The sequence below is a fragment of the Echiichthys vipera genome, assembly GCF_963691815.1.
Source record: "Echiichthys vipera genome assembly, chromosome: 17".
Classification (NCBI taxonomy): domain Eukaryota; kingdom Metazoa; phylum Chordata; class Actinopteri; order Perciformes; family Trachinidae; genus Echiichthys; species Echiichthys vipera.
In genome coordinates, this window is record NC_139842.1 from 22,057,688 (window position 1) to 22,116,671 (window position 58,984).

Sequence of the window (58,984 nt, forward strand, 5' to 3'; positions counted from 1 at the left end):
AGCTTAATGGAACAACTTGCCATATCAATGCAGATTACACTCCAAATCCATGTGATATCAGCCCCTGGATTAAATTTGAGGTATTCTACTGCTTGATTTTTTCCCATGCACCTTATCTAAATGAAAGCAGACCTTTTCTTTAAAAGAACTTTTGGGTGTGATTTTATTATTTGCCACAACTTGTTGGACCTGTGAATGTTCTCATTTGTCCAGGTCATCGTTATCCCCAAAGCAGTTTCAGTCAAAAACAACTGGACTTTGTTATTTGTCTAGGAAGATGTTTCACCTCTCATCCAAGAGGCTTCATCAGTTCATGTACGCATCTGACCAGGCTGGGACTGGGAAAAACCACTTGTTGGTTTTACACTTTGCTTTTTGTATGAATGAAAGTGTGCAGGGTTCGGAGGCATGTAGGGTGAGGTTGCGGATTGCGACCAACTGAAACTTCTTCCGTGTGCCAAGCGTGCAGGAGAACTAGTGTTTGGTTTGTCCTTTCTGGGAAGGGTTGTATTAAGAGAACTGGATACAGCGTTCAAGGCGGAGCCCCATAGATTCCTATAAAAGTTGGTACACAAAGCCAAAAAAGTTCAACTTCCAGGTCTAAAAACACTGACTGTAACTACTTCACACTGCTGGCTACATCAGGTTTAGTGCTCCAGCTAACTTTAAATGAATTCAGTTATTTATTTAGAGTAATTAATTAATTTAGAGTCATCAAATAGCCTGACACGTGCACGTCTTTGGCTTTTATTCTATTCTCTATTTCTTGCTGAGTTTTGCTGATGTGATGATGTCTGGGTGACTCCTCCAACAAAGTTTGGTAGGCGTTTGCTTTGAAAATACATCCAGGCCTGGTCGCCACTAGATGTCGCTGTAGGATGGACAGACTGAATCATTAAGAGTGTTCACGTCTCCTCTTATCCATGAAAGTACAAATTGCCAGACTTTTGTTTCTGTTGAGAGAAAAGCAGCAGCCGTACTTGTTTTTTCACAAACATCGCACAATTTGTCTTTGTCTCTGTGTGCTCCAGTGAGATGCAAGCAGCTGCATTTTGCATCTGCTTCTGCATCATACACTCCCAAATAAAGGCTGTTTTGTTTTTTATTTGTTTCATTAGGCTTCACATTTAAAGATTTCAATAGGAAAACATACAGTAATTTTAATCTTTCGATGCCAACAAAGAAACAAAATCACAACATTCTGATATTTTTGTTTTGTTTTCCAGATTAAATGCCTCTTGACGCACATTTTTGATTTCTTATATAGGGCTTTTTAAATCAAAAGGAGGTGACTTAAATTATTTAAATGTTCTGATGATACATGGACCTAAGCTGAGAGGTAAACATTGTTTCTAGTTAGAAGAAAACCTGAAGTGTAGGCTTTCTGTGCGTGTGAGAACTACAGAATAAACAATTTATTTCCCAAAACAATGAATATAAACAATGGCTGATATAGGCTGAACAGGCTGTACGCAGAACTGGAACTAAACAGTAACATAGCCTACATGAGGAAGCAATAAACAATGGATAAATAATGGAACACAGGTGTGGGGGAAAAAACACAGAAACAGGAAGTAAACAAGACATGGCATAAGAGGAGAGAGTGACTGCCAAAATAAAACAGGAAAACTAAATCAAATCAGTCAGCGGCAATCTATAATGTATATATATATATATATTTTTGTCATATGCAGATATGCGATGATGGCTGCTGGGTAATGTGTCATTTTATATGTCGTACATATATATATGACACCCTAGTGGTATATGTGTGTGTGTGTGTGTGTGTGTGTGTGTGTGTGTGTGTGTGTGTGTGTGTGTGTGTGTGTGTGTGTGTGTGTGTGTGTGTGTGTGTGTGTGTGTGTGTGTGTGTGTGTGTGTGTGTGTGTGTGTGTATGAGTGTTTCATAACTGGTAACCTGTGTGAGCCAGGGCCCTTCATAACAGCGTGCACTAACACAACTGCATGTATGGATGCAAATGTATATAGGTCTCTGTACTGTGCCTACAGTGTGCTACAACTTATTGTATTCTGCCATTCACACATTTTTTGAACTAACTCAAACATTTGAACTGTATTTTCCATTCACTTGAATATGTCTCCACAGAGTGAACAATTTAGATTTTTCAGTTCTCAACTGATGGGACTGAAAAGAGAATTAGCTCTTCACTTCCCAGATGGCATCTTACAAACAGAGCTGTTTTTGTGGGCTGTGGAGCTCCACCCTCAGGGCTGCCCTGCTTATTGCCAGCAGAAATAGCAGGAAGTAGGTTTCCTGAGTTATCTGGCCACTGTTTCCTGTACTGTCTCCTTAATCTCTCACTGTCGCCTTCAAGGACACACACAGACACACACACATACACACACAGACACACACACAGACACACGCGCATACACACACACACACGCACGTGCGCGCACACACACACACATACACTTGCACACACATACACACACACACACGCACACACACGCACGCACACACACGCACATGCACACATACACACACACGTGCACACAGGCGCACACACACACACACACACACACAGGATTCAGGGGTTTTTAACATCATTATTGTATCCACAGAGCTCAACAGTGCTTCTTCCCACAGAGCAAAATAACGTTAAACTAGACCCCAATGTTTTTTCTGATCCATATTTTGCATTAATGTCAAGAATAAAACGGTACTTCTGCTTTAATTTTGATGACTTGAGGATGGTCGTTATGTTCTAAGGTTTAAATAACTGGAAGTTTGTGTGGAACTTGAACTCTCAAAATGGTTAATAGTCGAGTCAGTTGACTATCAGTCCAAGAGAAGCCTCAGGTCTCCAGCTCCAGAGTCTTACGAGTCTTATGACGAGTGCACAGTTTGTTGTGGCGAGCACAGGGCTGCTGACGGTTTGATCTCCTCTGTCAGACCAGATCAAAAGTGCTCACAGCATCCACTGGGGAGAGGTCAAAGGTCATCGAGCAGCCGTCAGTGTGCGTCCAGACCAAGGAGGACATTCACATCTGACACCAGAGAGTAGTTACACTGCAAAAAAGCCAAATAGTATTTTTTTGCCTAAAACAGTAATTTAATTTTTTTTTAACTTGAAAATATAAATTTGAGTCTGTCTTTGTCTCTCTCTGTCCATCTTTGTCTCTCTCTGTCCATCTGTCCGTCTTTTCTCTCTTCCTCTCTCCTTTTCTTCCTCTCTCCGGTGCAGACAGATGTCCGTCCTCCACAGAGCTGGGTCTGTCTGACGTTCCTGTCTGTTATAGTGAAGGTTTTCAACACCACCGTACTCTACGGGGGAATTGTTGGGTCTATGTGAATCATAAATAAGTCATAGAGAGTGGTCTTTACCTACTCTGTGAAGTGTCCTGAGATAACTTTTGTTATGATTTGACACTATAAATAAAATTTAATTTAATTGAATTGAATTAAATTCTTGACGTTTGAGGCAATAATATTAGTAAGCACAATAAAGCAAGTAACACTTATATCTTTAATTGGACATCTTGAAGTCTTGGATATATGACTCATGTTTGATCTTTTATTCAATCTCAAAGTTTACAAGTCTGGAATGTAGCGCACGTTGACTGCTAGGACAGTTGGGTCTCATCAGTTTGCATTTACTTGGCCCTGTTGAAAGGGATTTGATGCTGGTACAGTTTAAATAAAACAAATGTTTTGGATGTACATGTTGCCTCTGTAATTATTTAAACATAGGATTAGAAGTTATTGGTTCTAACTTAAGTTAAAAAGATGTTTCTTATGGTTACATTATAAACTATTGCAGTGTGCAGTTTTAAATTCCTCTTAAATTATTCTGCTATACTAACCAAATGTAAGTGGTGTAAGAAATCAGTGATATTACAAAATAAAATGATAAGTTGGTACAATTTACAGGAGAGTTAGCAGAAGTAAGGATTAAAAGTTATCACAATGTAACATTATAAGTTGGTACAACTTATATTTGAGTTGACCAAAATCAGAATTCAGACTTGAGCAAACTCAAAGACAAAACTTAAAATATTTAGTTTGTTGCCTTGAAATTTTGAGTTCACCCAACTTTTTTTTTCTTCTTGTTTTTGCAGTGTTCCCCCAGATACGACCACCTGTTCTGATCATACCCAAAGTTTCACATTTCGGTATGTTTAACACTGGAGCCAGTTCCATTTGCTGAGTGAAGAATGAGACGTGTGTTTGTGTGATCTTGACCATTTCCAACCTCCAGCTCCTTAAATGTTGAAGGTTTAGAGCGTAAGGCCTAAAACATTATGGTTGAAGTGTATGCTGGACGTGCCCATGCTCCTTAATGCTCATGCGTTGTTGCAGTAATTTCGGGATTTGGTGCAAAATGGAAAACATTTTTGACCACTAGAGAATTGTTTTTTTTTTTTTTTAAATAGTCAGAATGGTTAGACACGCAGACCTTGAGGAACACCAAACAAAAATCCTCTCTTTAATGGATATGCAATTAGATGGCACAAGTCTCTTGTGTGATCCACCCAACCTCTGACCGCTCCAGGTCTCTAGTTTGTGGTCGTACAGTTTCATGAGGCTGTGATTATATTAGAGCTCACAACAGGTCATTTTATACAGTGAGCACAAGTTTCAAAAATGCTCTCACTACAATGAAATGGTTACTATGGACACTCACATCATCACACAATGAATCAACATGAGTCTAGGCTTTACAGTCAGACCCAATTTATGCATCTCAGGACTGTTTATGGACCCAGTATGCAGAAATATTCAAATACTTCATTTTTGAGTAGTATTTATACACTTTATATACACTTTTTTTAAAATATACTGTAATATTTTATACAAAAACTGCATGGTTTGCCCTCAAACTGTCTGGATTATAACAAAGTGGGCATGTCTGTAGAGGGGAGACTTGTGGGTCCCCATAGAACCCATTTTCATTCACATATCTTGAGGTCAGAAGGCGAGGGACCCATTTGAAAAATGGACATGCCGTTTTTCTTTGGAGCTCTATTTACCCCCCCCCCCCCCCCCCCCATGACATTCATGACATGGTTGCCTTAAGTTGTCTAGTTTCATATGAGACCAATATTTGCCCTATAGCTCTAAACAGAGCCTGCTAGTTTCCCCCATATAAAACGGACTTTGATGTTGTGAGACTGTGGGTTTGTATGTGTTTCCTCGATTCCACTATTGTTTGTGTGAGACACAGCGTTGCACAGAAGGAATGTGCTTTATTTGTGACTTCCCTGTGTTAAGGAAATGACTCCAGCGTCCCCAGGGGAGGACCATTCTGCTTCAGGGTTCTGCATAGAGGTCTGTCTCATGAAGCACATTCATCTAACTCAAGCTCTCTTTGGGCTCACAGAGTTGATCCTGGATGACAGCGCTCACTAAACCGTTTATCAACATGTTCACTAGCCTGGAATGAAAAAGCTATTATAAAGAATACTCACACAACATGTAACCTTTAACTCTGTTTGTGCTGTTAAGGAAGCAGGATAGAGACGCATGGAAACAGTAAATAAAACAAGGCGTGGTGAAAGAGTTACAGTTTTACTTTTCAAAGTAAAAGGCGGATCATTGCCTGGACACAGAGTACTTTATTTACAGGATAAGACAACATCATTGAGCCTGTAAAAAACCCTCTTTGTTCTCACAGTCCTGTTCAGGGCCAGATCATGGTCCTGTGAGGCCCCTGGGCACATTTGGAGCCCCCTGGGGGGACCTCACGCTATAAGCACTCACGGGCTGAGTGGTCAGCTTGTACTGTGCGCACTGAGGGCCCTGACGTTCAACTTCCTTCAAAGTTCTTGGGCCTCGCACCAGGCTTGGAGGCCCTCTGGCAGTTCAAGGCCCCCGCAATAATTAGGCCATGGTCATGTACTACTATTCAGCTGTAAGAACAATTAATTCCTGACACTTAAACTTATGTTATGGTTATAGAAGCCATGTTTCAGTGCCAGACTGGTTGGACGGTAAATGTACAAAAGTCTCAAGTAATGTGAGGACAATGGGTCAAATGTGTTGCTTGTTAAGCCACACCCCTTTTCATGTTACAGCTTACCAAACACTTCTTCCAATGCTGTAAAACTAAAAGTGCCTGTGCATCTGTTTATGTTTAAGTTTGTATCGAACCCTCCAAAGGATATCCCTTCCCTCCAGTGGCCTGACTAGACTAAATGACCTAACCACCAAGAGCTCCATCACAGTAAACATGAACTCTGTTTATAGTATAACAGATCTCTTAATCTTGAACAACAGATGCTCCTTTCAGCTTTGGCCTGCAGTGTAAGTCAAGGTTAACCCCAATTCAATGTTATGAATAGTTTCAGATCATAACGAAAGTGATCTCAGGACACTTTCCATGAGTATGAGTCACCCCAATGTGATCTGGTTAACACAGTGATCCAGCCTTATGAGCAAGGGCTCTACTTGTATGTAAATGCAGTAAAACAGTCCACATGGATGGACAATTACAGTATGTAAACACTTTCTCCCTAAACGTATTAAGGTGTAGGAGTTTGTGTGTCCCTGAGACCCCTGGAGCTGTGTTCTCAGATGCAGCAGCTCAAGCTATGGTCTCCCAAGGCAAACTGGTGAGAGACAGAGCTATTCTGAAGACTATTGCTGCCTTCAGGTGCTATGGAAAAGATGGTCCTTTCCCCTTGTGAACTGGAAATTACCAGTGCGTTGTGTTCAACTGCTTTTGTTGGCGCAATGAAATTAAACATGGCGGACCCGCAGATCCTGACCCGTTACCTGGTGAAAACCATTTTAGACTAATTCATCAGCTACAGTAAGAAGAGGATTTATCAAAACACAATCAGTAAATAATATGCTGATTTTTTTTTTTAAGTAGATAGCTAATATTTCTGTTTTAGCTACATAAGCTTGGTCTACCCTTATCTGAAGCACATCTACTTGTTGTGTTGTTGTAATAAAGTAGCCCAGGTTTTTATTACCACAGGAAGGGGTATTTATGTGCAATTTTCACGTCGACCTTTTGTATTCACCGTATTTTCCATAGGACGTGAAGTTTTCATGAGGCCATGGTTCTTTGGGTCTTGATCATGAGTGAGGGTTAAATGGAGCGTGAGGTGGACAGGTGGACATCGAGGGATGTCTGTACTACCTTGCTTCGTCTGCTACCATCCCGATCCAGCCAAGGAGAACTGACAGAAAATGAATGATATCCAAATACCAACAGGGAGTCTTGGGTTTCAGGTCATTATTGGGCACTACAGAAGTCAGAAGCGCCTACATTGCATCATCACCGCATCAACAATTTGAACCACTGTTTGAAGGACAGTCTCCACTAATAAGTGTAAACCTCCCTTTACTAATTGAATGTATTCTGCAGCCTAAATATGCACTGTGCAGCAGATACACAAACATACACAACAGAATAAAAAGATATTGGGTTTGATGGATATTTTTTAACTTCAGTCTGAAACTCATTGTCCCTGAGGGGAAATCTGCCTCACAGACAGGTAGAACAAGGTCACAAGGTCTGTTGTTGTTCTACAACACAGAGTTGCACAAACGTTAGTTGCAGTTTTGTTACACAATAAAGAAAAACCTATTTTTTTCATGGTGGAGTAGGATGATTTGAGCAGACTCAAAGCCTGTGATAACCCCCCAAAAATGTCCCCAGGAAACTGAAACATTTTCATTTTTGTTGTGTTTTTCATTTAAAAACGTAGTGGCATCAAGTCATAAACTGGAATTTAAAGGGTTCAAATTCTGAAAATGAATGCATATGTGGTAATTATGAATATGACTCTGATCAGGACTGATGTTAGTTAAAAATCATCTTGTGGAAAATAATATTGAGATAAAATAAGATCAAACTTTAATTCTTGTTGAAGAGCAGCTCTAAAGACCAGGGCTGCCCAACCCTGCTCCTGGAGGGCCACTGTCCTGCATGTTTTAGGTTCCTCTCTGCTCCAACACATCTGAGTCTTAGGATGTGCTTGTTATCAAGCAGCTGAAGCTTGTCACAGGTTTGAAAATCATTAGACTCAGGTGTGTTAGAGCAGGGAGAAACCTAAAACATGCGGGACAGTGGCCCTCCAGGAGCAGGATCGGGCACCGCTGCTATATACTGCTGACCTGAGACGGTGCTGGACGTTTTTTACTAAATTAATATATAATATTCTTCTCTCTAAGAACATCAGAGCAACTTCAAAGAGGGCACTTTAGCACACATTTTAGAGGGCACTTTAGCACACACGTTTTGGTTCCTAGAGGTCCCTTTAGTACACATTTTGGCTCCTAGAGGGCACTTTAGCACACATTATGGCTCCTAGAGGGCACTTTAGCACACGTTTTTGGTTCCTAAAGGACACTTTAGCATGCATTTTGGTTCCTAGAGCGCACTTTAGCACACGTTTTTGGCTCCTAAAGGACACTTTAGCACACATTTTGGTTCCTAGAGCGCACTTTAGCACACGTTTTTGGCTCCTAAAGGACACTTTAGCACACATTTTGGTTCCTAGAGGGCACTTTAGCACACTTTTTGGCTCCTAGAGGGCACTTTAGCACACATTTTGGCTCCTAGAGGGCACTTTAGCACACTCTTTGGCTCCTAGAGGGCACTTTAGCACACATTCTGCCTTCCAAGAGGGCACTTCAGCATGCATTTTTGTCCCCCCCGCCCCCATGCACGCCCCTGTGCTTCACCATACGGACTGGATCTGAATGGAAAACAATAAATAATTCTGCAGAACACCGACTTTTACTGTTGATACATATATATATATATATATATATATATATATATATATATATAGAAAAAATTATAGAATCCTATATTTCGATTATCTCCTACATGTGTGAGTATTTTTTTTTTTTTTACATTGAAGGAGCCTGCTGGTACTTTTAGGGTCTGAGTATTTGTTCCACCAGTGCTCTAAAGTGTGTGGGAGAGAATTCATCATGTTGGTAAGAAGTTTAGGCTGGTGGCTGCGGTGGGCTGAGCGCAGTGGAGGCTGTGGGCGGAGCTGCAGGATGCGCAGCTGACCCGGTTGGGTCTGTGTGATCGCACTCCACGGCTGCAGCGCAGGATGAAGGAGCTGGACAAAGAGAGGGACGGAGGAGGAAAAGCTGGAAGTAAGAAAGAGAAGGACCAGGTATGTGTGCACGGGGAGACGCAGGCAGTGTGTGTGTGAATACAGTGGTTGGGTATTGTGGGAGTCAAAGGAGAGAGGATGTGTTCGGGGCTCTGATGCTGCTGCTGCTGCTGTGGCCAGATGAGACTTGTACTGCCGTGTGAAATGCCTCAGGCTCACAGTGCTGGTATGAAGTTTCTGTCTCTTTACTCACATTCAAACAAAAAGCTCTCCAGACCACCCTTCATGGTTTGTCCTTTATTTTGCATTAGATAGACTGAAGCGAAAGATCAGCATGAGATTAAACGAATTTAGCAGATCTACTGTACATTTGCATAGTGACCCAAGTAGGTAAATATACTTTTTAGTGCCATTTCTTTTCTGTAGTTCTACTGTCTAACTATTTTGGTGCCTAAAAGGAAAGGTGTGACTTTTTGAAATTTGAGTTTACCATTGTTTCTCTACTGGAGTTAATCCATGACCAGCCCATTCCAGGTAGCTGGAATGTCCCCTGTAAAATATATTTTGTAGTATTTAATATTTGCCAGCTTCATCAGCAACGCTGGCACATCTTCTCTCTGTGTGTGTGTGTGTGTGTGTGTGTGTGTCATCATGGACTATAGGGGTCCTGAAGACAGCTACTGTAGTGGAAGCTAACACAGAGGTGGTTTGGAGATTTTGTTTATATTTCTGTCTGTCTGTAAAAGATTGTGTCACTGGGATTGGTTCCAACTGTGCAAGGCAGTCACAAAAACATTGCAGGTGTGTAGTGTAGATCAAGATAAAGGTCAAGTTTGAAAATTGTACAAGGTCACAATTCTTTGCAGGTGTAGTTGAGAGCAAAATGAAGGTTGAGGTCAGCGATGGCCTCTGGCCTGGTTTGGTATTGTGGCTGTTGTGATCCTCAGGATAATGTGGATAATTCCACAATCAAACAAATCGATACAGTATGTCATGATACACAGTTACGTGTGTTTTGATAAAAACAAGCACATGCTAACTCACATTTCTCACATAATCTGGTCTGAAATATTTTGAGTTTGTATTTTGAAGTAAAGTTGAATGTATGTTATGTATTAAATCCACACACGGGTATGTAAAAATAGGCTTTACCATGTGGTTATTTAATTTAGAATATTTATTAATTGAATCATCAGAGAACATGCCTTATGTTATACAGATTGGGATTATATTGGGATTGATGATTTTGGTCATGTCTTCCAGAACTATGTGATCCCTTCGTAAGATGGTCACTAGTTTGAATATGAATTTGTTAAACTAAACTTGAATATATTAGGTGTCAGTTAGTCATGGGTATTGATTATTGCTATTTATTAAGACATGTTCCTGGACTCTCGTTTCAAACAAAGCGGATCCTTGCATTTTCCCATAAATATTTGGGGTATTTTATATTTTGGTTGATTTATGACCTGTATACACTCAAATGAGGGGCTTTTTTTGCTGACATTTGACATATTCTTATATTCGTTATAATCTATACATTGCCGATGTGATCTTTTTCTTTTTTTTTTTAAGGTAGTTTGATAGTTTGACACAGAAGCCAACCCGGCCTGTGTCATTTGTCCATAACTTTGAGAATAACATGTTAAATGTTCAAGTCCCATCACGAGAGCACCCTGCAGCATTTTTTTATAACACTGCAAACTTAGACTTGAAGAGCAGCCCAGGCAGGAATGCACATAAACTCCTCAGGCAGAAATGAAATGTGGTTGTTCTGGAGCTTCGACAACATGTGATGCTGCAAACAAACTGCAATCATAAGCTCCGCTGATGGACAACCTGTAATTTGTGTGCCACGGGTATAGAGAATGAGCAACATGTACGATTATATTTCCATACCCTGTAAATGTATGGACACTATGGTTTGAATAAAACACACAAAACATAAAGACTTTCAAAGAGGTAGAGAACCATAGAATAACGGAGCCTTTACCTAAGAACAAGGCGGCTGTAGCTGAGTGGCAGAGTTGGTTGTCCTCCTTTCGAGAGATCGTTGGTTTCGGTCCTCACCTCCCCCGGTCCACATGTCCGTGGACATCTACATACCATTAGATGGTATGTAGATGTCCACTGCCATCAGTGTGAATGTCTGTGTGAATGGGTGAATGTGACAATCACTGTGAAAGTGCCTTGAGTAGTCAGAAGACTACAAAGGTGCTATAGAAGTACAAGTCCAACAACGCACGTATTTAACTTTTCTCTGTGTATTTCTTGAGATACTGCAGACTGGCGATGTTAAAGGTCCAACGTAAAAGGACTGCTTTGGGAGTTTTACAGAAGGGTGGCATTTAAGATTATCATCAGGGACCGTTTCACACAGCAGGGTAGTTTCCCCTCAATCATGCCTCAACTTGAAACCCTCTCCATCCATTCCTGACATTTCTCTCATTCTCCGCTGCCCTGACACTTCGCTCCTGTCGTATTGTTCTAAACAGCTGATCCCTCGGCTGCTTCCCTCTCCTGCCTGTCGCTCTCTGTTTGCCGCGGCCTTTTAATCCTCTCTGTTTGATCTCGTGACCGTGTAGTGCATTCCTTCCTCGGCCGTTTCACATGAAACCAGCTCAGAGTCAACGGTTTCTGATGATATTCCCAGGAGGAGATCAATCTACAGGAGGAACTGGGCTGAGAACCAAATTACGTCACTGAGTCAGGCGCTTATGTTCAGCTAATATGTCACTTCAGCAGTAACACAAATCATGCTCAGGTCTTTGTGCTGGCATTTGCACTTCGTAACTGACTGAGTATTTACCTGCATTAAAGTCTCTGGGTTGTTATCTTTCGCTTTCTGTAGTTATCAGATTTCTAAAGAACGGTGGTTTCAGATTTTACAGATGTTTTAGAGACTCACACACAAATCAGAAAGCACAGTCTCATATAAAAGAGTCAAGCCTTTGATCCAAATGAATAATGCCAGAATAGAATAGAAATAGAATAGAAGTACTTTATTGATCCCAAGCTGGGAAATTGCAGACTAATATTGAGCTACTGGGGAGAAATCTGATTCCTGAGCTGTCGTGGAGAAGTGGGTTTTACAGTAACCGGGTTAATGTATTGTCCGAGTTCCTGCCTAACCTGATTTCTCTAGTAACCTGGTTCCCTGTGTGCATGTAAACACACTGGTCTTCCCTCTGTAAGACATCCCAACAAAACACAAGACAGAAGGCAGGGCATGCAGAAGAAAGACCTCAGCCACAGAGTATCAGTTACATAACAATGGAGTTAAGCAGAAACAGGTGGTTTCAGATTCCTGGTTGTTATGAGATAAAAAAACAGGGTTTTCACAAATGATTTGTTCAAGTGTGATCATTATATCAATAAAGTAAAATATATGAAAGTGAGTGAAGAGAGGATTTCTGTCTGGACCTGTTTTTCATTTACTCTTAACAACAGGTAAAGACAATACTGATACTGAAGTATTCTTTCTATTCAAGGCAAGTCAGCACAGTTAGTCGAGGTTTGTATAAACTGACAAAACAAGTTTTCAAAGGCAGCCCCTGTTATTCTTCCAAAAGGATTGACTTAATTCTTGATTTTACAATTCTGGCTGTCAAGAAGGCTGTACTTGTTTTTCACTTAGTGATGGAAGTAATCCTAAGGTAAAGTTATCTGTCTGTCAAAAAGAAGCATTTTGAGTCCAGAACACAATGGTCTTTGAATATTATATATATCCATGAATCAATACATACATACAGTCATGCACATGAATAAAACTAAGCAAAACACAGGCGAACAACCAGAAAACTAAGCAAAACGTGCACAAACAAAAAAAATAGTAAACAGTGTTTCTCTCTGGAGAAATATCATATAAGGTTCCACTTTTACCAACTAAAAAATGGTCACTTAACATCTTAAGTTCCACCCAGCCTTCCTGTGTCTCTTAATCCATGGCAATCATGTCATTCAAATCACCATTTTCAATACAATGTATAAACTGTCTCCAGATAGTTTTTTCCATTGAGACAAAGCAGGACATTTCTTTCAGCCATTGACCTTTTGGAGGTCTGTTAACATGTTTCCTTGGAAAGGACAGTTAGATGTCTTACTTGAATAAGCACGTATCAAGAAGAACTCATTCTTCACATTTCCAGAATAGAGACTTTGGGTCAACTGCACATGAGATTTGGCATCATGTTTTCAGTTTGTCATTACGTCCTCGATTTCTAAAGGATGCCCTGAGGGGCTTTTTTCATATTTCAAAGCCCAGTGCAAGGCTCCAGGAGAGACACAACTCTTCTGCTCAAACCTTTTGTGCATTGTGTCCAAAGTTTTTTCGTTTTTTTATGGACTCACTAACATTCTACATCCGGTAAGTCCTCCCGCGTTCACGAGAACCAGAAATGGCGACGGCCTTAAGGGAGACTGCGCCACTGAGCAGCTTTCCATAGGAATGAATGGGCGCCATTTTACCTGTCCTCCGTCCATTCTTTTTCCTATGACCATAGAAAGAACAGGCTCGCCTGCAGTTACATCTTATTACCACAGAGGTCGCTAGAAACAAGATATCTCAGTTCTTATGGAGTACAACTGTAAGGTCATTGTTCACTTACGTCCATCACTTTCTTGTGAACGCATGTCTCAGGAACGCCCAGAGGGAACTTCTTGAAATTTGGCACAGGTGTTCACCTAGATCAAAGGTCAAAGGTCACTGTGACATCATAATGTTTCTGTCCATAACTCAGGAACAGGAGAGGAAACATTTGGTCAGATACTGAACTGACACTAATCTTCAAACTGTGCTGGTTGTTCAGATCTTCTTTGCTGCAGGGTTGAAGATGTGTGAAGCATCAACGTTTTAGAATTTGTAGCTTCCTTGCAGCAACATCCAAATTTGAAGCATCGTCTAATGTCATGGATCCAACTTTGTGCTGTTCCTGTTCCTCTGATGGTCCATCACAAGCTCTATGGTTTTGCTGATATTCAGCTTCAGGCAATTGTTTTCTCTATCAGTCCTCTGTACTCCTCGTAGAAGCATTCCCTGAGGGAAGACAGCATGTTTCTCACTGGAAATGAATGACGTCAATTACACAATACACGTCCATTTAAAAACTTCAAGGTCACCCAAAAAATACCCTTAACTATTTTAAAATTAAATCCCTTCAAAGTCTTCACTACATATATTATGTAAACTGCAACTTGACCATAACCTTCCTTTGTACTCGTGGTTCTAACAAACTGTTTTCCTGCTCACAGAGCTGGATTCCCAAGATCATCAAGAAGCGAGTGTGCACCACTTTTGTTGAAGACTCGTTCAGGTAATCTCTTTCTCCTTTAGTCAAGAATGCAAAAAGGTATTGGATTCATGATGTGAAAGTCATGAGGAATCAATATTTTTTTACTGTGTGATTCTGTGATTTATTGTTTTTCTGATCATAACCCTTCTGTTGAAGGACCTGCCCTGATATGACTGATCTTAAGTTCTTCGTTTGATACAACAGAGCATATTCTCCTATTATTATTTTAAACTAAGACATGTTGTAGGAATTTCATAAACCGCTCTCAAGTGGTTCATCTCCTGCCTCTCAATGAGGAATTGCCCCACTACTCTTCATGATTTCATATGATTTACTTCCCCTCTGAACTGTGGAGTACCTCAAGGCTCTGTCCTAGCCCCCCTTCTCTTACACATCCAAATACCTCAGCGTATATATCATTATGACATTTCTTTCATTACTATACTTATGACGTGCAACTTTTTGTGTCCATAGAATCAGCCTTCAACAACAGTCTGATGTCCCACTGTCATCAAATGTTGGTTGTTGTCTCATAACTTCCACCAAATCAGTGAAGAAAACTAAGAAATAATCTAGTTCGGGGCATTAAACACTTTAGAATCGAATGATACATTTAGCAACCTGGCCCCTTCCAGAAATTTAGAGGCAATCTGTCAGATGCAACATTACAGAATCGTTATTAGTTTTATTGCTCAATGATTACTTTTGTTTTTGTTAAACTTGTTGTACATAGCATAGTCAGTCATGTTTGCATTCCCATGTCTGTGGAAGCTAAAGAAAGGGAGCCCTTTCTTACTCCTGGAATATTGTGCTGTATTGTTTATACATGTATAATAGACTGATTTTAGATCGGGTTCCTTCTAATTATGTTGCGGTTTAAGTAGATAATTGAGATGATCTAATCTTACTTCTCTGGAAGAAGAGGCAGTTGTTTATCCTTTCTTCTTCTCCAGTAGTGATTTTAAGAACTCTCTCTTCACTACCCAAGGCTGCAGACAGGCTGTGATCACACAACCCCAATTTAAGCCTCTTTGTGTTATTCTTTTGGCTGTTTATGTGTCCCTCTACTTAATACTAACTTTAATGGTATAGCACCTTTAATACAGCAGTTTACAAAGTGCTTTGACATCGCAAATCAAAATACACAAATACATACAGTATAAACAAAGCAAATCATAATAATAGAGAAATCTAGTAGGGTACAACATAACCATATTTACTCATCATTGTATAGAAAGAAGGGGCATCGTTAATGGACAAAGGAGATTATTATTAGCTTAAGGTGCTTGCAAAGAAAGATAAAAAGATGACATCAAAGGTCTATAACAATGTGCTTATACCCACCCTTTACTTGTCTTCACTTGTTCTTTTATCACTTCATAATGCAATAAAATAAATACTGAATTAAGTGTTTTTAAAAAGCGTCTGCATTGGCTCCCATTTGATGGCTCAGGACATTTGAGGCATTATCAATCACAGACAAACAAGTTTGTGTGTGTTTGTCGGATGTGTGTGTTGTGACAGTAATGGAGCGTTATGTCAGTGCGGTGGCGTGCGGGAGGTGCATGACTCCGTGGCAACAGGGGACTTCTTTGGAGCAGCTATTGTCACTCAGTGGGACAGCAGGCAGCACTCTTCAGAGTGTGCCACCGACGCCTTCGGATCGCTGGAGTTTGCTGGCGCTGGACGCAGACATAGCCATGTGAGTGGCAGTGCTGAACACACACACACACACACACACCCACCCACACACACACACACACACACACACACACACACACACACACACAATATGGTGGAGTGATCCAGCCCGATGACTAGGACCTTTAGGTTGCCAAACAAAAGAACTGCAACCAAATCCAAGTAGATGAACCCACCCTTTAACTACATATTTTCATAAAATGCAGGATTGTGCAATTAAATGTAGTTGTAGCTTACTCCATGCTATGCACAGTGTATAAAAACATTTACAATTCCCCACCCATAGGTAACCCTAATCACTAACTAATCAACCTCAGGAAACCCCTTTAAAACACTCATTTATTAACAAGCAGTCCCGACACCACAGGCCCTGCTCTTCTACTGCTGGCACCAGAGCTTTAAAACACCACCTTCCCAGGCCAGGTGCACCTCTTTGAGCAATGTTACATAGAACTAAAGGTGATGGAAAAGAACACGTACAGTACAGCTGTAACAATATATATATATGTGTGTTTGTGTGTAATCAGTGTATTATGAGTTATATATGTTTAAAATATAGCATAAATAGAGAACTTTGGTTAAAGTGGCAATGAGGGCTGTGCAAAAAGTAATGGTAATTGCTTGTGCTGCCATCAAGAGGCTGCTTAACCCGCGGCTGTGTGTGTGTACTGAAATGTGCTGCTATCACAGTCTGAATCTGACACCTACTGGTAAAATGTCAATGGCGTGTGTGGCTTTGACGAGAGCATTGACTTAAAGAGGGTTGTCTGATGGCAAGGTAAAGCTGTGGAAATATTCTGAATATAGCGTACATTAAACTGATACGGATTGTTTTATAGGTGGCTAAAATAGGTTTAGCTGCTGTCCCCAGCCTTCTTAGCTTTCGTGTTGGACCTGATGGGGACGGGTTGGTAGTCAAACTTTGTGAGACACAGGACAGCATGCTGGTCTACTGGTCCATAGGTGTAGTTTCCATAGACACCGAGGTCAGACGAACAGTTTGAATGGCGTTAAAATATCTTGGTGAATTGCATCTTTGTCTGAATCATTGGAAAAATGATTTGATGAATGTATTCCTTTATCTAGTTATCTGTCGGACGCCACAACTCTCTCTTTGTCCTGTCCAGTTTCTGCGGCTGTCCTGTGACACGCCGCCTCAGATCGTCTTCACCCTGATGACGGCTCACTGGGGCCTGCCCTCGCCCAACTTAGTGGTGTCGGTGGTGGGAGGTGAAGGCCATGAGAAGATCAAAACATGGGTGAGAGATGTCCTGAGAAACGGGCTGGTTCGGGCCGCACAGAGCACAGGTAAGCACCCTTAGCTACCACAGGGATCAATAGAAACCATTGAGAATGCATAGTTATTACCTTCAGCAGTTATAACGGCATCACTACACGACAGTCATGTGATGCTCACCCCTCTGTTGTTTCTCCTGTTGTCTTCACGCACTAATTCATTGAAGTCATTTCTACTTTGCTTTGATCTGCGTTTAATAAAACTCAACCCTTCCTGCAGATGTCTCACATTAAAAGTCTTCCGGGAAAGGGTTAGGGTTAGGGTTAAGCTTTATTCTGTGGCTTTTAAACACGAAACATCTGCAGAGTATTGGATTTCATCAACGCCAAAGATATATGATACTGGAAACTTCAATAACATTATGTAATTTATAAGTGTGCATGTATATACTACTGTATGCTGAGTTACTGAAGAGCTCCCGCCTCATTCTCTTGCCCAGGGGCCTGGATCTTGACGGGGGGTCTGAGGGAAGGCGTGGCCCGCTGTGTGGGCGAGGCGGTGAGGGACCATGGGGCCGCAGCTCCAGCTCTTTCTCAGAAGAAAGTGATTGCTGTGGGGCTGGCACCCTGGGGTCTGGTGCACAACAGGCAGCAGCTCGTCAACGCCCAGGTACTCATCAGACAGTGTAGATAGCACAAGCTTGTCCTGAGAAAGTCCTCCATAGAGCCTGCACATTTCACAAACACAAATAAATTACACATAGAAGTGGTAGACATCATCTAAAAGCTGGGAACCTGAAGATTCATTTGTGATTCAGCACTGTGTCGAGTTCTTTTCGAAATCATTGATAAGAAATAGAAATACAAATGAATTGTACGGAAGCCCTGAAAGGTAAGGTGAAAGAAAAACAATGCCAAAATCTAAGTTTATCTCATGTGTAGGAGATACTATCTGGTATGTAGAGGATACTATCTCAGCTGGGTCCACATGGCTCATTAATATTCATGTAGACTAAATGACATCATTGTACTACACGTAAATATTATTGAGCCATGTGGAGCGCTGGTAGAGTGAAAAAAAGAGACTTGATCCCTGAACAGAAAAGCCCAATTCCATCAGACCTTCTAATAACATAGCCTAGCTACACTGTTTAACCCAAGTCAGCGCCTATGCACAGTTTCATTAAGTTTGACATGATTTGTAGTAAACTAACGAGGTAAAACCTTTTGTGTACGCTGCATTTGGCTGAACTTTCAATTCTCTTTGTATTTTGCACCAAACCCTTCATTCAGCATGACTCTCTCGCCCTTAAAACAGCCTAACTAAAGTTAATCTTCTACGCACAAGATAGTATCTCCTATGCACAAGTTAAACTTGGGTTTTAGCCAACAATGCCCGAATAAAAGTTTATTTTCACCTTGCCTTTCAGGGCCTCAGTGCATAAAATAGCATTATGCCGTGAGTATATGATTCTCATTCCCATGCTCTGTAATGCAAATTAGTTTTCTACCACTCAAGAATTGATAAAAATGGCCAGGAAACCCACCAAAATCCCCCATTTAGACACCTAGAGGACTCTAACCCTTTTTTTGGTTTGGATCAGGGTTTGCCTTGAATTGAAAAAAGAACTGAATTGCTTTTCCAGTGCAGATGTTATCTTTGTGGAAAATGAAAATACGGTTTAAGATCATCTTGTCTGTTTATAAGTGAGTCCTTGTTTCAATAAGTTTCTATAAGGTAAATTGCTTTAGTAAAGAAGCCCTGACAGGAGGTCATCCGTTGTATTTATGACTTAAATATAGGTAAAAAGTTTGGGTAGGTGCACTCTTGTGGCTGAAATTAGTATTACAACAACAAATTAGGCCTTTCCCCCCCCACCTCCTGTTTTCACACATGCATTTAGAAAATGGTTCTTCAGTAAAAACGAACTCCCTCACGTCCACTTTTGTGCCGTCTGTTCGTAGGGGAGTTTCCCTGCTCGTTACTACGTCCAGAACACATCACGCGACTCCTGCTGCCTGGACAACAACTGCCAAGCTTTCCTCCTGGTGGATGATGGGAGTGTTGGCCGCCGGGGGGGAGAGACAGCCTTTCGTGCCAACCTGGAGGACTACATTTCCCATCAGCGCACTGGCATTTGGGGTGAGACAGAGACTCAGAATGTTAACAACCTCTTTCAAACATGGAGCATGTAATATTTCTGGTTCCTCAAGCTGTTGAAGTCAGGTCTTTCAGCTTTTGCATGTAGGTCTAAAAATATCATAGGTTAAGCGTTCAGTTTACACATGGTGTAATGACATGATGTAATGCATGCAGAGGAGCTCTCTGAGATGTGCCACAGATCGCCTCAGTTGATTTTCCAACTGTCAGCAGCGCTGGAAGTAGGCTCACTCTTGCCTTGATGATTTAGGTCATTAATTAAATCATTTATTAGAAAGTAGAATGCTCCCTATATCCCCTTTGTAGGTGAAGCCTGCTTGACTTTCAAAATGACGTCTGGAGTTGCCAGATAATGGTACAGAGTGAGGTGCATGTCTGAAAGGGATTAATGAGAAAAATATTTGGCGTGCATGCACATGTTTTAATCTGACCTTTTAACTTAAGCATGCAGTTAAAAATACGTCACATGTCTTAACTGTCTAACAAAATCCATTTCCAAACCATAACTTCCTCTGTAACTCAGCATGCTATATTCCTGTGTTCCTGTGAGTATAGGACCATGGAGGTACACAGTATGAGTGGGCTGACTGTGTTAGGTCCTTGCCTGCCCTCTACTGGTGAAGTTGTAGAACATCCTCATCATCATCATATTATCATCATACTATATGTCAAAAAAACAAACGCCCTTACAAATAAATGATTGTAAGAGAGATAGCTGATGCTGACACATTCTCACTCCTGACTCGTCACTTTCAGATGCTTGATCAGGACCCTTTGGCGTCACTTTTTAACACCCTTTAGCGTAATGTTTCAACATTCAGTGGGCATGTCGTTTGATTTGATTTGTTACGTAAGTGTGCTCTTTGTTGGAGAAAAATATAACATCCTCACAACATGCTATGATAACTTAATTATGGGGGTTTGCATACTTGAGTGAAGTATTGGATGTCTGCTCTGAAATGTGTGTACAAGGGGTTGTTTTATTATTCTGGCGCCGTAACATGTAGCAGGACCTTAGGCTTTCAGATGGCTATGTAACGATGCATCACGCTGTACCAAGTTTTCTTCATCACACTTATACGACATCACCTGACTTGTGCAAGAGTGACGCTAAAGGAGTACCCAGTGCATTACAAAATGACGCCAAGGGGCAGTGTGAGCAGGGTGGTCCTGTTTTAAACCTACCCTGGATAAATACAGGCCAAGACAAAAAAAGAAAGGATCTGGATTGCTTGGAAGACAATCTTGATGGGTCGATCATTTCAACTCATGATAGGATATGTAGTACACTTTTGGAGAGGTTGTATGGGAGGGCATTTGTGATTTTACTCTTTGCCTAATGCAGAGTTTCTGTAGAGAAGTGTCTTGATAAGTTCTTGTTTTGGGCCAATGACAGGTAGTGGCAGCATTGAAATCCCAGTGCTGTGCATGCTCATCTCAGGAGATGCCAAAATGCTGGAGGTAAGGAAACCGTCACATTCTCACTCTACATGAAACACACACACACACACACACACACACACACACACACACACACACAAGCTCACGCACACGCACACGCACACACACACGCACATTTTTTATAAAGTTTGGGGATTTTTACCTAAATATTTCCCAAGAGATTTGACTCCTAAACCTTACGGATGAACCAGCTACTAACAAGCAACAGCATACGCTGGATATCTTTGATTGCCAACATCTAGGAAAGGTTGCAGGCATTAAGTAACCCTGTCAAGTTCGACTAGCTTTCCACAGTAGTTCCACTTGAGAGGATGGCTTGTCCAGGCCGGTCTAGTCCTCATGCACTGAACAAGACCTTAGTCTCAGTTTATTAGCATTCATTGTCCATCACAGTCTCAACACAAAGACTTGCTGGCTATTAGCAGCACATCACTCTCCGGTCAATCCAGTGTTGTGCAAAACGGTTAAAACCTCATGAAAACCTGAGGTCAGTGTCAAAATTGTGCAAAAAAGTTCTGGAATTAAAAATGTTTGTTTCTAAAATAGTTTCTAATTTATAACATGAAATTCCTACTTGTTGCTCGACCGCAACAGTGGGATCAACGGTTTTCCATTTCTGTCTGAATGTGATTGTGAAGGCAGTTCTGCCTCACTGCACCCTCTGATTATAAGAGTGTCTCATATTTCACAGCGTATGATTTGCATTTGTTTTATAATTAAGTTACCAATAAAGTGTGACTGTAAAATAAATGCCAATACAAGAAACATACAAGATAAATGAAAATGTCCTCCCATTTTCTTTGTGGCTCAGAGATTAGATGCCTCTCTGAGGAAAGCTACGCCCTGGCTGGTTCTTGCTGGTTCTGGTCCAGCTGCGGACCTTATCAGTGAGCTGCTGGACAATCTCTTCTCTGTTTCCCTCACTCCAACCTCTCCTACAGCAGAGGGGGAGGCTGCTGAGGGTCTCAGTGCAGAGCTCCGCGACAAGGTCCGGGACAAGGTTCGGAGATTCTTCCCAGCTGAAGCTGAGCTGGAGAAACTGGTGGATAATGTGAGTCGAACAGCACGTGTGAGTCTGTGTGTGTCTCTTTGAGTGTTAAGGGCTAAGATACAACTATAGGTAGGTAAAGCAAAGTGGATTACAACAAGGCATGGTCTTTGTTCCTAAACTATATTAACTTTACTTAGTGGTTTTATTTATTTGGGTTTTTTTTGTCTCAGTATGGACTCCTCAGCTGCCTTCACACTGCAGTCCACAGCTAACTGTACTGTGATGAGCAGGAGGCCGTCCTACCAGGATCAAACTCTCTGCTGTTGTGTGCAAGAACTGAAGTCCTGCTGTCTTTCACTAATTACTGTTTCAACAAGGAAAGTTTGATTAAAAAAAAGCCCCAATAATTCAAATATTGTTTATGTTAGATTTGAATGAGAAGAAACCTATCTGCCTGACATCACCCCACCCACTTATCTAATATACAGATCATCAACACGGTTCTTTCATCTGCCTAGAGTCTGTGTGGGTGGGTAAATGTTTGCGATATATGACATGAAAGTTTTTACGAAATATTGAGTTGTTAATTTTCTTTTTGTGTGTGTGTGTGTGCGTGTGCGTGTGCGTGTGCGTGCATGTGCATGTGCGTGTGCGTGTGCAGGCTCTGAATATTTATCAGAACAGAGAGTTCATCACAGTTTTCCGCGGAGGACAGGAGGATTCTGATGATTTTGATACAGTTCTCCTCAAAGCCCTTGTTAGAGGTAAGTTAGTAAATACATTTATTTATATAGCACATTTAAAGTGCTGCAGTTCACAGAATGCTTCCCAATGTAAATTAGGGCAGACAGACAACATATGTGTCTCTAATGTGGACAGCTTGTCTGAACCTGCAGAGCTCTTTTAAGTCGTTTTCTCATATGAACTCCAGACAATGTCAGAGGAATCAGAATCAGGTGCAGACATTGTCCCGAGTTTTCCCTTTCACACATGTAGCACATATCACTCAGGAGATCTCTGTGCCAGATGTGTCCCCACTTACTGGAAATACTCTGTTTGGTTTAGACAAGGGGTGGTGCCTGGGAAGAGCGTGCAGAAGTCAGGATCTGACACAGATTGCAATGCCGTTACGTAACCGGTTGGTAATTTGGTCAATGAAACAAAAGTATGTGGCCCTAAATTTGTATTTGGCTCAGAATATATCCTTCCATGTCTGTCCAAAGCAGTCCTGCTGTCTTTACATTTACCATTTATTCCCCAGGCATTTCCCATCAGCCTCATCATGACCTTTGTCTCTCCCTTTTACCCCTTTTCGACCAACCCAGACCTAGTTCTAGTGCTGGGCTGGTGCTGGTGCTGGTGCTGGTTCACAGTTGGTTCAACTTGGGAACCTTCTCAGAACCTGTTCCACAGGCTAGAGAGCCACATCATTAGGTCAATGTATATGTCTAAGGTTTCACCAGAAATGCTGACGCCCACTTCAACCATGGTGGACTATAACACACTTGTATATACACGTTTGCCTTCCGAGTTTTTAATAGTTCTTTTTTTTTCTCTAAAAGGAACTGTTTATTATTATTGTGCGTAACTGGGAATATACATTTTTTAAAAACTTAACTTATGTTAATCTGTTACTTTCTTAATCTTTTGATTAAGCATACTAAAGAAGACATGTCTCTTTAGAAAAGTTAAAATAAAATACACAAATTCTAAAATCACAACATTTTTTAAAGCATGCATGACTTTGTGGTGCCGGTTCAAGACCAGCAAAGAGTCGATGCAGCTCTGGAACCAGTTTTCCTGGCCGAGAGCCGGTTCTTTGGCTTTGGAAACAGGAAGAACTGGGTCACGATTGGGCACTGGCTCTGAACCGGCCCTCAAAATGTCTCAGGGGAAAAGGGGTATGACATCAGCACTGACCCTGCCTCCTTAACCCACATATCCCCCACACTAAGACAATGAAAGACCCTCGAAATATTAACACTGTCGAAGACAATGTCCAGTTTTTATTTATCCAGTGTCCATTGTTGTACAGTACATGTAAATGTTGCTGTGTGTGTGTGTGTGTGTGTGTGTGTGTGTGTGTGTGTGTGTGTGTGTGTGTGTGTGTGTGTGTGTGTGTGTGTGTGTGTGTGTGTGTGTGCGTGTGTGTGTGCGTGTGCGTGTGCGTGCGCGTGCGCAGCTAGTAAACACGTGTCCAGTGAAGCCAGCGAGTACACCGAGGAGCTGAAACTAGCCGTGGCCTGGAACCGAGTGGACATTGCCAAAACTGAGCTCTTCAATGGAGACATACAGTGGAAGGTTAGAGTCAAACTGAACATCAAATAAACTGTTCTACTGTCAAAGTGCCCTCCGTACACCTGGCATGAATAAGGTTTGGGATACCACGAGGTACCAGGATAATCTCACCTTGCTAGTAATTAGAGGCTATAGTACAGTATCATCAGACCATTGTGGTTTGGCAATACCTTTAGTGTTCTTTCACTCAGTGCATTGCAAAAGTAGGAAACCCAGGGGCTATTCTACAGAAAGTGGTTTTAAATGTATTACTGCATGCTTCAATCACATAATGCTGATGAGGTGATTTATGTTTTAAGTATGACGACCTGGAAGACTCCATGACAGATGCACTGATCAACGACAAGCCCCAGTTTGTCCGTCTCTTCTGCGAGAATGGTCTGAATATTCTGGACTACCTGACCTACCGCCGCTTGGAAACCTTGTATCGCTCGCTGCCAGACAGCTCACTGGCCTACATTCTGCTCCAGAGGCGTCTGAGCGAGAGGCAGGGCCTGGCTGGATCCCTGCCCAACCTGGATGGAGGTGTGACAGTACCTCTGAAGAGTCCTCAGAGTGCACTAACTGGACCAGCTTCAGCAATGGAGCTCAACCTGTATGAGGTGAGGAAGGGGGAATGGGGTAGCAAGAAGTAACCTATAAGACGGATCAATAGCATGTGAAATTTTTACTATTATTAGTGTACAATGGGTGGGTGAATGATGATGTTGTCATGTTGATTATAACTGCGTAATGATGGTAATTATTTGTATTTTTAGTTATTTTACTTTATTTAATTGACACACTGCCTTGTGCTTCAGTATATGATGCTGAGGGGGAGGGCGTCACAAAGTGGTAATCATACATGCATGCCAAGTCTACACCTAGAAAAGCCCCTCTCTAAGTACCAAGTAAACAGAAAATCCAGGCAGATGGCAGCTTCTCTGCTGATACAGACACCACCGCACACTTCTAGTGGGTCATAAGTGACGACTGAGAAGGATTCTTTTTGCATAAGTCTATTGTTTTTTTAGGGTATAATATAACATATTATACCTTTAACTGCACTACACTCACTACAGATCTATCACTTATTTGTCATCTTTCCTGCTGACTTCAGGGATTTAATCAACTGAAGGAGGATCTCTTCACACAGTATTAAAAAGTTTAGGTAGCAGCTGCAGTAGAATACTTCACTGACATTTAAAAGGTGTTTTCAGACCCTTCATCAAAATACAAAAGATTCTCTTTGTGCGGACTTATTTGAATAAACCTCCCACCTCTTTAATTTACACTGGTCAGAGTTCTGCCACAAAAAAAGAGCCCTTAGTGTTTTTTAAAGGTGTTGTTACACCAAAAGCCTCCAGAACAGGCCCAGTGACCCTGCTTGTCATAGATTATATTGTGTTGAACTCTTCTTCCAAAAATGTTCCCTCATTTGGTGTTCTGATGATGGTGGTGGAAAACACTATCTAATGCGTCGCTCCAGAATCTTCCATACAGTAGATGATCGTTTACTTACTAATTCAATTTGTTAGATATTCAATTTCTTAGCAGCAAAAATCATTAGTTATTTACACCTGTTTTACTTTCACCTATTTTCCCCCAATCTTTTGATTCTAATCATGTAAACAGACTCAAAAACATGGATTTTAACTATTTATGAAAAAAACAGCAAACGGCAATTGGTTTTGTTTGCTTTATATCGAGTGTCATTCTTGACAGCACTCTTGCTCTGTATGTAGTAGTGAAGTGTCTTGGTGATGCTGCAGGTATCCCGCCTGCTGTGGGACCTATTGGGTGACATCTGTCAGCCTTTCTACTATGGACCTCTGGGCCTGGACCACAGAACCAGCACCAGAAAGGCTCTCAAGGTCAGTAACTGGCTCCTTCTGCTGCATTTGTAGTTTGAAAAATTTTGAAAATCTCGGTTTGTAGAGTTAGAAAGTGAAAAATGAGCTTACGGGTTGGCTAGAGGTTCTAACTGGTAACATCACACCTCTAAACGTCTGACCGAACAGTCGGCAGATAATTATGCAAAATATGATAAGGGTTATAGCAACCGGCTCACCTTTTAAAGGTACTTGCCCCTGCACCAGCTATGAGCCTGTGGCATTGTTTGCTTACAGGGTAGCACTCTGTTGGTAGCTTAGCTGCATTGCTCTTCGATTCAGTTTAGGTTGCTGTTGGATGGATCCTTAAAAACAATAGGGCAGGTGTCCGTGGGCTTGAACGGTGTGACTGTGATGTGGTCTGAACAGCGTCCTGAACAGTAAGCCAGGGAAATCTGCTAAGACAATTTAAAATAGATAAGGTGAGAATTTATGGTTGACAGTAGTAAGAGGAATTATCTCGGTTCGGATTTTACTCCCTCACTTGTGCCGCTTGTGTCTTGTCTTACCCTCAGCAAATCAATAAGATGCTACTGGGTGAGTGTATCTACCGGGACCAGCGCTGCCTCTCACCCTGGGCAGCCCTCTTCATCTGGGCCATCCTGCAGAACCGAAGTGAAATGGCTGTTTACTTCTGGGAGATGGTGAGACTCAACTGTGATATTCCACAGCCTCAATTGAGACCGTATGTGTTCAAGTGTTTAAGAATTAGCTGTGCTCAAATGACAGTGTTAACATTAGTACATGTTTAACCTTGAAGACTTACTTGGAGTTTTAAAGACCAGATACAGGTGGTGACAAACTTCACTAAGGGTTTTATCGGCATCCTGTGTTTCTGTGTTTCCTTGTCAGGCAGGCGAGTCAGTGCTGAGCGCTCTGGGTGGCTGTAAGTTGCTGAGGGAACTCTCTAAGCTTGAGAGTGAGACCGAGAACAAGCTAGCCATGAAGGAACTGGCACAGAAGTTTGAGAACCTGGCACACGGTGAGTCAGACCAGAAGCCCATTTCGGGTGACAGAGTGATTGCACAACTTCAGGCTTTCACAAACAATGAGTGTGTATGTTTAACAGAACTTGACTTGCATTAAGTTCACCTCAGGGTACCATCCTTCTCTTCATCTTTACAACACTAATTACCCTTAGTAATCTATAGCATCAACGCCCGATCACGGGAAAAAGTAAAGTTTCACCTGGTGGTTCAGATGGCCAGAGGAAAAGAGGGGAGGGGGCAGTCGTATGAGATTCCCATGTGGCCCACTCCTGAACTCCCTGGTTTTCAATCGAAAGCCTGGTTCTAAAAAGTTAGCTATTAGCAAATCACACGTATACTCCTAGCATTGCTAGGTGATGCAACTATGTCAAGGTAGGTGTTTTGCTCAGGACCCAAGGAAGCAGAGTGTAAAGTGTGAAGTTGTTTGGATGAACCGTTCTCCAGAAAGCTGCAAGCAGCGAAACTGGATCCCCTGCAATAGGCCCGATCCGAACAAGCCTGTTTTGAACAGGCACTGCACTAGTCTGGAATAAAAACATGAAAAGCCCCAAAAATACTTGAGAAAAAATCCTAAACCTTGTTACATAGCAAGCTAAAAATCCAATATTTATATGAATCCATTATGAAGAAGAAGAAATAATGATATTGTTCTGTATTGTTTGTGTGTTCAGATGTATTCGGTGAGTGTTACCAGAACAGCGAGAGTCGCTCCTTCACTCTCCTTATAAGGAAGTCTCCGGTGTGGGGCGGAGCTACATGCCTGCAGATGGCCACTGCGGCTGACGCCCGCCTGTTCTTCAGCCATGATGGTGTTCAGGTAGAGTTGCCAACAGCAGGATTTAACAGATGGGTAAAAATGCCAGGCTCAAGAAAGGCTTTAAATAGTAAAATGACAGTTAATATTGATGCAGCCTGTGTACATGCATGTCATCAGTGAGTGTAAAGTTGGTTGGAGCTGTTGCGGTGACAGTGGTGCTCTCTGCTGTAGGCTCTGCTGTCTCAGATCTGGTGGGGTGACATGGAGAGGAGTACTGAGGTCTGGAAACTGGTCCTCACCTTCTCCCTGCCCCCCCTCCTCTACACAGACCTCATCAGCTTCAGGTCAGTGCTGTGATAAAATTGTGCTATGCTGCGTGATTATTGTGTAGTTTTGTGTGTGTTTGCAATATGACTCCATCCTGGTTTCAGGAAGTTTGTGTCTTGGGAGAAAAAACATATTTTTTGGGTAAATTGTTTTTTGGTGAAAAATGTGGATAAAACTTAATTTTAGAGGTCTGCAAATTCTCCTTTAAGTAAGTGATAAGCAAGTGATATATTTAAAATGTCTTTCAAATTACACCCAAATTATCCCAGCATTGTTTAATAACCATATTCTCCTGTATTATAAAGTGTTACTGGCTTCTACTTTAATACATTGGGAATAATCATTTACCATATCATCAGCATGGTAGGGAAAATTAATTCCAAGTCTGTGTATAATTTGGCTCAAAGGAGAGATAAATAAGAGAAGCAGAAGCCCCTGAGCTACTCCGTATTTCATACCAGAACATTTTGATACCTTATTGTTATAGGCTCCTATCAACATAAGAGGTAGAAAACGTTCAGTGTCGGTCTTCTAGCATGTAATACCAGACCAGGGTCTTAAGTCCACCTTTGTACTCCACTGTCTGAAATCCCTCCCAATCTGTTACTTTACACAACACATTTACTTTCCAACAATTTCTTTGATTTTCCCAAGTCAAGGGTCAAAGGTATGCAATATATAGTGTCCTCAAAATGTGCATAAAGCAAACATAACATTGACATGTGAATTACTAATAGAGGAGCACTACACCACCACTGAACAATGTGGCAAAATGATGTATACTGGTTGAAACTCTCTATTTACTACTCAGTGATTAAGAGAATAATGAAAGCATGAATGAGGGAATTAAAGACATTGTTGGACACTGTTGAATCTGTTCTGAAAGCTGAATGCAACGCAGAATTATTACTTATTTCTTTCCAATGGTTTGACAAGAAAGGAAAACATGCCAGCTTGAGTGTGCTCATGTTACAGAGAACAAGAGGATGAGGATAAATCTCTGGAGGTCTACCATGGCAGAGACACTGACAGTCTGGATGGGAACGACGCTACAGTCTTCTCACTTGCTGACATTATACAAAGGTAAAAACAAATTTACAAACATTAGTCTGATGTATGTATGTATGACTGTATGATGGCTCTCCTTCTCAGTTGTAACAGAAGTGCTTTATTCTTTGTTTGCGATCACAGTGAGGATGAAGCTGCTGAGTTCAGGGCCCTAAAAGAAAACCTGACAGGTGGGTTTAGATCACTATTCTGCACTATTCTATTGGTACTTGCACTCAGTGGCTACTCTCTTAGGTTCCCCTCCATTGCAGGAACTAAGAACTATCAGCAAAAAAAAGTAAGGAAGGCGTACAATAAACACTAAATGGTTGTGATATACAGTAACTCTGAAGAGTAGTTCTGTGTCAGGCTGATGCACATTTATTAGAGGGGCAATGGTGATTCAATCCTGGGTCGCTGACCAGCACGGAACAGTGGATTTAGAGGAGTGGAGCTCAGCATACTGAGTGAGGTAAAAGGAGATCCCCCATGTTAGGGAAGAATTTATTGTGATGCCAGAAAAGAAGACAAAATACCAGAGTCCTGTATGTCTGATACTGAAGGAGTTTAATGACTTGACCAAGGAGAACAGAAGAGTCATCAACACAAAGTAGTGGGTGAAGCCACCTCATTTCTAAAAGCTTAACAGCAAAGATCAGATTCTTATAGCAAGAGGAGATGTGCGAACATCTCATTGGCCATAATGCATAAAAAAGACATTATGGAAGTGACATTGATTGTTATCATTTAATCCTGCAGCTGTGTCTTGCAGCCTGCAGGGAGTCAGATTGAAGGCACAAAGAGAGTCTTGGCCTTGGCAGGCTCCAGAGAGTTTTCAGGGCAGACTAACTGACCAAAGAAGTAATCTAACAGAAGTCCTGTAATTAAGTAAGCTGACTCTGGATTGATTCGCATAATTCGCATTGTGCTCAGCATATCCATCTGGGACCTCTCGGTTGGAGATCTTTTGGGAAGGGGCGGAAATACTGGTTGCTGACTGGATAAACCAACTGTCTATCACCATCTATGTTGGTGATAGACAGGCCAAATCAATCAATCAGATCAACAAAGTGTATGATGTACTATCAGAGTGTCATGGCCAAGTAAACAACATGTCGGTAAAGAATATTTGTTGTTTGTGTAACGTGAATATACAGATAAAAGACACAATATCAGATGCCCGGTCCATATTCCAACAGACGGACCCAAGAGAAAGAAGCATTAGTGAACGGCTTGCTTGATAGCTGCTCTCATCTCATCTGCTGAAACCTCCATGTTGTTTACACTGAACTTCTCGTTGCGTCATATTTTCGAGCTGCCACGCGGAATGGTTCGGTCGCTTGGGCAACCTTCTCCAAATTGTCTCTGCCGCAGGTTCCCAGACTGATCTGCAAGTAAAATACAATGGAGCTTGCAAGAGCAGGAAGGTCTTGTGAGGTTAGTAATTAAGAACTGGCCACTATACTACAGAAGGATTGGAAATTAAAACAAACTGTCTAGGGGAAATGAGATTCTCTCCATCCAGCTCTACATGGGCTTTTCCACCATGTGCCTTGGATGTGCGGGGCTCTGGCTATGGCCCACTTAGAGTCTTGTTCTGTTTAAGTTTTTTTCCTGTCCTTTGCCAGTGCTTACTCATGTTGGGTTAATGAAACAGTATGGTCTAGTTCTATATGAAAAGTGTCATGAGATAACTGCTGTTGTGCTCTATCACGATATACATTTAATTGACTTGGACCTAGGAGTATGGGGTTCCAAGGTCATTGTTTGCGGCTCTAAAATAACCACAGTGAGGGCTGTGTCTATATTCCCGGCAAAAAGCCAAGCAAGCTAGCCATTAGGCTCCACCAGGGTTGTCACCCATTTTGTCTTAATTTCATGGACAGAATCTCAAGGCACAGCTCAGAGAAAGTAACCTCATGTCTGGATCCCTGAGTGTTGCAGAGTTTTGCTGGCTTCAGCAGACTACGAAGTCCAGTGCGCACTGGGATTGATTGTAGCACAAACCAAGTGTGAGGCCATGGTACTCAAACAGTGCATTGTCCCCTTCAGGTTGGGAGTGAGTTGTTTCCTTGGGTTAAGTAAATGGAGTATCTCAGGATGTTGTTCATGAGTAAGCGTATAATGGACTGGGATCAGTGTGGTAGAGCGCTGCAGTGTTGGCAGTGATGTGACTGTAGTAATGTGGACGTTGGGGTGAAGACGGAGCTGAAGACGAGAGTTGAGCTACTTTCCACTCGTCAACTAGGGTCATGAGTTTTGGGTGATTACGGATAGAATGGGATCATGGATACAAAACATATACTCATTTGTATTATTATAATAGCCCTTTGCAGGTTCTCTTTAAGAAGAGGTTAAACAGCCTGGACATGAGGAAGTGTCTTGAAATAGAGCCACTACTCCTTTGCTTTGACAGGAGACAGTTGAAGTTTGGGAACTGGCTAGGATGCTTCACTCTGGAGGTTTTCTGGGCACATTCAACCGTACCATGATCCAGCTATGTGGCAGAGGAAGGAGTGAGGGATGGAGGGGTGGATGGATGGATGGACGGACTTGTGACGGACTTTTGCAACTACACTACAACTTTTTCTAAGATGCTCAGAGAATCTCCAAAAGTGGCCTTCAGTTAAAGTTGCTTAGGCTGCATCCAGACTGTGTTATAGTATATGATGTCTGCACCATCATTCTCTTTTGGGGGCAAGTGAATGTTTAAGTTTTCTTCATCAGTCATGTTTACATAGAAAGTTGGCCACTGAGTGTATATGGCAATTTATTTTGTATGACTGGTTGTTGACATCCTGTTTTTATTCTTTTCCCTTCCCTTTACTTCAGACTCTTTGCCATCCAACGCCAAGAGACCCTTTATAGTATCACGGTGGAGACAGTTCTGGTTCGCCCCTGTCACCTCATTCCTCGGCAATGTGCTGATGTACTTCCTGTTCCTCTGCCTGTTTGCTTATGTTCTGTTGGTGGACTTCAAACCCCCGCCCCCTAAAGGCCCCGCCACTCTCGAACTGGTGCTTTACTTTTGGGTTTTCACCTTAGTATGTGAAGAAATTCGGCAGGTTGGTTGTTAAGACACAAGCGTGCACACACATATGGACACATAGTTTTACTGTTACACACCCTTCTACAGTGTTTTGGTGTCTGATAAGCCTTCAAATTATTGGATCTGTTACTCAAACTAGATTGTGGCAACGCAGCCCATCAGCACTTTTATTGCAGTGCTATTTTCAGTCTGAATTTTAACCACATTACCTAAAACACACATTTCTGTCACAGACACAGACATGCTGCACAGATAACCACATACATCTTGACTTTTCTCTCTCTGGTTGACAGACCTTCTTTGTGGGAAGTTCCTTTGTGCTCCAGAGGATGAGGAATTACATCCAGGATGTGTGGAACAAGTGTGACCTCACAGCCATCGCTCTCTTCATTTTGGCTCTGTGCTGCAGGTGACTCTTCTGACACAGTGACAAGAGTATTTACACTGACCACAGTCCATATTTCATGTAGTTCATAATGTAGGTGAATATTCACTGGAGATCAAAATTAGAGAACAAAGTTTTAATAGAGATCAGATCTAAGCCTCATAGAGAATGTCTGGAAAATCCTTGGTGACAAAGTAATGTGTAATAAACCCACTCCAGTTAGTGAACTGTGGAAGAGTCAGAATGGACACAGATCAAAGCAGAGCAGTGTGAGAAACTAGTGATGTCCTGTGGGCGCAGATGTGCTGAAGTCATTCAAAGCTGTGGCCTCTACACTTCCTGTTCATTTTTGAATCCTAGAGAAGAAAGCATTGTTGAAATCTTCACTTCTGACACAATGGTTACTGATCTCTAATTTTGCTCACTGCTTTATTCTCAAAATAAAGGTTTTTCTTGAAGTTCCTTGATTATTTATAAAAACATGCTAGTACAGCAGTGGTATAGCCACAGAGGATATTCTATCAAATTATGGACATTAAAAAATAACGCTATTTCAGAATAAATCAATTGTTATTTAATCGTTCTCTAATTTTGATCTCCAGTGAATTGCGTGACATGTTACTAATGATTGACTGCACTGTGTTGTTCTCCAGAATGTTCCCCTGGTCATACGAGTTTGGCCGAGCTGTGATGGCCATAGATTTTATGGTCTTCACACTACGTCTGATCCATATCTTTGCCATCCACAAACAACTTGGGCCAAAGATCATTATACTTGGCAAAATGGTGAGTGCACACAAAACTCACAAAACAACCAAGGGACTACATAAAAAAAATGTGAAACAGAAATGACAGTCATTCCAAAGAGGAGTTTAACAGAAAGTTAGGGTGCCTTGTTACTCATGCAAATGCTTGAATACGAGCACAAAGGAATGGGCCTCTTGCAGAATGCAGTAACTATAGTATGATGAACATTTGAGATGGCACAATATCAGCAGTACTCATTTTCCAGAGCAGGCTCTACTGTGATGCGAGTGAAAAATGATCTGGCCGCACTGATTCTCTAAACCGAGCTTTGCTGATGATCAAAAGCAAAGCATTAGCAGTTCACATCCAGATGGCAGCTTCTCAATTTTAGCTGCCGCTGACCAACACTTTCACCAGTTAAAATGACTAATGGTGGCGACGGCAGGTGATATCAGTAGTTGCTAATAACATGAATTCCGTGAGTAACCTGATAACAGGCCAAAATTAAACTGGTTTAAGTCCTCTCTGCAGCCGGAGTCTGTATTCAGCTGGAGAATACTTGTGAGTGAAGAACCTGAACTCTTTGACAACACTGTACAGTGAAGACTGAGCTCTGTAGTTCCAACATTTCATTTAGTTTTCATTTTATTGGTTGTGTCCTGCACACAAAGTGCCCAACCCCCATGGGTTTATAAGACATCATCGCATACATTACATTCAAAATACAGATTATTACACAGCTCAATCTCTGAACAAAGTATTCCTTTGCTAAAAAAACGCTTCTCTTTAATGGATTTGATCATGTTGATTTCATATATCAATAATTTAAGCTTATTGACTTAATAGTTTTAGAACCAGGGACCTGGATAGAGTAACTCTTCAACAAGAAGGTGTTTCAGATTAGGCTACTGCTTTTATTTTAATGAATCTGATACATTTCATCAACATTTACACACACACACACACACACACACACACACACACACACACACACACACACACACACACACACACACACACACACACACACACACACACACACACACACACACACACACACACACACACACACACACACAAACACACACACACACACACACTGTCTATATTTGTTTTTGCTGCTGGAGCATGATTGTTAACTGGCAGGTCGGCAGCTCATGACGTTATTCTTTATTAGACGTGGCTTGAGGCTTTTAGACTCTCCTTTAAATCTCTGGTTCATAAATACTGTATCACTCCCCAAAAAATTGTCATGGATACCTCGGCTGGTATCACTGCACACACTGCACATTTCTTCTTCTGCATCCCTGTTCCTCGTATAGAAAATTACACCAGTGTCCTCTTAAAGTAACAAGTTATGTTACTGAGAGACTCACCCTCCAGTTGTTATGCCATACACACAGTCACACTCACATTCATGATCACATGCCATTAGAATAGATCATGAACAGTAGACCTCACACCGGGGCCAGTCCTCTAACATCATCCATGTCTGGTCTCTCTTTGCTTCCATCAGATGAAGGACGTCTTCTTCTTCCTCTTTTTCTTGGCTGTGTGGCTCATGGCTTATGGAGTGGCCAATCAGGCGCTCCTCTACTCGTATGATCCCCGCCCTGATTGGATATTCCGCAGAGTGTTCTACAGACCATACCTGCACATTTTTGGACAAATACCCATACATGAAATGGATAGTGAGTGGCTCAGTCTCTATTTTACCAGTCCATAACTCTGACTATAAACTCAAGCAATTTGGAACATGAATATATTATTGCACGGCTGATGCATTGGTCTAATGGTTAACTTAGTGTATAGGACTTCATCTGCTCGTGCTGCCTTTCAGTTAAAATGGACGTTACCCTTTAAGGTGCTTGTCTAAGTGTTGCATAGATCCTCACATGTTGTTTTGGACCTCTTCATTGGCCTTCCATCTAGCTGATAAGTTGGGAGAAGTAAGCTGTACAAACGACACCGAACGAATCAAAGCAGGAGAGGAGCCCTGCCTGAGCAGCTACGCCAACTGGCTGGTTGTCATCCTCCTCGTCATCTACCTGCTGTTCACCAACATCGTACTGGTCAACCTACTCATTGCTATGTTCAGGTACAGTTTAATTAATGTTTCACTAACAAGACCACACCATTGTAAAATATTGGAGAAGTTTAATTGGAATAGCCGGGGAATGCAAGAAGGTGGGGTGAGGGTTGGTTTAGGTGGGATGAAGGGAGGGGTCGAGGGAATGATGAGTGGGTCAATAGCCAGGGATGAAGGCCCTGGGTCGATAGTCAGGGATGAAGGACGTGTGTCGATCGTCGGGGATGAAGGACGTGGGTCGATCGTCGGGGATGAAGGACGAGGGTCGATCGTCGGGGATGAAGGACGTGGGTCGATCGTCGGGGATGAAGGACGAGGGTCGATCGTCGGGGATGAAGGACGTGGGTCGATCGTAGGGGATGAATGATGTGGGTCGATCGTCGGGGATGAAGGACGAGGGTGGATCGTTGGGGATGAAGGACGTGGGTCGATCGTCGGGGATGAAGGACGTGGGTCGATCGTCGGGGATGAAGGACGAGGGTCGATCGTTAGGGATGAAGGACGTGGGTCGATCGTCAGGGATGAAGGACGTGGGTCGATCGTCTGGGAAGAATGGTGCGAAGCGGGTTGAGGTTTGTATGGATGTCACACCTGCCTGGGGAGCATGGCTCAGAGTGGGTTTACGCCTTGATGTGTGCTGCTACATCAACCCCCGGGTTCATGTCCAGAAGCCTCTCATTGTAGTGTGGACTACTGAGCTGGGGGAAGAGAGGAGAACAGTTTTTCCTGGGGGGAGGGTTGTGAAAACTGAGACGAACGAGAGAGAGAGTGGGTAAGACACGAATATATATATGGTTGCACAGGTGGTTGTATTAATGAGACACAGGTGTTGCGTTAATGGGACACAGGTTGTTAATTGTGAGGCATGAGTGGTGGAATTAGTGAAGGGAGAGGGGTATGGTCTTGTTCCTAAACCTCAGTTAAATTAACTACATTTCATTTCCAATGCAGTTCTATTGATTTAACAGCTTCCAAACATGAGAACTTATACTGTATGTTGTACAGTAAGGCAGTAGTCATAATGTGCATGGGGGCACATTGGCCCCAGTATTCAAAAGTGCTGCATAAACAAATCATCATTTGGTTCCTTCCTTAACATTTTTTTTCTCAGACTGGTGGAATGAAATCATCCAAAATACACATTTGTGTCCGTAGATTTCTTGTTAATTCACTAAGAGTTAGTATTAGTGTTAGTTTGTATATTTAAACATATCATTTCAGAAAACTTGTAATACAAAAAATACCTGCCTCCCCATAATCATCTAGGACTTTGTTTAAATAGGTGATTTCTGCCTTGTTGTACAGCATGGAAACCCAGACTAGAAAAGCCTTTTAGCTCTAATGAGATGTCAATTTACTGTCTACAGCTACACCTTCTCCAAAGTGCAGGAGCGCAGTGACACCTACTGGAAGTTTCAGCGTTACAACCTGATTGTGGAGTACCACTCGCGACCCTGCCTGGCACCGCCCTTCATCATCATCTCACACCTTAACCTTTTCATCAAGAGATACATCCGCCGCATCCCTTCAGCGAAAAGCAAACACTTTGGTAAGAAGTAGCAAGTAGAGAATGAAGATGGGGGACATGAGTAGGAGGAGGACAAGCATTTAGCAGGGGAACAAGGGAGCAAACAAAGGTAAAGAGGTAAAGGGCAGAGACCTTAAGATGCATTAATTAGCTCTTGCAAAAGTACTGGGTAGGTCATGAACTTTACCCATTCAGTAAATGTTTGAGTCATTTGAAGTGGGCCTACAGCTGTGTCTTGGGGTGCCAGGACTGATGGTCCAAAGTCCCTTTATAGCCAAGAGGGAGCTGTCTCTGCATTCTTGATAGCATGTTTGACAGATGATGTGTGGCTCCAACAAGGTTTCACGTTGGTATATTCCAGATGTGTTCCAGATGAGCTGACTAGTTCAGGAACAGTAGGGTGTCGACAGAGATCTTAGATACCTAGGAAGATCTCGTTCACATCCAGTCGTTTTAAGGATCTGTTCAGAATGCAAACGTATGTGTTCCAGTTTTGGGTATGAGTCTCCAACCGGTGGAGGATCTCTACAGTGTATATCCCATGTGCACTTTCTGCTCTTTCCTTTCTCTCTTGACTGATCTTCTCTGTCCTCAGTTCTGGAGCTGCGGGGCAGAAAGGCCAGCCGCCTCAACACATGGGAGGCTATCCAGAAAGAAAACCTCCTCTCAGCTCAGAATAAGAGGCTGAGGGAGAGTGACACAGCACGACTCAAATGTACATCTGTCAAGTAAGTTGCCTCAGCTATTGTTGTGTGTGTGTTGTGTGTTTAAAGGGGGTATATAAAACATTTAGAGCTTTAATATAGCAGCAAACAAGTATTTCCTCTGTAAAGGTGTAGTGGAGTAAGGGCGTCCTGAGCAGAGGATGAAGTCACTCTCCCTCTGTGTGTCGAGCTTCTCTGTTCTTTATTTTGACCTGCCTAGGGACTACAGATGCAAATTAGCTCAACGCTACAATCAATTTATGTTTTTAAACTGTACACAGTCCATTTAAATAAAGGCAAAGGCCATTTACACCCAAGTGTTAATATCAGTGTATTCTGCAGGTAGCAAAGAAGTCTATTTTCATCCTTTTTTTTCCTCTTACCCTAACCAAGTTGTTTTGTGGGGTAAACCTAACCTAGAATTGTTGTTGTCTAAATCTAATCAAACTGCTAAAATTATAAGTCACCATGATTTTAAATGGTGTCACAGCCTAGATGCAAACCCTGGTCCTCTTGTTGAAAGTTCAGCACTTTACCCACTCACCTACAGTTAGCTGCAGCAGTTCCACACTTTGTCAGTCTTTGAGTTGGTGAATGAGGGGTTGGGTGTAAATATCCGGATCATGCACCAAAGGCTATTTTCACCAGGGTGTAAATTGACACTCCGTTAAATAAAGGACTGTAAATAAATACTTTTGTTTTGGTAGCTAACCCCCGTTAACACCGTCAGCACTGTTGCTGTTAGCACCACTGATATTGCTGTCCTGACCAACGGTGGTTGGATGCCGTTGTTGCGGAAGCAGACCCTCCAGTTTCGGGTCTAGATGGTAACCCAAGAAAGTCTTGCGAGATGGTTGAGCTTAGTATCGGATCCTAGGAGCCATTTCCTTCCCAAACTTAGAACTGGCCATTTATTTCATATACAATTAAATTTGAGTGAAAAGAAATGTGGAATACAAAACCACAGTACATCAGCATAAAATGATTAAATGTTATGGTATTGGCGTACATGTCACCCAATTATTAACAAAATAACGAGGTACAGAAATGTCATATTTATTTGAGAAACAGTGTCTTCATTCCGTAGCTGAACTAAGTTGACCACAGACTGACATTCTAGCTGAGGGTTACAGCAGGATGATCTGTGCGTGTTTGTTTCTGCAGGGTGGACAGTGTGCTGAAGCAGATGTCAGAGATCCGTGACCACGACAGAAGGTTGCGGCTGCTTGAGACAGAGGTCAGCAATACTTTAATGCACACGAGAGATCTAGTGAGCCTAATCTGTACCACTCACCTTCGGTCATATTGTAGCCTAGAACCAAAATCCAGGCTCTTTACATGGCCAGAAAATGTGATGTTGCATTACCCTTGAATTCTTTATACACTTTGTATTTAATTTAGAGACACCCCTTAAAGGTAACATCTATCTCATCGCTTTGTTTCATTGTGTACAATACCTGCACGTATGGTAGATTAATATGAGTATAAATCTGTGTGTAGAGTGTGTGTGCATGGTGTGTCTGGTTTCCCTGCAGCTGTCAGCTATGCCTGCTCAGCACTCATCCATCTCTGTCTGTGTATCTTTCTCCCAGCTGGAGTACTGCTGCAGCACCCTCTCCTGGATGGCGGACGCTCTGTCTCAGAGTGACCTGATAAAGGCCGGCCGCCCCCCTCCGCTGCTCAGAGGTAAAACCACCGCACAACGATCCATAAACCCTTCAAGACAATTCTGTCTGTCTGTTTTTTGGTTTTCAGTAGTTTTGGACAGGCAGCATGAGCAGTCAGACAATCCCAAAGGTTTGACAACTACTGATGTTTTTTTTTTTGATGATGAGATAAAACTAAACAATAAATTAAGATGTGGTAAAAACTGCAGCCAAATGGGATGAAAATATAACACTGAACATACACTAGATGTTGACGCTGTTGTGTTACACGTCACTCCGGCGTTCTATATCTTAAATCACACACTGGGGCGGCATCATGTTGGTGTTCTTTGGTTCAAACTGACGTAATTTGTCTTCGTCTTGTCGAAGGATGGTTTTTAGGATTAATCATTATTTTTTCTACTGTTGTAGATCTGCCTCCACTCTCTCCAAGCTGACCCCCTGAACTCCAGGATCACACACACACACACACACACACACACACACACACACACACACACACACACACACACACACACACACACACACACACACACACACACACACACACACACACACACACACACACACAGAGTTTACTCAGGGCCACTGTTTCAAAAAGCACCTTGTTTCCTATTCTGTTAAACATGTCACATGTTTTACTTTGTTGATTTCAGATGTTTGTTGTTTCAGGTGCATTTTCATATGCTGAGTTAAAAGTACATGTGTGTTAGTGGCGGCATGCATTGCTGTCTGCTGTAGTGCCTTTAAGTCTCAGGTTCGACCAGAGTGCCTTGTCAATACAGTATGTCTGCTCAGTTTATTAGTGTGTGTGTGTGTGTGTGTGTGTGTTTGTGTGTGTGTGTGTGTGTGTTTGCGCGCACTACAGCTATTTCCTCTCTGTCCTAAGCCACTCCCACCAGATGAGTTTGAGCATATTGCACACACTTCATACAGTAACCAGTCCTGATTGTGATCCCAATGCCTTAATATAGCAGCAATGCTATGAGGGTTACCATCTTGTTTTATTTCCAAGCTTGTGGGCCTGTAAAGCCCTTTGAGATTTCACACTGTAATACCAAGTGTGTTAGAGATTGAGAGAAAATGTTGCTAATAGTTTAGCATTCTGCTAACCACAGCTGTGACCCCGCACTCAGCTGCAGCAGTTATCCTTTGGCTAGGATTAGCAGAAGGCTAAACTATTAGCAACATTTTCTCTACATGACATCCAAACACTTTGCTGATATTGACACTTGTTTTATTGCGTTTATTCAGACTCTCTTTTAGACGTTCCTTTGATCAGTCAACTTTTTCTACAGGAATAGCCGCAATTGAATCAGACTTTCACCGACTGTAGGGAATGGCAGGTGCATCTGCGTTTGTAGATCAGCCAATAGGAACTCTCTCTCTGACCAAAGTCTCTTGTCATTGGCTTGATTTTTCTCAAGCCTGAAAACCGAGCCAAGAGGAGGTGCTGAAGTCTAGTTTTCTCTCAGAACACTTATAGTGCAATACACTGAACGGTTATTATGGATTTTTTTGACGGTTGAGGCAAAAATAAATGACCTACTCCAGCTTTAAGTAAGAGGATTATCACAGTTTATGAGACAAATGCCAAACGAATACAGTCTCATTTGAATGATGAATTTTAATTTGAGTAAGTTTGTTTCAATTTGTACCTGTCTGATGCATTTTATATATATTATGTATGAATATAGGTATAAAGGCATATATACAGTCAATGCCTGTGTTATACTTTACCGTAAGCATCAAGCAAATTGTTTGTTCCATGTTGTTTTTTGCCATATTTTCATATTGATTTGTATATTTTTGCTCTTTCTTTGTAAACCAATACTGTTTGTGCCTATGTGTTTGTGAGACAATGTCTCAATCTACACAGAAACTGTATGTGTGTATGTTTCAAGATAAAGACTCTAAATAGTTTTATTCAAACTGCAACAAAGTCTTAATAAAAATGAGAATTGTGTCCACACCGTAACGCTGAGGAGACCATTCTATTTTTCTAATAAGAACTTGTTTCATCTCTACAGTACTGTCCAGAACCAACCAACTGCTTGAATGCACAAATCATTCTTAATTTCTCATGTTCTTTCAGATGTTTGGTGTCATGAGGATTTTCTAGTGATTGGTTGTGTTGCCTGCACTCCAGCCCCTGCTCTCTCGCCCCAGGCCGTGCTCGCTTCTCTCCCCAGACCTGCCATCCTCAAACCATCCACTAGATGCCCCCAGACTATCTTACCAGTCCTATATACCAGCACATTTCCACTTGTTTCCTGTCAGATCGTCTTATGTACTCCAGACATTTTGCCCGTTTGTCTTCCTTAACTTGCTTTTTCGCCTGCTCCCCGCCAGTTTCAGTAAAGCTAGTCTTTTATCCCTACCTGTTTGGTCTTCCAGTCATGCTTTTGGTTCCAAACCCATGTTAACTAAATCATCACATGGACTCTCTCTCTCACTAACTGAAAATGTCCCCTATCCCATTTTCTCAGCAAAGAAATGTTCTTTAAAGATGTAGGTCTTGTTGTGGTTTCTTTGTTTATTTGCTTATGGTAATCTGAGTTCATTGTGTAGCAGAAACCTGTTTCAGTATGATATGAATTTACTGTGTAACAAAAACAGTTTTGGGCCAGTCTATCATATGGAACAAAGGAAAGCATAGTGATTTGGGAAACTTTATTGTCCAAGGCTGGATAATTACCCACAACAGTCTTTAAGATACAGTTTATTGTAAGGCTTCCCCAATATATATGGGAAATCCATCTTGACATGTATTTATCTGCTTCTCAGGAAAGTAAAGGAAAAGAAAACAAGACTGGCTGTAGCCTCACTTGAGTAGAGCAGGTACACTGGGTTTTCCACTAACTGCATGGTTGGCTTAATCCCCTGCTCCTTCTGTCCACAACTGTGTCCACACGTCCTTGGGAAAGACACTGAAACCTCAAATAACATGCCACAGTGACAAAGCTAACATGTTTTAGGAGGTCATCTCATTACCATGTTCACCAACTTAGTTTAGCAATTTAGCATTATGTCAAGTTAACATGCTAACGTTTGCTAATTAGTACAGAAACTACAGCTTGGAAAATAAAAATGTTGACCTGATGCTGGTGCATGATGAAAAGTCAGAGGATCAGCGTTACAGGGCAGACATGGGGACTTGGACTTACGACTTAGGCTCGAGTCACACACAGTGACTTGAGATTTGACTTGAGATTTGTCCTCAAGACTTGACTCAGACTTTTTAGTGCCTTGCAATAGCCTGTTTAAGGTGATCATATGCCCAACAACTAACATGTGCTGATAATGTGTGCTAATAGATAAGGGAGTAATGATACTACATGCTTAAGAGAGAGGTCATCCCTATGTTCCCCGGTCACATAAGCCTATGCCTTTGCTAATTTAATTCAGCATTTTGTTAAGGTGAGGGGGTAGTGTTAGGGTCAGGGTTAGGGTGAGGGGGTAGTGTTAGGGTCAGGGTTAGGGTGAGGGGGTAGTGTTAGGGTCAGGGTTAGGGTGAGGGGGTAATCTTAGGGTCAGGGTTAGGTTGAGGGGGTAGTGTTAGGGTCAGGGTTAGGGTGAGGGGGTAATGTTAGGGTCAGGGTTAGGTTGAGGGGGTGGTGTTAGGGTCTACATAAGCCTATTTGCCGTGGAATTTGGCATTGATTGTGGAAAAAATAACAGACCGGAGTGTCATGGGCAGTAAGGCTGTATGAGAGCTGGTATCAGCAGAGGTTGAGTCAAGCTAATATACAGTATACAGGTTTGTAGTGCTGAACGGCCTCAGCAGTGGACACATACAGTACAGCTATGGTAAGCCCCAAAGACAAAACATGACTGAGTCAGTCTCCACCCACACTGTACTTCTATAGCGCCTTTCTAGTCTTCTGACTACTCAAGGCGCTTTCACAGTGTTTTGTCACATTCACCCATTCACACAGACATTCACACTGATGGCAGTGGACATCTACATACCATCTAATCTAACCATTCACACCACATCTAACCATGCACAGCACGGGGAGCAACTGGGGGTTCAGTGTCTTGCCCAAGGACACTTCAACATGTGGACCAGGGGAGTCTCGAATGGAGGATGACCCACTCTGCCACTGAGCCACAGTCGCTAAAGCTAGACACACAGCACTGAGTGAGTTTGTAATGCTTATCAAGGTTGTATGCTTGCATTTATATGACTGGCAGTTAGTTTGGTAACATATATAAGAGTCAAGTAGATAAGAAAACCCTAGAGATTTTGTTATGTTATGTTTTGAGACCGAGCAAATGGCTAAATCCTGGAGGCAGTATGTACCAGTGCACACCTGATATGAATGCAATATGCAAGGATCAGCAGAAAACATAATTTGTTCATTTGTTCATTCACACACTGCGTCCAAGCTTTGAATTAATCTTCTAACTTCCTTATGCACACACGCACGCACACACACACACATACACACACACACACAGACACACACACACACACACACACACACACACGCACACACACACATGCACACACACACTGCTCCCCTTAGGTAATTGAATCATGGAAAGTAATTTCCTACTTTAGACAGTCCTTACATGGAGAGGGCTTGGGTTGGATGTGGGACTGGATCAGATTCACGGAGGCAAATGAGTCCTGCTGAGGAATGTCAAATCTGGTTGATGAATGGGCCAATGCAGTGCACTTGCTGTCATCTCTTCACCTCATAACACCCTGCCCGGCACCCTAAATAACACCTATTCTTTTACTTTTTACCCAGACATGTAAGAGTTAAATAAGGTTCTGTGCCGGGGTCCACTTAGGTATCAACATGTGCCCCAAGCTAAAGCAGACAGCTTAAGTATCAGATATGCATCCGCTATTATTTCAAACAGAGCCCCTTTCAGACTGTATGGGGAGGAGAAATTGAACAGTAGTGGTAGTTCACTAAATGGGTCAAGTGGGTCAATGCAGGCAGTCAGTGGTCCAAAGTAAGAGAGAAGAAATGTCTTTGGCATGTCAGAGCTCATCTCCACTTTCAGCCACTTTGCAGTCTTCATCTCGATCTGATCTCCTCTCTCATTCTGTCCTTTGCTCTTTCCAACTCAGCTGTTTCTCACTGCCACTAGTCTATCACCATTAGACATTTCATGACAAACTTATTCTCAAACCTGTGCCGTTGCACCAAAGATTATGTGCTATCTTAAGCTTTCAATAGTGGGTGATTATGGTGGAGATGCAAGTTGTAATGGGTTAATACAAGGCTAAGTCTCCTCTATGTCAAATGTGCATGGCTGGCATTTGTTGGCTGTGCAATTTAATTTGACTGAGGGAGTACATGAGAATCTAGAATGAATCAAGAACAACTCACAAACCTTCTCCTAGTCCTTGTGTCCTTGTTTCCAGTACTAATGATTTAGTAATTTAATTTCATTTATATGGCTACAATATATACAAAGAGCAAGGATCATTCAACCAGGACTGTTTTGGACAATTACACCAGTGAGACCTTTACTAAAACTTGACCTTAACTGACCCAAAAAAATCTCATGTAAACTTACACCCATGAAAAAGGCAGCCAAAGGTCAAATTAACGGATGTGGAAACATTTTTGTATTTTTTCCGCTTGAACAAAAAATAAATCAAAGATGTTCGTAGCATTGTGTATTTTCTTTAGCATGTGTACTTAATTGTGTTAATGGATTAAGAATACAATCACTGGCATCACAGCAACATGCAAAAACAAGTCCATGTATTTATCGACTTTAGTCAAGTTCGGTTTAGGAGGTGTTTCAGAGGATCCTGTCATTGACCTCTTTCTTCATGTGTGTGTAGGTAAGAACTGACGGGGCTGTGGGATACTGTGCTGGTCCAACACAGACAGAGCCAGGGAGGCTCACATTACACTGACTCTGACAGTGTGGTTTTAAATAGAGTGGTTGTCAACTCCCCCCTGCACAAATCCATTTATTTTAGGGCAGTGTATAGGGGGAGGGAGAGGCAAGAAGATGGGCAGGAGATCAGTGTCTGGGTTTGGCCCATACCCTTGGTCGTGCATACGCTCTGGCTGCATCAGCATGATGGCGACACCGGAGGTATATTTGCAAAGAGAATTTGTAAAAACGTGTTTCGATAATGGTCCAGTAGGCCAAAGAATGATTTTGGAGACCAACAATCTTAGGCCTCACTGGTGGCCACTACTTGCTGCAATGCTCAGTACACCTTACAATATGAATGTGCTGGACAGAACGCAGAGCAGAGTGATGCCTAGAGCTAAAAGTGTTTGTCCTGAGGGCAGTGAAAGGTCATTGGGTCATTGAAATGGATTAAACAATTTGCTGATAAAAATCAGCAGATTACATGGCCAGGCCTGTGTTCAACAATTTCTGGAACTTTCCAAAACTGTCAATCCGACATTCACACCGACTTCACACAATGGCTGGCCAGATGTATGAGGATGGGAAAAAGAGACTACTTCTGTCACTTTCTATATGTACAAGCAAGTGCAACATCATTAATGTATTCAACTGCTATTTAGAGAAATGCTAATCCCCTTTTGATCAATTTCTATGTTTTGCCCCTCCTTCTGACAAGAAACTTTTCACCCTGTCTTTGACTGTGGACATTTGTAGCAGCTATAAATACGTTTGCCTTCAGGTATGGTTGGACGACCCTTCGTACAAAGTAGTTTCAAGTGCTCCCCAGCGATAAGGTCAACGTGCTAGATGGACATGTAGCTGTTTCAACTTCCATGCCGAAGTGAAAGTTAGCATCTTATCATGGACAAGCCATTACTATTGGCTTTGTTAAAGCTTAACTATAACCATTATTTCTTTCCCTTTACCATATTGTTTAATGGACATGTCTGGATAGTAACCCTAGATTTGTGAAAAATCTCACGACAACCTTTACTAACCATAACCATTCGAGGTCAATGCCTCCTGACCTTAACCATCTAACAGTAACCATTCAAAGTCTGTACCTAACCATAACCATCTAACTGCAACCATTCAAGGTCTATACCTAACCTTAACCATCTAACTGTAACCATTCAAGGTCTATACCTAACCTTAACCATCTAACTGTAACCATTCAAGGTCTATACCTAACCTTAACCATCTAACTGTAACCATTCAAGGTCTATACCTAACCTTAACCATCTAACTGTAACCATTCAAGGTCTATACCTAACCTTAACCATCTAACTGTAACCATTCAAGGTCTATACCTAACCTTAACCATCTAACTGTAACCATTCAAGGTCTATACCTAACCTTAACCATCTAACTGTAACCATTCAAGGTCTGTACCTAACCTTAACCATCTAACTGTAACCATTCAAGGTCTATACCTAACCTTAACCATCTAACCATAATCATTTAATGTCTATACCTAACCTTAACCATCTAACTGTAACCATTCAAAGTCTATACCTAACCTTAACCATCTAACTGTAACCATTCAAGGTCTATACCTAACCTTAACCATCTAACTGTAACCATTCAAGGTCTATACCTAGCCTTAACCATCTAACCTAGCCTTAACCATCTAACTGTAACCATTCAAGGTCTATACCGAATCTTAATCATCTACCCGTAACCATTCAAGGTGTATACCTAACCTTAACCATCTAACCTTAATCATTCAAGGTCTATACCTAACCTTAACCATCTAACTGTAACCATTCAAAGTCTATACCTAACCTTAACCATCTAACTGTAACCATTCAAGGTCTAATAATTGTAATAATAATAATTGTTGTGGATAGGATGGTTGGTCTAAGGGAAATGCTGGACTCATGTTACTTGAGAGGAAAAGTTCAGGGAGTCACTAAAATTATTAATAATCATTCTGTGAGAGCATAAATATGTAAAACCAAGTGTAAGGGAACTTGCTAATGCTTCTTCAGATACCTCACTGTGGACCACAGCATTGGACAGATGGACTATCCCCCAACATTGATTAACCAACTGCTGCTAATGGGCTGTACTTCAAAACATATATGTTGTATCAAATGATCCATCTCTACCGTGTACAACTACTTAATGTCCAATATCCTCCCAGCTCTATACAGACCCATACTCCCCCTTTCTCTCACAATATATGGTCATCGTTGCCTGGTCCCACTTCTGCTGCGGTCTACTTTAAAGTTAAGCTTAAGCATTTGTTCTAAAGTTAAACTTGAACATTTGATGATGATGGAAAAGCAAGTATGCTCCACTCGTTCCTTATACCCCCTCCAGTCACTCCCCTCTTCTCTCGGTAACTTAACTTATGGATAGTGCAGGCCTGCCCACCAGCATTTGCCCCTGTCAATCACCCTGACTGCCCCCCTTCTTTTCAGCTTACCCCATAGGTTGGTCTCACTCTTTTTCTGTCGCTCTCACATTAGTCCTGTCTGTGTCTCCAGCACTGACCAGTTACTGACAGCTCCCCTCTCCGTCTGAACTGACCACACAAGTGCTACACTGGACTAAAAGACACTCTGTCTTGTTGTAGTCCCAGATTCAAAAGGAGGACACCTGCTTTTCTACGGATCGTTTTTGCCAGGACTTGGGAGCAAGTGTCTGGATCTTGCTTGGAATATCTTCTTTGCACTGGACCTTGTCTATTGGATTCCATTATAATTGGTGTCCATTTCCTACTGTAGCCATCAGCACTGTGTGCACCGTTGAGTGTGTTTGAATTTGTGAGGTTGTGTGTGGGACAAATAGGCAAAGAGCTGCAGTGCTGGACTCCTGCAGTGATTCCAGGTAAATTCCTCTGTAGTTGGCCGTGAACATGGCATCGTTGAGAAGTTTGATTCTCGCAGTGCTGCTGGCACTGCTCTGCTCCTTCCACACCCCACTGGCTCCCACTGCCAAGGCCCAGGATCTGCCATTCCGCTCCGAGCAAGGTCTGGTGGCTGATGATGATGATGATGATGATGATGATGATGACGATGATGACGACGACGACGACGATGATGATGACGACGACGATGATGACGATGATGATGATGACGACGACGACGACGATGATGATGACGACGATGATGATGATGACGATGATGATGACGATGATGATGATGATGATGATGATGACGATGATGATGACGACGATGATGATGACGATGACGATGACGATGACGATGATGACGACGACGACGACGATGATGATGATGATGACGACGATGACGACGATGATGACGACGATGACGACGATGATGATGATGACGATGATGATGATGATGATGATGATGACGATGATGATGACGACGACGATGACGATGATGATGACGACGACGACGACGATGATGACGATGATGACGATGATGACGACGATGACGACGACGATGATCATGAAGGTCAGTCTCTTTTAAACATACAGTAGCTTCACCTCACCTTGTTTTCTCTAGATATATGTAGACATCTGCACCTGAAGCACATTGCAAACTGCGGCCTGTTAAAGTATCAGCTGTCACTGAATTTAATTGACAATATGTTGTCAATTCCAGGTCGGGCTGTGATTGGCTATTTAAATTGCGAAAACACAGCGCAGTTAAAAAAAAAGTAGGCCTCAGCTCTGATGCAGCAATATTACACCACTTGTTTTATTTAAAGTTCAAGTGTCAGTGATGGCCAGTGCTTTGACATGCAGTTGGCGATGCGTTTAAGGTACAGATGTGTGCACGTAGATTACAGGCCTTTGTGCGGAAGGGGAGGGGCTAAGACAATATTAGCCACTCCCCTCTCGTTAACATTCTTTCAACCTTATCATCTCTTTGTCAGCTCTTATTTAAATGTCTTAGAGGTAATCAAAATCCCTCCTCCACCCCTTTCCAGCTGTCCATTTCTCTTGCTGTCTCTGACACTGTGTTCTTTTCCCTGCTTAACTAGAGTTATGAGCACTCTGGGGAAATTGAACTGGCCCATCTGAAGTCCAACTGTCTGAAGTCCTTCGTACAGTACACTAGATATGAACTTGGGGACTGCAGAAGCATTGATTTGAGAGAGAGAAAGAACAAAAAAACAATTTCACACAAACCAAGCCTGACTTGGAAACCAGTCATTGGGGTCAATAGCCTGAGATCTTTTCATTTGTGTTTCATTTGAAAGAATGGTTCCAGCGCTAGGATCTTCCTTTCTCATTTGTTTTGGATCAGATTGACCTGCATTTTGTCTTTATGTGAACCTACAGAGAAAGAAAGAGAGACAGTGATATTGGGAGTGGGCTGTGGGATGGGGTTGTTAGAGAAACAGACAGAGGGAGAACAAAGCGTGAGGAGAGGTGCAGGAGGGCCACTACCTAAATTCATTTATTTAAAAGCTTAGGATACCAACAGAGGTAAAGTTTCTCTCTTTCTCCATATCCCTCAATCTCTTTCTTTCTCTGTGGAGCATTTTGCCGCTGTCTGTTGAAGAGCCGTGTAATGCAGAGAATTTGTTTTTTAAGTTGTAAAATGGCTAAACACAGATAATATAGTACAATAACTTTCAATGTCACTGAACAGTATAATATCCATACCTCTTTATTTTCTAAAACGCTAATTTTCTGAACCATTAGATAAAAGAATCACTTTTCATGCACATGTCAGTAGCTTATATTAATGATGAATATTTGTTCTGAGTTTTATGCAATCTCCCCCTTTATTTAATGCTTATTTGGCACTATTACAATTAATTACAAATATTTGAGTCATTTGTGAAACTAAGCTGAACATTACTCCTCATTTGTTATGAAATGTTACAACAGTGTATTTGCTGATGATTTTTCAGACCTTCAGGGAAAGAGTGTTTGGGAAAAGAGAGAAACATCTCTTAAGTAACAGAGCTAAAGCTCTATCAAATGTCTAATTGTCAAGAGATGAAATGGTTGTCAACTTTTTTTCTCTTCTTGTTCGACAAAAATGTGATTTTCTGATGACTGTGAACATTTCTGTGTGGAAAATATGACAATTACCACTGTCAATATGTCTTTCACCCTACTTTCATTCATTAAATACATCAAATGATCATAAAATGCCTAAATGCAAATCTGTTACCAAAGACTTGTATTAGAGCTATACAAATGGCTGGAGAGCATCCTTTCTTTAATCATGTTTGGTCATATTACCTTTATGAGGACCAGAAAGCTGAGCCACAGACATTTGAAACCCGTGAGTATCTGTTCTGACCACTGCATGTTCTACATGAACTGTCTTCTATGAATGATTGTATGGGAGATTACAATAGTGGGAGTTGGACACGAGTGTAATATGACTGCAAAAGTCTTAATTAAAATGATGAGTGTGACACAGATTTGAACATCTGGTTGAAACATTTTCTTTGGTGATCTTTGGTAAGTCAACCTGCGGAAATGTCACAGACACTAAACATTGAATGGTCAAACATTTCTTCCAAGGTGTAATTGTTACTGACAACAAATGTCACCGGATAACATTCTTATTGGGTGAAAAAGTAATTTGCAACACATTTATAACGTCATTTTGTCACAGTGGTGGAATGTACTGTAACTAAGTGCATTTACTCAAATACTGTACTTTACCCGTACATTCAAGATCTATTTGTACTTCAGTTTCCCTTTTGCCACTTAATAATCTACTACTTTATCCAACAGCTGCATTTACTTGACAAATTCATATTGCACAACCAAACCGTTCCCCTTTATGTAAATGTTTATATGATATATTTATGACACAACAGTATGTAAAATAGTTAAACTTAACTCACCATATATTATATTAAAATACTTTGTGTTATCAATGCGTAAGTACTAATATTTCACCATCGTGATATAAAAAAATAAAATGCCACCATCTATGGAAGCAAAGAAGGGCCATGCCAGCAATTATTTATCTTAAGATCACAAGTTAATTATTTATCATGAGAAAACAAAAGATTGTTTTCTCTTATTACTCATAATGTTTATCAGAGATCAGTTGTGCCATGCAGCATGTTTGTGGTCAAGCCAACCGACACTCGCATCTCCGTGGTCAAACACTCCTACTGAAGTGCAGCCATAAAGACTGACATTTATGTTAAACGCATTCAAATGCCAGATCGAGCTGGCAGTGATACGGTGATGAACTTGGTGCCGTTAGCAGAAGCATACGTGTGCAAATCACGCATTATGTGTAATTCCGCCTTAAATCATCCCATGATCTTATAAGGCACTTACACACATTAAATAAGCCATTGAGGCAGTTTTTTTTTCATGTAACAACTATTAACGGAGAAATCCAGTAAAGTCGCTGACAGCGGGACGTGGCTAACACTGATTAGCTCGGAGCAGTACGGTAAAGGCACTAAAACAGCGTTTTTAACCACTAATACTGTTCAAAATAACAGCAGACCTCTGCAGTAGCATGAGAAGAGTCCCTACACAGAAAACAAAGCACCACCAACGTAGTTAGTGAACCTGGAGTTTGCAATCCAAACAGAGGGGGCCCCCTGATGATTTATTTGCGAATCGATCACCTCTTCCAATTTATTCTTGGGACATGGAAAAAAAAGTGTCCAGTACGGTGCAGTTGTTGAGGGACGGGGAATCCTCCATAACAGTCACACGGCTGTTGCAGAATTCAATGATTCCAGGGCACAGAGAAAAATGTTATGAAAAATGTCAGCATAAACAGGCTTCTTTTGGTGCCCATGGGCTCACAGTAGCCACAGGCTCACCAAAAAATGCCCGCACACCGGGACTGATGCTATGTCTGATGCTACCTCTACCCCCCCCACCCCCCCCCCCCCCGCATGACATTTTGGTGCTGCAGAGGAAGTTGCTGTGTGGAATTTTTCAAAAACTTCTACATCTATTATTGACTTATATTTCACCAAACTGCAACAAACCACAAAGTTGTCGTGTTTTGCTCAAATAAATCATCGATGGGCTCCTTCCTTTTGGATTGACTTTGGTAATCGACTTGAATGGACTTTACTATGAGAGGAGCTGGTACAGGGGGCCAGCAGATAAGTCTTTAGAACACTCTTTTGACTCTTTTCACTAACTACGTTGTTGGCCACTTGTCTCCAGACAGACAAACACAGAGAGGGGAGACAAACACAAGCACAAAAGGAAAAGGGAGGGCTGCAAGAACTGGGATCCTGACAATTTTGAGCACCTCTCCCAAACAGGCCCTGGGAGATGGCAACCGTACCAGTACGGTTGCACTCACACTGGTAAAACGAACTAGACATTAGCCGTGAAATGTGCTTGGGCACGATACGGAAGGACAGTGTGAGCGCGCCCTTAAAGTGTTGGACTATTTGCTCACCCAGTTGATCACAAAGTGGTGAACCTCGCCTCATCCTTTCTTGTGAATGACTGAGCCTTTGAGAGATGCTCCTTTTACACTGGAGATCAGAATTTGAAAACAAATTATTAATACTTGATTTATTCTGAAATACTGTTATTTCTTATTGTACAGAATTGTATAGAATATCCACTGTGGCTATACCACTGCTGTACTAGTATGGCTGTTTTTTTTAAATAACTATGGCAAAACCTTTAGGGAGTTTCTTAGCCATTACTGTGTCACCAAGGATTTTCCAGAGATTCTCTTTGGGGTTTAGATCTGGACTCTGGTCTGGCCATTTCATTGTTTCAATATTCTGAGCTTTAAGGAACTGCTTCACTTGTTTTACAGTGTGACAGGGGACATTGTCCTGCATGAGAATTGCAGCTGATTGGAGACAATTGCAGTGGAGGTATTTCATGTTGCTGAAGGAGGTTCACATAAACATTAACTTTCACCTGCCATGGAGCTGAACAAGAGGTCCAACTCCTGCTGCAGAAAACATTCCCCAAACCATGACGCTTCCTCCTCCAGATTTGACTTCTTTACACATTTTCGGTTCAGTCTTTCCCCAGTCTGATGCCTGACATAATGGTTCCCATCAGACACAAATAAACTGAACATCCTCTCATCACTGAAGTCACTCTGGACCAGTTCTCCTCTGTCCACGTAACATGCTCCTCAGTGAAGGCAAGACTAGCCTTTTTATTCTTTCTGCTGATGAGAGGTTTGGTCACTGCAGAGTGGGCTATCAGTACAAAGTCCTTAAAGACACTGTGTGCAGAGACAGATCCTTGCCCTGTTCAGCACTGAACTGGAGACCGAACCCAGCTGCAGTGTTGAACTGAGTCTTCTCATAATCCTGTCCTCTCATGCACTTGTTTTACGTGGACATTTGAGGGACTTCAAATGAACTTCAATAATTAATCTGTGTCCTTGTAAAGTTTAAATATTCTTGAAATCACAGACTGTGAACGCCCAACCTCTCTCTGATGGCTGAGAGGGTCATCCCTTTGGCCTTCATCTGGAGAACCTGCTGTCTCCTTAGAGCAGCTCGCCATCTTACAAAGTAACCAGGAGAGCTGCAAATAAATAGGGTGTGTCCAACAATTAAGTCAATTGTCACCAGCTGCAGATTAACACCAATAACTGGGAGGGATCTAAAAGTGTTCTCTAATTAATTCTCTAAGAATAACTATATTTCAAAATAAATCAAGTATTAATAATTTAAATAATTTCCCGGTCTGGGATCATTAAAGTAATTCTATTCTATTCTATTCTATTATTTTGGGCTCCTGTGTATACTCGATCCAGGTTATTTTTGAGCATTCCTCAAGTTTACCAGTCTTGTGTTGCCTCTATCCCAGCTTTTTTGAACGTGTTGCAGGCCTCAAATTCAAAATGGGTGAATACTAGCAAAAAACAATAAAGTTGATCAGTTTGAACATTAAATGTCTTGTCTTTGCAGTGTATTCAATTGAATATAGGTTCAAAAGGATTTGCAAATTATCATATTTCTATATCATAGTCTGTTTATATTTACGTTTTACACCACGTCCCAACTTCATGTGAATTGGGGTTTTATATCCACACTCTTAACACAGGGACACACCCTAGTGTCCTGTACCATTGGCCCTAGTCTGCCATGTTGAATCGGCGGCTGAGCCAGTCGGTGAGAGAAATCACTCTGATTGGTAGTTCAGTTGACGGTTAGCCTTCATCGCCTCTAGTTATTTGATGTAAACTTGTGCATTATAATCCAAGTCTCTTTCTCTAGCTGTATGTTCAGTACTTCCTAATCCAACACGTGTAAACCCCTAAATGACAGACTAGGTCGACTGCCAATGACCCCCAATATGAAATATATGACATGAGTCTATTAAACCTTGTATAACGCCAGCACAGTGGAGGTTTTAAATGTGACCATTAAGGTGAACATAGGTTCGTTTCTTACTTAGTTAAAGTAAAACAAAAGATCATGGGTGGGATTTCCATGTGGACGTTCGGGCTCTTACTAAATCACCTGACGACCTCCTTCGCTCCTACAATGATTAAAATGGTTACTAGAGGTCGCTGCCTAACGGCGGCATAATTATGCGGTGTTATAAGCTGCTTGCACAAGTGACTTCTACAGCCATTTTACAGCCACGGTCTGTCCCAAAAATATATGCGCTTACTATCCACAACACTTGGTAAGTAACTGATATGCAAATGGTCATTTATATTCTTTTCATCCTGAATTATGACATGAACTTTTTCAGAAGACTAGAGTAATAATTATATATATCTATATAATTATTATTATTATTATTACACTTATATTCTGGCTTTGCATGGGCTTCATTTGTTTGAAAGTGTAGTCTAAATATGAAGTTGCTCCATAATTATTGTGAGCTATAATTGGAAAGCAAACATTATCATTTTTTTGTCCGCATTTTCAATATTTTCAATATGTAGTTATTATCAATATAATTTGCAGATGATGATGACGACGACGATGATGATGATGATGATGATGATGACGACGATGACGATGACGATGACGATGACGATGACGATGACGATGATGATGATGATGATAAAGACGATGATGACGATGATGATGATGACGACGACGATGATGACGATGATGATGATGATGATGATGATGATGATGATGATGATGATGATGATGATGATGATGATGATGATGATGATGATGATGATGATGACGACGATGACGACGACTATCACCAAGGCTCTCTGTGCTCATATTGTGAATTCTGTGAGGTATGTCTAAAATCAAATTAGGAAAATCAAATGTAGCCGTCAAAGCTATGAGTCAGAAAGTAATTTCTGAACGATGAAAAGCTGGAATTCATTGTGTGTATACGTAAATGCAATATGCAATTTTGCCCTCTACACATGTCCACTGCGTAGGTTATACTGTGTATGATCCTTTAACTCTGCCCCCTCTAGACTTCTGACTAAATGTTTCTTCTTCCAGCACTGTGACAGCTGTGACAAATGTCCTTGTGAAGAGGGAGACAAGTCTGAACACTGTGATGACTGCCAGGTGAGAAAATACGCATTATGTGTCATTTGACTTCAGGTCAGCCCCTGTTAACAAAGGAATCGGTGTTGTTGTTTTTATATGTGTACATGTTAAGGTATTGAGCTTCTGACTTAACATGGTTCAAGATGAACACATGGTGTTTTAAACAATCATATAGTTGCTTTTTTTAACCAATTGGAACAAAATGAACCTTATGTTCATGGTCTCCAGAGGAAGATTCCTAATGCCCTGTAGGCGACCTCTTGACCTCGATCATAGCACCACAAGCATAACATTTCTTCTTTACCTCTGACCCACCTCTCACCATCTCTGGTGCTGTCTCTGGAAATCTAAAGATTTTCATGAATATTCATGCTCTCCAGCAGATGAATCACACGCACAAGCAGGTTGACATTTTTGGTTCAGTGTAAAATAGTATATATAAGTATGGGATGGATTACTGTGAAATTTGTACGCACAATTGACGATCCCTTCAGGGTGATTTATAATAGCTGGTGATCCTTTGAATTTTCAACTAGCATCACCATCAGGTCAAAATTTCTATTTATCCAGAACGTTATTTCATGACCAAATGATACAACATTTTTTCACTTCTGGTTCCTTTGTCTTGAAGTCAGTGGTTTTTTTTAATGGGTTTTAGATTTAATGTCTAATATAAAGAGATTCTCACGTAAAATATATCAGTAAATACCCCACTTTGGAAATTTTGATCTTTAAAAGTTCTTTAAAAAGTCCTGAACAGTTGCCTTTCATTGCCATTTTGGTTGCCTATAGTGCACATGATACTTTCTTAGTCATTCACATTTACATATTGTTTAGGCGTTTCATTAATATGGAAGCTTTGGTGACTTACTCTTTAGTGACTTAGTAAATCAAAGTCTTGATATAATTTTGTCTTACCATTAGTATTTCATGTTTGTCATTCCTATCATTTGACCTTGATAGAAATAGGCTTCCATATAAGCACACACAGGTGTATGAAGTAACCTTAGCAGAGTAGTCTCACTTTGTGCAGGGAGCAGGTTGGGAGCAGACAGCTCAGGGGTCAGTCGAATGGATCAGGCTTTTTGTGATACTCTGGAAATGTTTTCACTTCTCACTCCTCTTTTCTTTATCCAACTTTCTTTCTTCTTCACAGATGTGCAAGTTCTGCCATGTGTGTCCTGTTTGCCACACGCTTTGCCAGCCTGGTGAGTAAATGCAGAGCTGCCGCAAAAAACACTGTGTTACAGTATCGCTTCAGAAAAGGAAAGTTTTCTCAGCTCATTTTGACTTCACCCCTGTTAACAAGAAGCGTTCATGTTGGGACCTCCCCCACCCCACACCCAGCAGTCACATAGTACGGCGGCAGAATCTGATTATGTAGGATTAAGTAATCTAATTTCGTTGCAACATATGTAATCCTAAAAGTAAGTTGATCAGCTCAATCAAATGGCTATGCTTAGATTCTACAGTAGTGTGTTGTATGACAACAATGCAGGGCAACAGTTGTATTTCTAATTAGAAATAAGGGTTTTGCTGATTGTCAACAGGCTCAAACTCACTTACTCTGTCTTCTTCCTTCAGGGGGTTTTCTTGATGAAGTGACTGGATCCATCTACAAGTAAGTTTTATTTACACTGAACTGAAACCTGTTCAAACATTGATGAACTACAGACTGTATAACTGCTGTTTGTGTCTCCATCCACAGGACTGTAGCAGATGTCTTTGACAATGATGACGATGACAACTAAGCCCAAACATATGTTGCCACCATGTGGCCAAACTAATATCTTTCACCTTCACTTCTGATTTTCATTGTTATTTTTGTCTTTTGTCCTTGAGAAACGTTGCTCACTAATGACTGAATAGAAATTGTTAAAGGACTAACTAAGTACATTTGTGTATTGTTGTTAACTGACAAGTCTGTACTTGTAAGGAAAATGAAACATTTGAAGTCATATTTGGGATATGTTAAATAAAAGAGAGGGGACATTTTCACAAATTTATTGATTTTAAAATGTTCACTTGACTGAATGTCTGTTATCCCCTTTATAAACCCTTTATCATGAGAACCATGGACAATCCCACATAAGTTTGAAGTGGTGACACTTTACCTTTAAAAAAAGTGTGACAACTTTTCCAACTAGACTTTGATTTTAACACCAAGTGGCAACCTTGGGTGCTTAAAAAAAGAAGCCTCAACTGCAGTTCCTCAAATGGCCACCTGAGGCTGGCTCCAAAAGTGAGTCAATCCCCATAGACAGGTGGGTGCCATCACAGGAGACTGTAGGCTTTATACAACCCACCATAGACTCTATAAAATATAGACGTAGTCTCCATGATGTAACCTATAGGTTTCTAAAGAGCCAAAATGAAGCTCAAAGTGGGCGGCTCTCCCTTTCTTGCCATCCAGTGGACAAAGAGCAGGAGGAGGGGAGTGTGGATTTGAGCTGAGGTGGGTCAAATGAAGCCTACAGTCTCTGTTAGCCACCTATGATGGCACCCACCTGTCACTCAAAGTGGCCGTGCCCTAAACTATGCTGAACTTTCTAAGCTCCAATATAATTGAAACGGGTGAGTTATACAAAAGCCGGAATAATGGCCTGGGGTATGTTCAACACAAACAAATAAAAGCCTAAGATTTAGAAACCTTTACTTTGAAACACATGACACAATAAAATCAAGGCAAAACATTTGCTTTGTGACCTGCAGTGTTTACTTGAATCACTCCATTTCTTCAACATCATATTTTTTCTGTCAGACATCATGAATGGCAACAACTGGGCTGCAATGCAAGATACATGTAAGAACAGTGAATCACATTATTATTTACATCTTGCAGCACCTGGCATTAATGTAAACAGACCAAAACGGCAGGGTCTTCTGACAGAGGGTCAGGGCTAGTCTCTCTCTCAGTGCACTAACACACAATCATCTACGGCACAGCGTGGCTGATAGCATGGTAAATGCTAAATGGATTTGTACTTATTTAGGCTTCTTCAGACCACTCAAGGCGATTTTACACTACTGATGGCAGAGGCTACCTGCCCATCATCTAATCTAATCATTCACATTACATCCACACACACATGCAGTTTGGGAGGAATTTGGGGTTCGGTGTCTTGCCCAAGGACACTTTGATATGCGCACTGGAGGAGCCAGGAATTGAACCGCAAATCGTCCAAACGGAGGAGGACCCACTCTCCTTCTGAGGGGCTCTTCCCAGATGCCAGCATCTCATCACAGTATCTTTTTTTAACAGTTTAAGAATAACAGAAACGTTTTTTTTTACTTCACAAAAGTCAATAGGGCACCCTCTGACTCTATGCAAAGGGGTATAT

General features: G+C 41.6%; 1 protein-coding gene across 1 annotated transcript; it reads left to right on the plus strand.

The window, feature by feature from the left end:
• Positions 1–9,038: 9,038 nt before the first annotated feature.
• Positions 9,039–58,336, plus strand: LOC310959834 (transient receptor potential cation channel subfamily M member 4-like). The gene is made up of 34 exons (XM_083931295.1): positions 9,039–9,111; positions 14,302–14,363; positions 15,867–16,044; positions 17,171–17,351; positions 17,780–17,949; positions 19,245–19,422; positions 20,837–20,901; positions 21,713–21,952; positions 22,554–22,656; positions 24,075–24,193; positions 24,490–24,792; positions 25,942–26,043; positions 26,577–26,705; positions 26,914–27,043; positions 27,722–27,867; positions 28,039–28,151; positions 29,110–29,217; positions 29,326–29,372; positions 32,014–32,246; positions 32,524–32,639; positions 33,269–33,401; positions 34,879–35,053; positions 35,295–35,460; positions 36,819–37,000; positions 37,575–37,707; positions 38,848–38,920; positions 39,276–39,369; positions 45,307–45,425; positions 48,100–48,676; positions 55,086–55,375; positions 55,593–55,661; positions 56,800–56,851; positions 57,228–57,264; positions 57,352–58,336. Exons 1-34 carry the CDS (start codon positions 9,046–9,048, stop codon positions 57,392–57,394), a joined length of 4,932 nt encoding a protein of 1,643 aa, XP_083787421.1. The 5' UTR covers positions 9,039–9,045; the 3' UTR covers positions 57,395–58,336.
• The last annotated feature ends 648 nt before the right edge of the window (positions 58,337–58,984 follow it).

Excerpts from the sequence above, each read along its gene's own strand:
- LOC310959834 (XM_083931295.1), top strand. The coding sequence starts at position 9,046 with ATGAAGGAGCTGGACAAAGAGAGGGACGGAGGAGGAAAAGCTGGAAGT. Across the intron at positions 20,902-21,712 it reads GAGATGCCAAAATGCTGGAG|AGATTAGATGCCTCTCTGAG; the intron begins GTAAGGAAACCG and ends TTTGTGGCTCAG. Across the intron at positions 37,708-38,847 it reads CTCAAATGTACATCTGTCAA|GGTGGACAGTGTGCTGAAGC; the intron begins GTAAGTTGCCTC and ends TTGTTTCTGCAG.